General features: G+C 41.9%; 3 protein-coding genes across 7 annotated transcripts; all 3 read left to right on the forward strand.

Moving 5' to 3' along the window:
- The first annotated feature begins 7,406 nt into the window (after window positions 1-7,406).
- On the forward strand, window positions 7,407-16,385 carry LOC115199579 (paralemmin-2-like). Its single transcript, XM_029761914.1, has 5 exons — window positions 7,407-7,453; window positions 8,841-9,500; window positions 15,247-15,307; window positions 15,718-15,917; window positions 16,378-16,385. The coding sequence occupies exons 2-5, from the start codon at window positions 8,864-8,866 to the stop codon at window positions 16,383-16,385; spliced, it is 906 nt and encodes a 301-aa protein (XP_029617774.1). The 5' UTR covers window positions 7,407-7,453; window positions 8,841-8,863.
- Window positions 15,894-40,172, forward strand: shoc1 (shortage in chiasmata 1). Of its 5 annotated transcripts, XM_029762389.1 has the most exons (31): window positions 15,894-15,917; window positions 16,438-16,498; window positions 23,684-23,759; window positions 24,088-24,217; window positions 24,440-24,530; window positions 24,692-24,894; window positions 25,152-25,314; window positions 25,526-25,631; window positions 26,514-26,655; window positions 26,826-26,942; window positions 27,240-27,369; window positions 27,769-27,863; window positions 28,073-28,336; window positions 28,463-28,492; window positions 28,654-29,196; window positions 29,351-29,497; window positions 30,125-30,301; window positions 30,574-30,666; window positions 30,795-30,976; window positions 31,166-31,238; window positions 31,437-31,506; window positions 31,603-31,781; window positions 32,054-32,159; window positions 32,265-32,376; window positions 32,674-32,789; window positions 32,872-32,959; window positions 33,068-33,199; window positions 36,442-36,591; window positions 36,850-37,678; window positions 37,883-37,958; window positions 40,004-40,172. In XM_029762389.1, the coding sequence occupies exons 2-31, from the start codon at window positions 16,485-16,487 to the stop codon at window positions 40,047-40,049; spliced, it is 4,680 nt and encodes a 1,559-aa protein (XP_029618249.1). In that variant the 5' UTR covers window positions 15,894-15,917; window positions 16,438-16,484; the 3' UTR covers window positions 40,050-40,172. The 5 variants fall into 5 exon arrangements, with proteins under 5 accessions (XP_029618249.1, XP_029618248.1, XP_029618250.1 ...); XM_029762388.1 differs by lacking the exons at window positions 15,894-15,917; window positions 16,438-16,498 and adding an exon at window positions 17,196-17,357 and having other exon boundaries at window positions 31,419-31,506; XM_029762390.1 differs by lacking the exons at window positions 15,894-15,917; window positions 16,438-16,498; window positions 23,684-23,759 and adding an exon at window positions 23,921-23,952 and having other exon boundaries at window positions 31,419-31,506.
- A 2,936-nt stretch (window positions 40,173-43,108) lies between these two features.
- tal2 (T-cell acute lymphocytic leukemia 2) lies at window positions 43,109-45,376 on the forward strand. Its single transcript, XM_029762394.1, has 2 exons — window positions 43,109-43,329; window positions 44,064-45,376. Exon 2 carries the CDS (start codon window positions 44,076-44,078, stop codon window positions 44,412-44,414), a length of 339 nt encoding a protein of 112 aa, XP_029618254.1. The 5' UTR covers window positions 43,109-43,329; window positions 44,064-44,075; the 3' UTR covers window positions 44,415-45,376.
- The last annotated feature ends 11,179 nt before the right edge of the window (window positions 45,377-56,555 follow it).

The raw sequence follows: 56,555 nt of genomic DNA on the forward strand, positions 1-56,555 counted from the left end.
ACAAATAACTTTCTTGTGAAACTCGTCAGTCTATTCTTGTTCAGAGAAATAAAGGCTATTCCATGCGAGAAATTGCCAAGAAACTGAAGATCTCGTACAACACTGTGTACTACTCCCTTCACAGAACAGCGCAAACTGGCTCTAACCAGAATAGAAAGAGGATTGGGAGGCCCCGGTGCACAACTGAGCGAGAGGACAAGTACAGTAGAGTGTCTAGTTTGAAAAACAGACGCCTCACAAGTCCTCAACTAGCAGCTTCATTAAATAGTACCCGCAAATCACCAGTCTCAACGTCAACAGTGAAGAGGCGACTCCGGGATGCTAGCCTTCTCGGCAGAGTTGAAAAGAAAAAGCCATATCTCAGACTGGCTAATAGAAAGAAAAGATTAAGATGGGCAAAATAACTGGACAGAGGAAGATTGGAAAAAAAGTGTTATGGACAGACGAATCTAAGTTTGAGGTGTTCGGATCACAAAGAAGAACATTTGTGAGACGCAGAAACAATGAAAAGATGCTGGAGGAGTGCCTGATGCCATCTGTCAAGCATGGTGGAGGCAATATGATGGTCTGGGGGGGCTTTGGTGGTGGTAAAGTGGGAGATTTATACAAGGTAAAAGGGATATTGAAGAAGGAAGGCTATCACTCTATTTTGCAACACCATGCCATACCCTGTGGAAGGCACTTAATTGGAGCCCATTTCCTCCTACAACAGGACAATGACCCAAAGCACAGCTCCAAACTATGCAATAACTATTTAGGGAAGAAGCAGTCAGCTGGTATTCTGTCTATAATGGAGTGGCCAGCACAGTCACCGGATCTCAACCCTTTTGAGCTGTTGTGGGAGCAGCTTGACCATATGGTACGTACAGTGAGGGGAAAAGGTATTTGATCCCCTGCTGATTTTGTACGTTTGCCCACTGACAAATAAATGATCAGTCTATAATTTTAATGGTAGGTTTATTTGAACAGTGAGCAACAGAATAACAACAAAAAAATCCAAAAAAACGCATATAAAATGATTTGCATTTTAATGAGGGAAATAAGTATTTGACCCCGCTGCAAAACATGACTTAGTACTTGGTGGCAAAACCCTTGTTGGCAATCACAGAGGTCAGACGTTTCTTGTAGTTGGCCACCAGGTTTGCACACATCTCAGGAGGGATTTTGTCCCACTCCTCTTTGCAGATCTTCTCCAAGTCATTAAGGTTTAGAGGCTGATTTTTGGCAACTCGAACCTTCAGCTCCCTCCACAGATTTTCTATGGGATTAAGGTCTGGAGACTGGCTAGGCCACTCCAGAACCTTAATGTGCTTCTTCTTCAGCCACTCCTTTGTTGCCTTGGCCGTGTGTTTTGGGTCATTGTTATGCTGGAATACCTATCCACGACCCATTTTCAATGCCCTGGCTGAGGGAAGGAGGTTCTCACCCAAGATTTGACGGTACATGGCCCCGTCCATCGTCCCTTTGATGCGGTGAAGTTGTCCTGTCCCCTTAGCAGAAAAACACCCCCAAAGCATAATGATTCCACCTCCATGTTTGACAATGGGGATGTTGTTCTTGGGGTCATAGGCAGCATTCCTCCTCCTCCAAACACGGCGAGTTGAGTTGATGCCAAAGAGCTCCATTTTGGTCTCATCAGACCACAACACTTTCATCCAGTTGTCCTCTGAATCATTCAGATGTTCATTGGTAAACTTCAGACGGGCATGTATATGTGCTTTCTTGAGCAGGGGGAACCTTGCGGGCGCTGCAGGATTTCAGTCCTTCACGGCGTAGTGTGTTACCAATTGTTTTCTTTGTGAGTATTGTCCCAGCTGCCTTGAGATCATTGACAAGATCCTCCCGTGTAGTTCTGGGCTGATTCCTCACCGTTCTCATGATCATTGCAACTCCACGAGGTGAGATCTTGCATGGAGCCCCAGGCCCGAGGGAGATTGACAGTTCTTTTGTGTTTCTTCCATTTGCGAATAATCGCACCAACTGTTGTCACCTTCTCACCAAGCTGCTTGGCGATGGTCTTGTAGCCCATTCCAGCCTTGTGTAGGTCTACAATCTTGTCCCTGACATCCTTGGAGAGCTCTTTGGTCTTGGCCATGGTGGAGAGTTTGGAATCTGATTGATTGATTGCTTCTGTGGACAGGTGTCTTTTATACAGGTAACAAGCTGAGATTAGGAGCACTCCCTTTAAGAGTGTGCTCCTAATCTCAGCTCGTTACCTGTATAAAAGACCAGAAATCTTTCTGATTGAGAGGGGGTCAAATACTTATTTCCCTCATTAAAATGCAAATCAATTTATAACATTTTTGACATGCGTTTTCCTGGATTTCTTTGTTGTTATTCTGTCTCTCACTGTTGAAATAAACCTACCATTAAAATTATAGACTGATAATTTCTTTGTCAGTGGGCAAATGTACAAAATCAGCAGGGGATCAAATAGTTTTTTCCCTCACTGTAAGAAGTGCCCATCAAGCCAATTCAACTTGTGGGAGGTGCTTCAGGAAGCATGGGGTTAAATCTCTTCAGATTACCTCAACAAACTGACAACTAGAATGCCAAAGGTCTGCAAGGCTGTAATTGCTGCAAATTGGGGATTCTTTGACGAAAGCAGAGTTTAAAGGACACAATTATTGTTTCAATTAAAAATCATTATTTATAACCTCGTCAACGTCTTGACTATATTTCCTATTCATTTTGCAACTAATTTCATGTATGTTTTCATGGAAAACAAGGACATTTCTAAGTGACCCCAAACTTTTGAACAGTAGTGTAGGCTCAACAAGGATCTACTGAGGAGGTTCTGTAGTGCTGCTGGATTGGCTGGGACAACCCAGACATTGAGTTCAGGGATATTCCTCTGTGTTACCCAGAGACCCACTGTCTGCGGCTGCTTGTCATGGTCATACAATGTATGACCATGACACCCCTTCAAATTAGTTGATTTGATTATTTCAGCCTTACCCATTTCTGAAAGGTGTATAATATTGAGCACACAGTGATGCAATCTTCATAGACAAACATTGGCAGTAGAATTGCCTTACTGAAGAGCTCAGCGACTTTCAACATGGCGCCATCATGGGATGCCACCTTTCCAACAAATCTGTCCCTGTCAACTGCCCTGGTATATCTGTCCCTGACAACTGTAAGTGCTGTTATTGTGGAAATGTCTAGGAGCAACAGCGGCTCAGCCCCAAAGTGGTAGGCCACACAAGCTCACAGAATGGGACCGCCGAGTGCTGAAGCGAGTAGCACGTAAACATCGCCTGTTCTCGGTTGCAACACTCACTACTGAGTTCCAAACTGCCTCTGGAAGCAACATCAGCACAAGAACAGTTCATTGGGAGCTTCATGAAATGGGTTTCCATGGCCGAGCAGCCCCACACAAGCCTAAGATCACCATGCACAATGCCAAGCGTCAGCTGGAGTGGTGTAAAGGTCGCCGTTATTGGACCCTGGAGAAGTAAAAACACATTATCTGGAGTGATGAATCACGCTTCACCATCTGGCAGTCCAACGGACTAATCTGGGTTTGGCGGATACCAGGAGAACGCTACCTGCCCGAATGCATAGTGCCAACTGTAAAGTTTGTTGGAGGATTAATAATGGTCTCTGGGTGTTATTCATGGTTCAGGCTAGGCCCTTAGTTTCAGTGAAGGGAAATCTTAACGCTACAGCATACAATGACATTCTAGACGATGCTGTGCTTCCAACTTTGTGGCAACAGTTTAGGGAAGGCCTTTCCAGTTTCAACATGAACATGCCCCTATGCAGAAAGCGAGGTCCATACAGAAATGATTTGTCGAGATCAGTATGGAAGAATTTGACCGGCCTGCACAGAGCCCTGACCTCAACCCCATCAAACACCTTTGGGATTAATTGGAATGCCGACTGCGAGCCAAGCCTAATCGCCCAACATGGACACATCAGAGCCAGATGAAGTGAAGACAGTAGATATCAATGTTCCCTGGACTACAGGGCTGAAGTTATTGTGGGCTTTCCCTACTACTCTCCACATTTTCTCCTCCTAACTTCCTCCCAAACTCTCTGGCTACAGATATCCCCATCTCTGTCACCGCCCAGTTCAAGAAGCCGTTGTTAGTACCAAGAATAGTGACCATTTCGTTTTGGGAGAGTGCACGAGTGCAATCCTCTCCAGTGTGTCAGCTTCCAAATGGAGCAGTACGGGAGGAAGACACCTCACGTCATGGGACGAATCTGCGGGACTACAGTAGAGAAAGTGAATTAAAATGATCAGTTATGACTTTGTATAAATATCATGTAGATGAAAGTCGTAATAATAAGGATATGAATTTGTATGAATCTCATTTTTGCCAATATGTGGCATCATAGTCAGTGTGGCATAGGCTTTATGGTCCAGCAGGTGTTTTACACAAATGCATCTTCGATCCAGAGTACCCCAATACTGCTACCCTGCAGAATAAATATTTGCATCAAACAATAACTGAGGTGTAAACGCATTTTCTGTGTCCTCCTCTACAACTCCAATGCTGCTATGTTCACAGAAGTGGCGTAGGCTACAGGGAATGGAGACTTTTGAATATTTGATATCCTTGTTCATTGCCTTTATGTATGTGAAAGTATTTCCTCTTGTATTATTCATTGTAAAACATTTGGTTATAGGGGACGAAGAGAAGGAATTTTCATGCTTCCCTGCACTAGTGCGATGTTTCTTAGAGGGGGAGACTGTTCCTAACATGTTCTTCCTGAGGTGTGGACAGGGTAGATATGTAGAGGAACATCAACACTATTGTATCATGGAAATGCTTTGTAGAGATCCAATAATTAAACTATACTAATGTTTAATGTCAGTGTCTCTACTCAGGCATCTTTTCTGAGTGGAGATTAGATTCTGGATTGTATGTAAATGTTCAATACATTTAAATACAATTAATTGCAGTTTCATTTAATGTGGTAAAGAAATCATCTTTATTGTGAGTGGATTAGGTGGCGTAAAACCATTATATTGTCTGCACGCCCATAGAGATGTAATTCTACTGTTGTAGAGTTGGAAATACCATCTTTAAATGATGTGATCAGAAGCTCAGATCTCTTCCGCCTTACTGTATGTGGTAGTCGTGTGAGTGTAATCAGTGGAGCATCCCATGACTGCCTATCCTTGCACAGAGAGTATATGTATTTTCTGAGTGCATGAGATGAGGCAAGGAGGGGGTGGTTGTGAAGAAAGGCATCTCTGTTTGTAGACCTTCATATCACTAGAAAACTGAACCGCGCCTGACAATATTTACAGTCTGACTGCCCACTGATCAAATCCTGACAATATGTCCTATATGTGATGTGACGTGATTTACATTAACCCCCTGACATCTTGAAGAAGAAGCTTGAAGGAGGTTTACTGCTCAATGGAGGACTGCACAACTTTTGGTAAAAGAAAATTATAATCACTTTGCCTGCAGCTCTTGTACATTCTGGAAACATTGCTCAGTGATTGTTGTTGAATGGGATTGAGGAAAATCATACTGTACCTATAGCTTGATTGTAGGTAACATAATGGCATGTTTGGTCTTACTACAGCTTATTAGGCTGTGTAGCAAAGCTTTGAATGAATCATACTTGTGTTTTTTTGTTGCGATGAAAATACACCTAATTCCCCACTCAGTGACCACAAAGCAGCATTTGCACTTCATGTATCATCATGCAGAGACAGATGGCTGGATTCTGGAACTATTCAAGGATATATGAACATGACTATCCACTATTTTAATAAAAGTAAGTCCAAAAATGAAAATGTATTTAAATTCCATGATTGTGAAACCAAGCAAATTAGCTTTGATTTCGTTATACACAATCAGACTTTGTGCAACTGTTTCTGACTTGAAATGCAAGCCAAAAAGCACACTGATGCTTTACCAAATGGGTGTTCACTGGGAAATTATTGGGACCCCATTTTCCTTCCACATTTGTCTTCACAGTCAGATGTACCATGCCGGTGTGAAAGTACACTGAACACAAATATAAACGCAACATGTAAAGTGTTGGTCCCATGTTTCATGAGCTGAAATAAAAGATCCCAGAAATGTTCCATATGCACAAAAATCTTATTTCTCTCAAAATGTTGTGCACAAATGTGTTTACATCCCTTTTAGTGAGCATTTCTCATTTACCAAGATCATCCATCCACCTGACAGGTGTGGCATATCAAGAAGCTGATTAAACAGCATATATCATTACAAAGGTGCAACTTGTGATGGGGACAGTAAAAGGCACTCTAAAATGTGCAGTTTTGACACACAACACAATGCCACACAGATGGCTCAAGTTTTGAGGGAGCTGCAATTGTCATGCTAACTGCAGGAATGTCCACCAGAGCTGTTGCCAGATAATTTAATGTTAATTTCTCTAAATTAAGCAGCCTCCAATGTCTTTTTAGAGAATTTGTCAGTACCTCCAACTAGCCTCACAACTGCAGACCACATGTATGGTGTCATGTGGGGGAGCAGTTTGCTGATGTCAATGTTATGAACAGAGTGCCCTATGGTGACGGTGGGGTTATGGTAAGGGAAGGCATAAACTACGGACAACGATCACGATTGCATTTTATCGATGGCAATTTGAAGCACAAAAATACCTTGACCAGATCCTGAGGCCCATTCTGAGGCGGATTTTTTAAAGGTGTCTGTGACCAACAGTTGCGTATATCTATTCACAGTCATGTGAAAACCATAGATTAGGCACTAATACATTTATTTCAGTTGACTGATTTCCTCATTCGAACTGTAACTCAGTATAATCAATGACATTGTTCCATGTTAAGTTTATATTTTTTGTTCAGTATAGATTTATTTTCTTACAGGTATGGGACACAAGTGGCACACGCAGTTTTTTTTATACTACAAAAATGACATGGTAGCCTGCTTTTCACTGAAAATTGTAATTTAACAATCATCTAGTTGGTATTTGGAGCGCACGCTTCCCAAATTGCGCGACCTTCCGACTTTAGGTTATGCCATTTAAATCATTTTTTTTTTAAAGCTAATAATCATCTGTGGCCAAATCATGGTTGCTGGTGTAGTATCCTATTTTTTATGATTTGTATTTATTTATGTATAGACAGGAGTAAGCAAATTAGACTATATACTTTTGGCAATTCATTTTATTTAGCTTCCCCTAGCCGTATGGACACGGCGCCTATGCCTTTTGATGTGGCATAAACAACCAGTCATGATGTTTTCATCTGATTGTCAAACGATCGTGTAGACAAACCCCATCAGTGCACTGTCCACCCGCAATTTGATGAATAGAATGGGGCATCAGTTACAAAACACCTTCGTTTAGTAAAATAGCGTTCTGCGATTGTCCTTAGGGCTACACTTGTAGCCTTAATTGATGCAGCCACTGTTGTTAACGCGCGCCTCGGTCTCGGCCACTCATCTCCGCCTTGTCCGCGAATGTTTCTGCCTCTGCACCTTGACAAAATGTAAGTGTTCTCCTCAAACCACAAAGCAATTTGGAGCGTATACCATCCGGTTTCCAGTAAATTGTCACATTTATCATGCGGCTGACATGCAGTAATGTTAAATAATGGTGTAATCGCCTATAGTTTTTTGGGCATGTTGTATTAATTGTGATAGGCTCACGTTTTACCAGTATGGCGTACCCCCACTATTTATTTTACCGGGACGCCATAACGGACTATACCGCCTTACTTTCATCCCTTCTTAATACTCTCTTCTGTGGATAGCAGAACCTATTGTTAAACTACTGTACTGTAAGTGGAATGTCACAGCATACCCCCTTACAATATAATGCAATAATTGTGTAATTTCAAATCAGATTTTCATTATTGATCCATTTTCCCTCGACCACTAAGCCTTTTTAAATGTTGTATTATTAATTCATGGAGTACCTATTCTGTAATGCTTAGAACTCAGTCATGTGTAACAGGGCCAATCCTTTAAACTATGGAATGCATTCCAGTTAGTGTGTCTGGAATGGCAGAGCCCTGCTGATGACTAAAAGCCTGGGCTATGTCTGGTTGGATGATAGTGTGGTTTAATGTCCCATCATGCCCTGCCCACTGGGAACACACTGGTTGAATCAACATTGCTTCCAATTTTCAATGAAATTAGTTGAACCAACATGGGATAGAAGTTGAATTGATGTCTGTGCCCAGTGGCTAGTACCATTCTCCCTCAATTTAGATTATGTAAGGGTTTTAGGGGCCAACTGTAGAAGGAGCAATGTTTGCATCACCCCATTACAACAATTTCAATAACACCTATTAATAAATTGTTAGACTAACAAATTCATATCCTGAATAGATACTTTGCCGAAACATGTTCTTAGGTAGTGTCGTATGGAGCTGCTACTTTTAGCAACTGTCCCTCAGTTACTCACTCACTTAAATGGAGAATCTCCACACTGTCCTCTCCTGAAAGGGTTTAGATCCTATGGGAATTTCAGTTATTTTTTTTGCCTCTTTTAAAGTACTCACTTCATTAATTTATCTTTAAAGGCCTATACTAAATGGAAGCATGTTCCCTCTTTGTACCAATCAGTTTGTTATCGTAAGGACTATTTCACATGCTCCTGAATGGACTGTTTTGTTTGATACAGTATTGTGCGCTAAACTAATTTAAAGGTTTTAACCAGTCCACACTGGATAGATCAGAAAAAAAGTAATTGAATAAGAGTGTTATTGTCTTTCACAGGTGTTCCCATAATCGCTAAGCATGGTCTCTGAGGATAACTATCACAATGTTAAAACTGGGAAGCCTGGAGCTCTTTTAGCTCAAGTGAAATAAAGATGTCTAAGTTATGTTATGACAAAAGGGTGGTGATGATAATTCCCTTTTCTATTTCAGTGCAGCACACCTCAGAGAAGTGCATGAAGAAACAAAGGAAAAGCAAGAACAGCGCCATCCACGTCTCCTCTCCAGTGGTGGAGGGCGAAAGGAAGCTTGATGGAAGCAGTTTGACAGTTTATGATGACGGCCAGAAGGTGAAGGTGGTGTATGAGGTATACCCTGGTGATGTCCGCATCATGGAGAATGATGCCCACTCCCAAAGACTGTTCCAGGTCACCAACAGAGATGGTGGAGGAAAGGTGCCCTCTCCATCGGACGTAGTCACCAACGGCAGGGGACAGAACGACCTACAGGACCAGAATGCTCCAAAGGTCTGTAACGTAATGTTGATTTGTGATGCCTCCAGCAGCCAGCCCTGCTCTGGGCCTGAGGACAACTCCACAGACACACACGAGACTCTAACAGAGACTTCAACTATGACCTTTGTGGATGCACACACCGTTTATGAGTTGGGGGAGACACACAGCCTTCTCTGTGTAATGGAGGTACACATTAATAAGGAGTTTGTCCTCATTGATGATGATGATGACGGTGACATGTCCCTAAGAGAGAAGACTGTCACTAACATGTCCATCATGGATGGTAATGCTGCAGACCTGGTCTGTGGCAGACGGCTGTCCATCTCTACTGACACTTACTCTGAGTGTAAAGAGGAGAGTGTGGCCCCGGAACCCACTGCACAAGCAGACACACACACTAAAAAGCAGCCCTGTTGCTTCTGTTCCATTCTATGATCATTCTATCTGTTCCTTTTTATGACCATTTCATCCATTCACACTGTATCAGAGGCAGAGCACATACTGTAGTAAATTTTAGTTTTTGCAATTTTGTATGAATTTTCTATCAATCAATCCCTATTGTCTTCAGAAACTGCCCACTACTCTGCACAAAATGAGTGTGGTGATGTTAAAATTATGGTTATTTGTCATGTCATGTCACTGCACAGTATTTGCATCGATTTTGCATTCTTATTTATAGTGTTGGTAATACGAAATAAAGGTGCATAGTGAAATAATCAGCATTTCTCTTAGCTACTTAGGACCACTTTGAATGCTTCTTGAATCAAACCCTGTGATCTGAATAATAGGTTCTCTACAGAAAGCCTTTGAGTGATCATGTGTTGATTTCCATTTATGTTCTGCGTGCTCTTCTTCACTTTAGATAGACTTTTAATACTTGTACTTTATGTACTAATATGTGTCCTTTGTTTACCGTACATTCAATAAAGTTCACATTTTTTGCATTCCTAAATATTGTAGTCAAATGTCTTGAGAAAAGTTATCTGAAGTAGAGGCCCATGCCTGCTCTATACATTCTATGCCTATTGTCACGGTTGTCGTAGGAAGGAGCGGACCAAAGTGCAGCGTGATTATCATTCCACATTTATATTGAACTGTGAAACTATGCAATACATACACAATAAACTAAACGAAAACAACAAACCGTGACGCAGAGTTGAAATATACACTACTCAAAACAATCTCCCACAAACCCAGGTGGAAAAACACCTACTTAAGTATGATCTCCAATTAGAGACAACGATGACCAGCTGCCTCTAATTGGAGATCATCCCAAACAAAACCCAACATAGAAATACAAAACTAGAACATGACAACATAGAAAAACTAAACTAGAAAACCCTCCTGCCACGCCCTGACCTACTCTACAATAGAAAATAACAGCTTTCTATGGTCAGGACGTGACACCTATTTAGTTACAATGTTGTGTTACCATACATTGCATCCTCCTCTGTACAGTAGATGTGGAGAGACCCTATTGGAGTGTTTGTTTGGTGCTTTTGAGGGACAGGCTGGTGCTGTTGGGGCTAGGGGGCAGTATTTTCACGGCCGGATAAAAAACGTACCTGATTTAATCTGGTTACTACTCCTGCCCAAAAACTAGAATATGCATATAATAGTATATTTTGATAGAAAACACTCTAAAGTTTCTAAAACTGTTTGAATGGTGTCTGTGAGTATAACAGAACTCATATGGCAGGCCAAAACCTGAGAAGATTCCATACAGGAAGTGCCCTGTCTGACAATTTGTTGTCCTTCTGTAGCATCTCTATCAAAAATACAGCATCTGTGCTGTAACGTGACATTTTCTAAGGCTTCCATTGGCTCTCAGAAGGCGCCAGAAAGTGTAATGGGGTGTCTGCTGTCTCTGGGCGAAGAACAGCAGGAGAATTTGTTAGTGGTCAGCCTGGGAACAGTGAGACTGAGAGGCGCATTCACGAGAATTCTCCATTTTTTTCTTTCAGCCTTTGAATGAATACAACGTCGCCCGGTTGGAATATTATTGCTATTTTACGAGAAAAATTGCATAAAAATTGATTTTAAACAGCGTTTGACATGCTTCGAAGTACGGTAATGGAATATTTTGAATTTTTTGTCACGAAATGCGCTCGTGCGTCACCCTTCAGATAGTGACCTGAACGCACGAACAAAACGGCGGTATTTGGATATAACTATGGATTATTTGGAACCAGAACAGCATTTATTGTTGAAGTAGAAGTCCTGGGAGTGCATTCTGACGAAGAACAGCAAAGGTAATCAAATTTTTCTAATAGTAATTCTGAGTTTGGTGAGCCCCAAACTTGGTGGGTGTCAAAATAGCTAGCCGTGATGGCCGGGCTATGTACTCAGAATATTGCAAAATGTGCTTTCGCCGAAAAGCTATTTTAAAATCTGACACCGCGATTGCATAAAGGAGTTCTGTATCTATAATTCTTTAAATAATTGTTATATATTTTGTGAACGTTAATCATGAGTAATTTAGTAAATTCACCGGAAGTTTGCGGTGGGTATGCTAGTTCTGAACATCACATGCTAATTTAAAAAGCTGGTTTTTGATATAAATATGAACTTGATTGAACAAAACATGCATGTATTGTATAACATAATGTCCTAGGAGTGTCATCTGATGAAGATCATCAAAGGTTAGTGCTGCATTTAGCTGTGGTTTTGGTTTTTGTGACATATATGCTTGCTTTGAAAATGGCTGTGTGATTATTTTTGGCAGGGTACTCTCCTGACATAATCTAATGTTTTGCTTTCGCTGTAAAGCCTTTTTGAAATCGGACAATGTGGTTAGATTAACGAGAGTCTTGTCTTTAAAATGGTGTAAAATAGTCATATGTTTGAGAAATTGAAGTTATAGCATTTTTGAGGTATTTGTATTTTGCGGCACGCGTCCCACCTCGCCCAGGCAGGTTTTAATCAGGCCTCTCCAGCAGGTGCAGTGTGACATGGGCTCACTGGGGGAGTGATAGAGGGAGACCCCCTCTAAGTCCTGGTGGGCTGGGTGATGATAGCAGCATGGAGGACTTATCTCCCCCTTCCACACTACTGTATACTAGACTAACTCGCTCCCCAAAAACCAACTGGAAACAGCTCAATGGTGAATGGGTGTTCTTACTGTGTTGACCCTATTGGTGCAATGGTGAGCCAGATTTACTCCATTTCAGACCATGTTTTTTTAGCATCAGGGGACAGGGTTTTCCGTAAATACATGTGACAGAGCACCTAGTGTGTGTTGAAGTTATGATGAGTCTCACAAACACTGTGGATAAAGTGGATTCAGGAAAAGGTAGGCTGTATAAACAAGTAGGCCTGCCTACACTTTGAAGATTAATTTACTGTAATTAATTGTATATCACCAATTGTTCATGTCACTCCCATATCTATGTTTATTATTTATACATTGGACTGTTTATTTACCTAGTTTTAAACTTCTTTAATTCATAATGTTGTGTTGAAGATGAAGCCCAAGCGGGTTTGCTATGCCATATATAGTAGCTCTTATTGGGGTACACAGCATAACTGTGGAATTTGCTAATGTGTTTTATATGTCTCCCAAAGTGTGGAGTATTTAATCATACATATGAAGTAAAACTGAATATGTAAAAAATGCTGATGATGACAGACATTTCCCCAAACCACCAGTGCCAACATCACCATTGAGCTGAGACAGAGCGGTAGTTGGATTTCATTGTGACCTCAGCTAACTTTGATACCCGTCTCTCAAGTCTGGTTATCAAATCCGCTCAGCACCGCAGGGTCTGCAAAACGGACATAAAGATGCAGATGAAAGGATGTGTAGAGGAGTTTCGTAAACGGCTCAGAGTCAGGCAGGTACAGAACAGCAGGCAGGCTCGGGGTCAGGGCAGACTGAATGGTCAGAACCGGAGAAACAGAACTTGAGAAAGCAGAGAGACGGGAAAACACGCTGGTAAGACCAGACGAACCGGCAACAGACAAACAGAGAACACATGTATAAATACACTGGGGATAATGAGGAAGTAGGACGACACCTGAAAGGGGGTGGAAACAAGCACAAAGACAGGTGAAACAGATCAGGGTGTGACAAGACAGACAAGATTAATATGAGATGAAATGTTGAGTTCCTAACAAGTTCAGGAAGCAAAAAGCTAGAGCTCTGTGAGACATTCACAGCGATGGGGGCAGACGTTTTGATCAAGAGAGACCTTTAGAAAATAAACATACAAATATGTATTTTAGAGTTATAAGGAATCTTAAAGTTAGTCATTTTCTAATTTGAATATACTATATTTAGAAAGCATACAAGTCATTTCAAGCCGTATTCATACAGTTTTGTTGAATAGGAAATACATCTTATAACATATTTCATATTTTCACATTTGTATCATCTTTGTACTGTGTACTTGAGCTTGTGTCCTCAAAAGTGACTACACCTCAGCAATTTATAACTATTTTTACCAGAAATGTGAGAGTTTAACCTTTATTGGAGTATGCAACATTACTAGTTATTGTTTATGGCCCTTTCATGATAAAGTATTACTTTTGGGGATTACGTAGATTACCATTTTCAATTACTGTTAGCTTAATTTAACTGGTTAAATTCTAGAGATTGACTGTGGGGAGCCAGTGTTTATATCCCATGCTAAGATGCTATGGAACTGGACATTGTTGATTGGTAGTGGGGTTTATTACCAATGCGTTGAAGGATATTACACCACGAGTTGGAGACAATATACTGAGTGTGGAAAGAATGCACTTTGGGAGGATATAGAACTTCATGAATGAATGTATGTACATAAAGACATGTATTTAAATGTACACTATATTCAAATGCAAAATTGCTTTATTATTGTACTGTATGAGTCAGGAAATGCAAACTTGTAGTGCATTTGAATTTAAAAAAGGCTTCTAAAATTGGTCATTTCCACTTTGAAATTTTAGAAGGTCTATTAATTACAATCCACATAATAATTCACGTTTCCTTTTGCTGCCACCCATAAGGTCACTAGAGGGCGAATTGGTCATTTGACTGTAGGAAAGGGCTACCAAAAACAAATTGATTTCAATGAGCAGAGGTAAACTGTGGGGCTCCACTAACCCTTCCCCATACTAACGTGTTGTGGGTTAACACAACTGGCCTGGGGAGAGTTATTGAGTATGTATGTAATGATGGATTATACCAGGAGGGTGGAAATAGTCTCTCAACTTGTACACCATCAGGGTAGTGGGAATTGTTTCAATAATGTGCAAAGTTATATCAACAATATAACCGTGAACCAGTATATTGTGTTAAAGTGCTCACATTCAAATTGATGCTGTGTTGTTTGTCGTGTTTGCACCTACCAATGGAAGAGAGACGTTCAGCACCTAGTACTCTGTACCAGAAGGGGGTAATGTTGTATTGGGTAATTGGTTGTATTGAGAGTGTGCGTCGGTGTTGTAAATTCATGTTTAATCATGATCCTGATTATATTACAACAAAATAATCGAAACTAGTATTTGTATATACTGTATATTGTGATCTAATATTTTATGGTAATCGTCACAGGATGTCCTTTGTATAATTCAATTGATCTGACTTCTACCATGTTTTTTACAGCTAAATGCAGGCCAGCCCCTGCTCTGGCCAACTCATAGGAGATGTGGCTGTCTGGAGGGATTCCACAGTCTGGAGGGATTCCACAGCTGGAGAGGAAGGAACACCTCTGTGTGTGACATCACCGGGAAGTGGCAGGCTTCTGCACTGCAATGCCAAGGTATGCCATTCATGAATCTGTAAACCATAGTTCACTTGAAAAACCTTTCAGTATATGGAAGGAATTTGCAAATCAGTAAAGTTTTTTATTTACTTTTTAATGTTTTTTAACATGTTGTTTCTCATCTCTTGTGAATACCAGAAATCAAGCCTGCCATCAGCGACTTGGTTGTTTTCATGAAAAATGTTTGCGTTGGAATGCAGACAAGTATGAAGAAGACACAGAACATTACAGAGTAAGTTTATCTAAACAAGGACCATAAACTATACAAAATTGTTGATTAGAAAAAGTGCTCTCTGAACTGCATACACCTATGCATACACCTTGACATAGTTATTTGATCTGTCTACCTGTCTATTACAGGTATCTGCCTGAACCTGCTGCCTGTTACCAGCTATACCATCAGCATCACTGCACTGTGCAGGTTCACTTCTACGGTCACAGCTAACACCAGCCTACAAGGTACACTAGAAAACAACCTCAACTAACAATAACATTTTTATTATTAAATGTTTTAAGGTATTATGAGAAATATGAAGCACAATATTGCTTTTAATTTTGACTTTGATATGATATTTAAATGTGTCAATAACTTCTTCTCTTATTGTGCCTCAAACCAAATACATTTTTATAGAGAAGTTGAGGCTCCATTGCCACTGTGGCTACACAGATCAGCTAACACTGTGGACCCAATTAGATAATTAATAATTTTACCTCTATCCCTCTACCTCACTAAATGCTGATTTAGTATCTTGAAATGGACCCATGACGTCTGCCACTCTTGACTGGCTATTATGACTCAAACACTTTTCTCTTTTGTTCCTGGGTTTACAGTTTCTTCCAGGTGCCACTGGAGGGGACCCGTGTGTTTGACTACAGCTCTCCTAAGAATCCAGTCTCCTCCAGTCAGAGGAGGTCCCATGGACAGTGCGTCACTGCCCAGGTCCATCTGAGGGATGAGGGGAAAGAGATTACCCTAGCTGTGGCCGACGGACCCTACTATGATTTCTTCTACAACGCTCCACTACAGAATGGTAGAGACTATTACATCACATTACAAGCTATCAGTCAATGGGGAGGGGTAAGACCAACTGCTATGCATTGGAAATGCATAGCATTTATTCATTAAAAAGGAATGACAGTTTTGAAGGTCTTTAACAAAGTTATATTGATTGTTGATCTTATTGAACTCCTGTGCTATTAGTCATACTGTGCCACGGTGACATTTTAACTATTGTCTAGGATTTCAAGCACACTTGTGTTATTTGGGCAAAAGTGAGAGGTAAGGCTCCCTTTCCTCATCTTTATCCCTTTGGCTTTGTTGTGTTTTAATCAGATTGTTGTAAGATGTTTTCTCTCGTTTGGTAGGTACATCCTACATAATGAAGGTTTCATCACTTTTTGCTGGAGGATCAATTGGAGTCTTTGCTTTGGTCATTTTTCTGTGTATGCCTATATATGATGACATGCTCTATATGTGCAATTCTTTTTCAGTATATTGAACAAATCTGACTTAATACATCGACTACTAAACCTTTTGTATCCCTTTGTCAGGTTTTGTAAGAAGACATGACAGTCATCGCGATAACTGACTTTTTCAGATGGGTCACACTTGGTAATATCAGCATAATGTTCAACGACATCTATCTGTAAAATTGTAACTGTGTAAAAAAAAAATTGTATTATTATTTGTGATAAAATACAAGTGAACATGTTTTTCGTTTTTAATTGTTCATATAGTTTTATTATCAGCAATATCATAAATAATATGTTCTTAAAATAGCCTACATGCAATACAATACACACTTTTTACTCTGTAGGTAGCAAAACCTTTTATAATTACATACATTAATAACAAGTTCAGAATGAAATAGATGCAATACCAGTACTATGTTATAATAGATTATAAAAACTGAAGGTGAACATTTATATTATACACAAAATTACAATATTTCATGAAGGAAAGATCAATACAATTTTCCTCATGAATGTCAACACTGTGTTCAATGTCGAATAATCAGATCATTGAGCTCAAGGAAGCATTCAAATATAATTCTGCGTGAAGGATGGGAGCAGAGATCCTTGGTCGTCACTAGTTAACACAGCCACAAAGTCAGCATTATGGCTAAACCCCCGGCCATTTCAACAATGTATCTTCTTACAAACAATCTAACCCTAACCGTAACCCTAATCGTAACCACACTGCTAACCAACCCTACGCCTAACTATAACCTTAAATTAAGACCAAAAAGCTAATTTATGTAGACAATTTTGACTTTGTGGCTGTGAATCTGACTTTGTGGCTGTATTGTCTAGTGGAAACCGGGATCCTGCGAGAAAGGCCGAATCGTGACGTCATGATTATCTGTCAAGTGAAGGTCACGAGGGCATCGAAAGGTGAGGTGAGACTGAAGTAAAGAAGAGGTTGTTATTTCATTTGTTTTTTGATGAAGGTATATCATTGGCGCCGCCATGTAAGTGTCATATAGTAACGTAGCTAGCTAGCTATAAGTATTGAACAAAAATGTATGGTTGGTCATATACAACTAACTGTCTTCCTGTTTTTTTTTTTAGAGAGCTTGAGTCCATGTCCAGAGCTTGATAGCTAGCTCCGCTAACCCACATTTGATTTGTTATGGCAGTGAAAATAGCTAACGTTAGCTAGCTAGGTTAGTTAGCCTCTGTGGCCTGGTTGGCTTTAGCTATCCAACATCATACTAGAGAACGAATGTCAATTTAAAAAGAGTTAGCTAACAGAATCCTTGTAATATCCTGCTTAATGTACTTCATGAGAATAGTAGATAACTAAATTAGGCATAATTTCTATTACAACGAAGACATTGGTTTTGTATAACACTATACTCATTATAATATAGTTAATAACGTTATCTCTTTAGCAACAAAAAACACATGTCTAAAGATCATACAGTAAGTTTATTTAGGCCCTGGGTAATGTATTGTACAAAATACAGTACAGTATCGGCCAAGTGCTCCCTACTAAGGCCTATATCAGAGGAGTTTTATCTTCAATAGGGTGTACTAACTAAAATGAATCACAAGGTGTAACTAATTTACAGCTACAATAAACTATTAGTTAACAGAACAACATATAGCCTAGTCCAGGGGTTCTCAATTTTTGGGGGGCCAGGGGGCCATTTCGTGATAGCAAATTCATCAGGGACCCCCTCATAATCATAACACAACTGGAGTGCGATAAAAATAGTCTACAAGGAGTTTTACTATGACATCTGCAGTGCATGGCTGGACGAACCAAGTCTCGGCCTGGAGAGGAAATTTTGCAGTTTTCAAGCAAATTTTCTACAATTCTACATAAAGGTTTTGGGTTGTTGCCGCTTTACCGCTAATATGCTGCAATTCTACACATTTAGCCATGAGGCAGAGAGAAAAGTTTAAAGTTTTAAACCTTAAATTACAGTGCATTGATGTGAAAATAAATACATGTTTTGAGTTAAGAAATGTATAAGTGGTGGAGTACTGTGCCTACCAATATCCCTGTGAGCCTCCCAGGCCCATGTTGCCCAGGGTTAAGAACATAATATTACATCGTATTACACACTTTAAACTTATTTCACAGATCCTTTGGCCAAAAGTTGTTTCATCTGTTAGTAATATTCATTATTCATGTATTTTCATTTTGAGGTCTGGCTGTGGACCCCCTGCAGGCCCCACTTTGAAGACCCTTGGCTTAGCCTAATATCAGGATTTTAAAGCTACAGTCTGGGAATATGTTTAGTTGTTTAATTCTCGAAGAATATAGGCTAACATAGCTACATTTGAGCTATAGTGTCCACCTCAATGTACATCTTTTGGACCCCTAAAACCGCATTGTTGGTTAAGGGCTTGTAAGTAAGCATGTCACTGTAAGTTCTACACCTGTTGTATTCGGCGCATGTGACAAATAACATTTTATTTGATTTAATACAGGGCAGTTTCCCAGCCCTGTGGAGGTAGAGAAGGGGTTGCACTAACCCACAGAACACAGCCACGGTGATGCAAACACCGGGAACAATTCCGCTATATTTGATTGATCAAACAGGATGGAAACAACTAGTAACGGGTGTCACGGCTGTCGAAAGGAGCGGACCAAAGTGCAACGTGGTTGTAGTTCCACATTTTATTAAATCCGTGAAACTTTGCAATACACAAATAACTGAAAATGACAAAACAACAAACCGTGACGCAGAGAGAAACAAACACTACTCAAAATATAATCAACCACAAAACCCAGGAAGAAAACCCCTACTTAAATATGATCTCCAATTAGAGACAACGAGGACCAGCTGCCTCCAATTGGAGATCATCCCAAACAAGCCAACATAGAAATACAAAAACTAGAACCTAAGAACATAGAAATTGAAAACATAGAAAAACACAAAACACCCCCTGTCACGCCCTGACCTACTCTACCATAGAAAATAACATCTTACTATGGTCAGGACGTGACATTCTGCTTTATTACCACCGGACCGTAGATCGTCGTCAAAAGAACCAGGCTGCAGGCCGCCGCTGGAGGTTCTAGGTTGCAGGCCGCCGCTGGAGGCTCTGGGCTGCAGGCCGCCGCTGGAGGTTCTGGGCTGCAGGCCGCCGCTGGAGGCTTTGGGCTGCAGGCCGCCGCTGGAGGCTCTGGGCTGCAGGCCGTCTCAGGAGGTTCCGGGCTGGGGAGCGTCTCAGGAGGTTCCGGGCTGGGGAGCGTCGCTGGAGGCTCCGGACTGGGGAGCGTCGCTGGAGGCTCCGGATTGGGGAGCGTCGCTGGAGGCTCTGGACTGGGGAGCGTCGCCAGAGGCTCCGGACTAGGGGCCGTTGCTGCAAGCTCCATGCCATGGATCATCAATACAGGTTCCGCGCCATGGATCATCACTGGAGGCTTCGTGCCATGGATCATCTCTACAGGCTCTGGGCCATTGATCATTTCTACAGGCTTCTTGCCATGGATTATCCCTACAGGCTCCGGACCATGGATAATCCCTACAGGTTTCTTGCCATGGATTATCCCTACAGGCTCCGGGCCATGGATCATCACTGGAGGCTTTGTGCCATGGATCATCTCTACAGGCTTCAGACCATAGATTATCACTGGAGGCTTTTCTCGTGGAGCTGGAACAGGTCTCACCGGACTGGAGAGACGCACTGAGGACCAGGTGCTCAGAGCATGCACCGGCCGTACTGGGCTATGGAGGCGCACTGGAGGGAGAGTGCGAGGAGCAGGCACAGGACGTACTGGGCTATGGAGGCGCACTGGAGGGAGAGTGCGAGAAGCAGGCACAGGACGTACTGGGCTATGGAGGCGCACTGGTGGTCTGGAGCTTATGGCTGGCACAACCCGTCCTGGCTGGATAACCTCCGTAGCCCGACTAGCGCGAGGCATTGTGACAGGTCGCACAGGTTTGTGTTGGCGAACTGGGGTTACCGTGCGTAGAGCTGGCGCAGGATAACCTGGACCGAGAAGATGCACCGGAGACCAGGAACGCTGAGCAGGCATACTCCTTCCTGGCTCAATACCAACTCTAGCACGGCAGCTGTGAGGAGCTTGCACCGAGCGCACCGGGCTGTAGCTGCGCACTGGCGACACAGTGCGTATCTCAGCATAACATGGTGCTTGCTGCCTCCAATTGGAGATCATCCCAAACAAGCCAACATAGAAATACAAAAACTAGAACCTAAGAGCATAGAAATAGAAAAACACAAAACACCCCCTGTCACGCCCTGACCTAGTCTACCATAGAAGATAACATCTTACTATGGTCAGGACGTGACAATGGGACATAGTTTACCGCCACATATGGTAGTCATGAGAGTCAAAATGATCCTAAAGACCTTCATGTTATTTCCCGCCTTCCTCTCTCCTTCCCCGGGCTGTTTAAGAGCCCTGATAACTGAGAGGCAGAAAAACAACATCACCAAAGGGAATCAGGAACGAGACCAAGATCCCATAGTATGGTACATGAGGATTGAAGATTCCAAAGACCACATAATTAACCACAACTACAAACTAAACCACTACACCCTGTATCTAAGGGGTCTGAACTTTAAGAAAACCACAAAAACACAGCACTGGAACAGGGGACAACCAATCCAGAGAAAATCCCACATGAAGGCTGACACTTTTCCAAGAGCCGCCTCAGGGATGTTAACCCCCATTACGGTTGTATACATTATCTATGCAGTGGAGGATCTCAGTCATGCTCAACTTGAGGATGAAGATTTCTGCAGCCAACCCAGAGTCAGTAAAAATCAGCCACATCACCCAACCGTTAACAGGAAGGCCAACTACAAAGTAGGAGACTTGGCAAACAGTATACAGTGCATTCGGAAAGTATTCAGACCCTTTGACTTTTTCCTCATTTTGTTACGTTACAGCCTTATTCTAAAATGGATTACATTTGTGTTTTTCCCTCATCAATCTAAACACAATTCCCCATAATGACAAAGTAAAAATAGGTTTGTAGAAATGTTTGCAAATTCTTTAAAAAAAATTTTTACATATTAAAAATATCACATTTACATAAGTATTCAGACCCTTTACTCAGTACTTTGTTGAAACACCTTTGGCAGCGAGTACAGCCACAAGTCCTATTGGGTATGAAGCTTCAAGCTTGGCACACCTGTATTTGGGGAGTTTCTCCTATTATTTTCTGCAGATCCTCTCAAGCTGTGTCAGGTTGAATGGGGAGCATCGCTGAAAAGCTATTTGCAGGTCTCTCCAGAGATGTTTGATTGGGTTCATGTCCGGGCTCTGGCTGGGCCACTCAAGGACATTCAGAGACTTGTCCCGAAGCCACACCAGCGTTGTCTTGGCTGTGTGCTTAGGGTCATTGTCCTGTTGGAAGGTGAACCTAAGCCCCAGTCTGAGGTCCTGAGTGCTCTGGAGCAGGTTTTCATCAAGGATCTCTCTATACTTTGCTCCGTTCATCTTTCCCTCAATCCTGACTAGTCTCCCAGTCCCTGCCGCTGAAGAACATCCCCCCCCAGCATGATGCTGCCAGCACCATGCTTCACCGTAGGGATGGTGCCAGGTTTCTTCCAGACGTGACTTGGCATTCAGGCCAAAAAGTTCAATCTTGGTTTCATCAGACCAGAGAATCTTGTTTCGAATGGTCTGAGAGTCTTTAGGTACCTTTTGGCAAACTCCAAGTGTGCTGTCATGTATGTGCCTTTTACTGAGGAGTGGCTTCCGTCTGGCCACTCTACCATAAAAGCCTGATTGGTGGAGTGCTGCAGAGATGGTTGTCCTTCTGGAAGATTTTCTCATCTCCGCAGAGGATCTCTGGAGCTCTGTCAGAGTGACCATCAGGTTCTTGGTCACCTCCCTGACCAAGGCCCTTCTACCCCGATTGCTCAGTTTGGCCGGGCGGCCAGCTCTAGGAAGAGTCTTGGTGGTGCCACTGTGTTCTTGGAGACCTTCATTGCTGCAGACATTTGTTGGTACCCTGCCCCAGATTTGTGCCTTGACACAATCCTGTCTCGGAGCTCTACGGACAATTCCTTCGACCTCACGGCTTGGTTTTTGCTCTGATATGCACTGTCAACTGTGGGACCTTATATAGACAGGTGTGTGCCTTTGCAAATCATGTCCAATCAATTGAATTGACCACAGGTGGACTCCAATCAAGTTGTAGTAACATCTCAAGGATGATTATTGGAAACAGGATGCACCTGAGCTCAATTTCGAGTCTCATAGCAAAGGATCTGAATACTTATATAAATAAGATATTTCTGTTTTTGATTTTTTATAAATTTGCCTACATAAAAAAAATGTTTTTGCTTTGTCATTATGTTGTATTGTGTGTAGATTGATGAGGGAAACAGTTTAATCAATTTTAGAATAAGGCTGTAACGTAACACATTTTTGAAAAGTCAAGGTGTCTGAATACCCTCCGAATGCACTGTAATATTAATTGAAGAGTAGTCCGGTTATGTTGCTGTAGGAGAGGTTAGAGACTGCAGGGTGTTAATTATCAGTGGTGTTCATCTCCTCTTTGGTTGTAGTCTGGCTCGTCTGAAAAATACACCTGGGAGTATCTGTGGGCATGAAATCAAAATAGTGGTCAGGAATTTCCAGTCTCTGAAATGTGATTTAAATCACATTATACTGTAGGTGTAAAACTCATTACAGCTGGCACACCACCCACGTTGCTTCCTACTGTGTCCCTAACTGAGTTCTCAAGGATTGCCATCAGACATTTTCATTGGATATTGACGACATGAAGCCAAGTACATTCTTAAAATATACGGATGTACTCATTGTGTACCTTCTTTTTAAATAAAATATCTGTCAAAAGTACATTAATCTTAATCTCTGAGTTGGAGTGCATTTCACAAGTCAAACAAATGCAAATGTTTTAAGACAAAATACGGTGAGGAGCCATGATACAAAATACTCTATTTTGCTCGAATTAATCATTTATTATTTGAAAATATTTGAAACTCAATCAAACCTGGGCTGATGGAATGCTCTTCTCTTTAGTAGTGATACATTGTTGTTTTTTTTCTTTCTTTTTTTGGTTTACAATCTGTTGCATCTGACACAGTCCAAATACCTGTGTTAGTTTGTGTGTTTATGTTCATGCAGCCACTGGCTCACATGTCACCACGTTACACAATACTATAGGCTAATAAGTCATGCAAATACAGTATGTTAGCGTTACAGGACCAATATCCATAATTTAAGTCTGTTTCTCTAATATGATCAATCTATTAGAGTTATAAAAATTCTTCACAACAAGTGCTACTCAGATCTTGACTCTCCATTCTTGCTCTACTTTTGTTTGTCCCCATCCAGGTCTGAAGATGGGTGCTCTTTCTCAAGTCATATTTTCTCAGCAGTCAAATATAGAGCTCTTGACTATTCTTCTGAGGTGAGTTGACTACTTAGGCCTTTCCCCTCTATCTGAAGCCTGTGTGTTAGCCAATGATTTATCCCCTGTTTATTATTTCTAGTAAACATAAATTAGTGTTGTATATTGTTACCAATGTTTTTTTTTATTGCTTCCATTGCAACAGGCAAACTCAATCGAGTACAGCTAAAGTATTTGAAATGATTTATTCAAGGTATTATTTTCGGCTTTGCCTCATACATATAACTGCAGCCATGCTGAAAAAGTACTTTACTATGCTGTCTCGTATAAAATTGCTTTATTTGAACCTTGGTCTGATGTTAGATTGCATCGTTGTCTCAATCTATAGGCTTCTACTAGTCTCAAATTGACCATGAACTGGCTGGCCCTTCCGATGCCCTACCATCTGGGTAGCAGTGACCTCTACCCCCACACTGGTAACCCCCCTGAGGTCACCTACAGGAAACCATGGAGCAGAGGTATGTTGAGTTACTCTTTTTAATTACTTATCTACCCGACTACCCAGCAGTTGGCCCTATTCCAAGGTTTTTCAATGTAAATGCTTCAATTATGTATGGGCCAACACAGATTTGTATGATTATGATTATCTATAGGAAGGAGTCTAAACATTTACATTATTGCATCAGCAGTGGTTAGATAAGGACTCATAGACACGTTTTTCCTATTCCTTGTTTTGACAGGGAATGTGATTTCCAACTGCAAACTGTTTGTCAGTGGATCTGTACTAGATGACTTGAGCATTAAAGGACAACCAACATCCTCTCTTGAGAAGTAAATACTTCATTTGAAAACATGTATATAGACTACTGTACACCATTTTTATGTTTAAAGACAATCCAAATGCTTAAAGTTCAGTTTACACCTGAGAAGTTACTGAAGGATTGTATGCGCTACATTTGACAGGGTTTTCTCATCATGATGTAATTTTTCAGGCTGAGTGTTAGTCTGACCCAGGTGAGAGTGGATCTTCTGGAGGTGATACCGAGCTCCAACCCTAACTCGCAGCTTGATTTAGATAGAGATGAAGCAGCGTGGCTCCTGAGAGAGGCTAGGAAGGACAAGGGACACTTTGTCTGTAATGAATCCTTTAGCAAGAGCACAGGAGAGAAAATGAGGCCAAGACATCAGCATGATGGTCAGTTCATAACGTAATGCTTCAATGCAAATATTCCTACACTGTGTATCAGACAATGTTATTTTCCTGTTATTGGATGAATAACGATGAAGAGGAAAATCCCTTGAATTATTTTGAATTACATATCCAGAGATATCCTTTCCTAGTTATGTGCTATAAGCAGTGTCTATGTCAGTGGAGGTAAGTTAAAAGAAACAAGTCGCAAAATAACTATGTGGACATGTACTGATATAACCAAACCTGTATTGTCCTCTCAGATCTTGTCATGCCAGAGGAGGTTCTGTTTGCTGATCACTTGCCACAGTTCAGGAAACATCTGCCCTCCATGAAAGCCAAGTTATCCAGACTGAGGAACCTGCCTGTGTCAGATCCTCTTCTCAGCTCCACTGGAGGCACCCTGTCAGAGGAAGCTATATTCAGGTAGGCAACAGTATTGGGGTAATTTCAGTGAACTCAGTAAGGGAATTGTAATTAAATTAATGAATCATCCTCATAGAAAACCATGGACAATTTTCAATTCATTAAGGATATTTTCATTCATGGTGGTAATATACAGTTGTCTTTGTTGTGTAGTATTACTTAATGATCTGTTTTTGTTTTGTAAACTATTTAATGTCAATTGGGCTTTCAGGCACTGTGTGGCCTATGAGGTACCCCTTGATGCAGAGACGGAAAGCTCCGAAACCTGTTCAAACACTGACGAGGACTTTAGCAAAGAGTCGTTGTTGAATGAAGAGGTAATTTATTTGTATTATTATTATTTCAATGTTTTATTAACAACAAATGTAACAAAATATAGTCATACTTTGTAACACAGTATACAAAACAAAGACAATCTTTATACACAGGGTATACACATTTAAAGCTACAATATGTAACTTTTCTGGCGACCCGACTAAATTCACACAGAAATATGAGTTATAGGTCTAAAGAAGCGGTAGATCTGTTGTATGTGCGCTATTTTTATGCTTCCCGTTCTTAAGTTTCATTTTTGCGTCTTTTCCATAACCAAAAATATTGTAGTTTCAGCTGTTTGAAGCTGGTGTACAAAGCTGAAAGTAAAATATGTTTCACAGTGGTTTAGATGGTATAATGATACTCTACACTATGACTGCTCGTTTTGTCACATAAACTGAAATTAAGCGAACTATTCGAATTTTAGCAACCAGGAAATGGTGGAGCGATTTCTGCGTAGTGCATCTTTAAACAAAAATACATAAGACTTCACAGGCATTTAGGGTTCGCTTTGCGTTACCATTTTTTAAATTTACTCCTGCAGCATTTTAAAGTAATTTTCTTGGCTTTTCTTTAGCACTTGCATTTATGTATAAAATATTTACCATACATAAAAGAGATTCATTATGTATACTTTGTTCTGATCCAAATCCTGATGATGAAATCAAAGTAATGCATCCTTACCGTCAAGCTGAACCCCAGCACCAGTTGATCTAATAAAGAAAGGCTCAAGGTTTGTCCCCAAAAAATCTTAGTACAAATACAATCATAGAGAATGAAAAGATGATTATACAGGACACTGAGGAGGAAGATTATATAACAAATCTGTTTAGCAAATAGTTACCAGATTGTATAAATGATTCAATGTTATTCCTTTCTTATAGTCTCTGATGTTACCTGTTGAAATGGACACCTGCACACCCAAAAGGGAAGATTGCCTCCCTTTTTCAAATATTCCTAAACTATTGAATGTTGTGCCCGAATTGATGGAGGAGCGAACTTCTTGCCTGGATATGCTGACTAAAGGTGGGGGGTAACTATATCTAGGAACAGCATTTACTGTGTGGAATGACAGTGATTGAGGCTAATCGCAATGTCCTGTGTCATCTGTTTATTTAACCTTTAGCCAGTTAAGTCATTGAGAAGAAATATTCCTTACCAATAACAACCTCTTATATGTTTTTTCTTTCTTTCAGCAACTCCCTCAGATGCACTGGAGTCAGTGGACATATCCCAGTTTGAAGTGCCAAGGCTGCCAGTGAATGACTCTCACTGTGAGATTAATGAAATCCTGCTGGATCTTAAGTCATCAGGTACAAAACTATCGCTTTACTGTAGATCTTACTTTACTGTAGATCTCACTTTACTAGATCTCACTTCACTGTAGATCTTACTCTGCTGTAGATCTTACTTTACTGTAGATCTCACTTTAATGTAGATCTTACTTTACTGTAGATCTCACTTTACTGTAGATCTCACTTTACTGTATATTCTCATTATGTGTCAAGAGTCAATTAATCAACAGAATGGCTACATACAATGTATTATCGACATATGGTATAACCAAATCAATGTGTGAATTATTAGAATTTCCACCCCCCTCCTATCAGATCACTTGGTGTTGCCTACTCAGATGGAGATGGACCTACCCCTCACCCCCTCTCCCAAGCCCAACCTGACCCAGCTCTGTCTGGCCTCCTCCCAACTCCCAGCTGAGCAGATCTCTCCACTCTACAGATAGTAAGTCACCTCTTGACCTATCACCAGTGTGAGGGTAAGACTAGAGAGATAATACCATGTATTTTTCATAGCTGGGGTACATTCCTTGGCGTGTTCTACCACTGCAGATGTGGCTGCTTATATCAGGATACAGGGTCTAGCAACCTGCAATGTTGTTCTGAGATTCCATCACTAAGTGTACATCATGTCTCTATATATGACTCTGTAAGCGTGCCACTAAGTGATGCAGCGTGCCACTAAGTGATGCAGCGTGCCACTAAGTGATGCAGCGTGCCACTAAGTGATGCAGCGTGCCACTAAGTGATGCAGCGTGCCACTAAGTGATGCAGCGTGCCACTAAGTGATGCAGCGTGCCACTAAGTGATACAGGGTCTCATGGGGCCGGTGATTGTCTTGTAGTTATTTTGTGTCTGAGAAAGATCAGGAGGAGATGGAACAGGCACTTTGGAGGGCAGAGAAGCACCTTGACTTGGTAATGGGCTTTCTTTTGGCAGGTAAGAGCATAGTACTGTAGTTAGATGAGGTGTGTGACATAACAAGACGTATCACAAATTACAATATCCACTGTTACCAGTTCACCGTTACCTAAGTTCCCTCTGTCACACTTCCTTTGCCTGCATTCATGCTGCATTTTGCACATTGCGTTGTTAGCAGCATTGCATTACTAAAAATACATATTCTTCTCTTTGCTAAATGCTAACAGAGCCTCAGAAGTCAGAATCCGTTGTGCAGCTCCAGCCTTTGACCGAAGTCTTATTAGGGATTGGTCGGGACAACTCTGTGAGACTCGATGAAGGAATGGAACTATCACTCCTGGGAACAAACTCACCAGGACTGACAGGGATGTATGGGAATGGTTCCTCTGACTTCACTGAGTGTATGATGATCTCAGACCAACCCCACCTTATGGAGACATTGAGCAGTATGATAGAGGACTTCACACTACTATCACCCTGCCAGATGGACAGTAAGTTTGACTGATCTATAAAACTATTGTCCCACTGCAGTATTGCTAGCTACCTGTCTAGGTAACTTTGTAAATTCTTTCAAAGCGTGAAACTTATTGAGGATGTTGTGTTATCTTGTTTTACAGATATATTGAGTGAATCTGTAGATGACTCTGGTAAGTTTAATATCAGGCCGATATATGAATCAGTTTATTACCATATAATATAATAAGCACTTTGCTGCCGCTATCTTCCGCAGTGCCTAAAAAAATCATTGAAAGTGTGTATAATATGGCTGCAGCAAAGTTCTGGATCTCGCTCCTCTATCTGTCCCTAGAGTTGTCAGGCCCACCAAGTGAGATCAAAGGCAGGTCTATCCTGAAGAATGCAACGCCCATGGTTGTGCTATATCATCAGGAGAGAGAGAGAGCTGGGAACACAGTCGTTTCAGCACCAGCTGTTTCCACTTCCCAGGAGAGAGAGAGAACCGGGAATGTGGCCCTCACAGCCCAAGCATCTACTTCTTCCCAAGAGAAAGAGAGATCTGGGACTGTGGTCTTTTCAACGCAGGCTGTTTCAACTTCTCGTGAGAAAGAGAGAGCTGGGAGTATGGCCATCTCAGCAGCACAGGCTACCACCACTACTTACCTGGAGAAGTTAAACCATGCCGTTAGACCTCAGAAGAAGGAGGGTTTACCTGACCAGACAGCTAATGTATCCAAACTCCCAAACCCCAGACCCAGTGTGAGAGACCGTCACATGAGTCTCCCAGTGGCTAAACCTCAGAAGGACTTAGACCCTCTGTCCACTTTCATGATGTTAAGGGCCCAACAGAGAACCTACGTCTCGGTGTCGCCTCAGAACTATACAAGCACCCCAGGTAGAGTATGAAGTAGATACGATATGATATTTTACTGTCCATGTTCATGGCAATTCACCATGACAAGCAGTATTTACAGCAACATGGGTTTGTGAGATTATTTTAGGCCCTCTAAGCATTTAACTTATTTAATAAGTAAGTGAGTGATTTTCAGTGGCACAGGTGGAGCAGCAGACACCTACGACAGAAATGAGGCCTGCCTATGCAGTCACAGGAAATGACATCAGAGCCCCTGAGGCAATCATTCAGCCTGTCCCTGAGGACAGACATAACAGCAAAGTCATACACATCCAAGCCACAGGTACAGTGCAGTACTGTGGTACACATTGAACTAAATAATCCTACTAAATATGTTCACCTATATTAATAGCTAAATACCGTAGAATGACGGTTTATTCTTGCTTGTGCCGACTTTCTTTGTTCTTATTAAAAATGGAACTATTGTACTTGTCGAATTCTGTACTTTTTGTCTAATTCAGTTTTATAGGCTAGAGAAGGCAATGTATATTTACAGTATATATAGCTACAGTATATTGATAATCAAATGCAGACGATGCTGTGAAAACTGATTCCATCGTCCCCTAACCATGAGCAGGTTGGCATTCATTGTGATGACTCATGTACTGGAGGCAGCTCTGCAGGGTAGTCACTAGCTGGCACAGCCACAATGTCCTAAAATATATTTTTAAACCTAACCTTAACCACACTGCTAACCTTATCCCTAACCCTAACCTTAAATTAAGACCATTTCATGAATTATTACGATATATAGTCGATTTGGACTTTGCAGCTGGCCAATTTAGAGGATATTACTCAGCTCTGCCTCCAGGACAAGATTCATCCCAATAAACATCAAGCTGCTAACCATGACACACGTCAAATTCTGAGCACAGTTACAGCCGCCTCCCCTCCCTCTGTGCTCCTGCAGAGAGTCAGTTCTGGGCATACAGAGAGCTGCAGGCATTTGCTCTGCCCTGCCTGTCCAGAGCCAGGGAGCTGGGGCTGACTAACACAGCCTGTGGAGACTTCAGCACCCTGTACCCGGACCACACACGCTTCCTACTGAAACAGCAGGAGAAGGAGCTCAGCATTCGACAGGGCCAGGGTGAGACACACACACATTTACCAAACACAACCAGTCAGGCACCCATGCTTGGACACTGGTGTATATATGTGTTGGCTTATTCTGGCGTGTTCTTCCTTGACTTTCCATTTGTTTAGTAGATTTCTGATCTGATAAACCGTGTTTAAACCACGATTGAAAGGATTAAAGTAATACAAATTAAGGTAATAATATACTGCACCCTAGTAATTGAATCTGAACGTCTCATTTTATGGCCTGACATATAGAAGAAGTTGTTTGATGTTGTGTTGCAGACCCAGAGGCTTTGTTTAACTATGTGGCACTGATACATGTCCTTGTGACAGTGAAGGACCTGCTCTTCAAGTGTGACCTCAGCACTGCAGTGGGTCAGTATACAGGAGTTGAAAATGTCAACTCCAGCACACTGCTATTCAACAATGCTTTTAATTGATCGCAAACCACGGTTTTGTCCTCTATATATCTGCAATTCCCTCTTTTTGGTCCTTTTAACAAGAGTACCTATCCAAGGCCACAGAGGCCTGCGCGGGGCAGAGTCTGGACAAGCTAGTGAGAAAGCTGGAGATTGTTCTGTATCTCAGTCAGAAAAAACAAGAGCCCAACCCTAAGATACTGGAACTGCAGGAACAGCTGACCACATGGGTGCAGAGCAAGAGCAATGGGGTCCAAAACTCCAAAGTGAGTTTTCTTTCCTATCAAAATGCATATGGATATGAAAAGTAAACGTTGCAATTCATTCAACATGACAGCTAAAAGGCACAATAGGATCTACAGTATGTGAACTTCACCACAAACCAGACTACGTTGTGAAAGTCATCACAATTGATGACTGTAGTATTTCAGAGGTAAATACATTTTATGTTGTAGGTTCTGGTGATAATAACAATGGACTTGGACTGTGCCAGAGCTATGCTCATTAAAGCCCTAAGCCAAGTCACAGGTAAGGAAACTTTCTCGCTTCTCTCAGACTTGATCTAATATTGTCAGGTTTGTATTACTCAGTAATGCCAATTCAAGCAGACATGGCCTGTTGCGGTGCATTTATCTTACACTTGCTCACGGTTTTTATTTAATACTCTTATGCAAGATTACTTTAGTAATCAGCCCTACCCTATCTGAGTGTGTGTGTGTGTCCCAGGTGAGGCTGTAGCTGCAGTGTGTCCTGAGGAGAGTCGAAGTAAGCTGGAGGGTTCGAAAGTGCTAGATAGGTGAGTATCTGCCAAAACTTTATTTATACATACTTCTTTTGTTTATTGGAACTCCTATTGAGAAATTATACTGTCATGCCTTCTCCCTTCTCCCAGCCTGCAGCGTAGTTGCTGTGTGGTGGTGTGTAGTCAGCACATGGGAGCAGACTTCCCCTGGGACTGTTTCTCCCTGGTGGTGGAGTACAGCAACACAGAACACTCGCCCTGGGCTGCTGTCTGCACAGAGAGGAACATCACACACATCACCTTCCAGACCAGGATACCTAATTCCTCTGGTTTGTATTGAACTCGGCAGGAAGATGATACTTTTAAATGGTGTTAATTGCTTCTTGGCCATTTCTCATGAAATTCTGAAATGATCGATCAATTATGATAATCAAATGTATTTATAGAGCCCTTTTTACAACAGAAGTGCTTATACAGAAACCGAGCCTTAAACCCAAGAGAGTAAGCAATGCAGATGTACAGGTACTATAATAATCAATTCTCCTTTCACCAATATCCATTTGTGTGTGCTTGTGTGTCTGTGTTTGTATTAATCCACCAGTGAGTGACCCTGAGTCTTGGTCCCTGGAGCAGAGTGTCCCCTTCGTGTTGTTTGTGACCGAGGGTCTGCTCAGCTGTCCTCTGTTGCTTCAGATACTGGAGTCAACGTGGGTCTTCTTTCGACTGAATTATTTCAAGTCACTTCTGAAATCTGTTGACTTTATTGGCCTTATTTTTTGGAGTAGGTTTGAGGATGTGTCTCTTTGTTGCAGGTGTAATATGACTGTATTGGAGAGGAGCCACTCTCAGTCCTTACAGATGCTTGGAGGGACTCATCACTATGCTGTGATTACAGTCGACGAAAGCACTGCAGTCATCATTCAAGTAGGTCCTCCTCACCAGTCCCAGTGAGGAGAGGGCCTTTCTCTGTCTGTCTTTAGAAGGATCTTATCCATTGTTTAGTTCCCAATAAATGTTCTTCAGAAGAATGTGTCTCCACCAAAATGTACTGTATGCCCACTCCCCTCCCTATCCTATTATTACATTGTTGAATACCACATTTCCCCAGTTGATAACACTTTTCTATTCTGTTTCTGTCTCATATCTAGAAGAACTGTAGGTTAAGACATTATTCTCAAACTGTGCATATGTGTTCTTTGCTCTGGTCTCCCCCATCACCAGGAGCAGGAGGAGCTGTGTCAGGAGCGGGCCTGTGAGAGTCTAGTGATTCGACTGACTGCTCTGTCTCTGCAGTACAGCTGCTGCTGGCTCATCCTTCACTGCCAGCAGGACTCTGGGTTAGTACTCACCACCAACGCGCACACATTTCCCACAGATGACATTTTTGAATTGTCTTTGTGGTCGTCTCTGTGGGTGTAGGTTGACCAGCGAGGGCTTCAACAACCTGGTGTTGGTCTACTCCTCTCTGGTGCTGTTTGGCCTTAAGACTGAGGACCTGGATGTCAAGGTAAAATACATTTCAGCTCTCATCAAAATCAACCATGCATGCCTGATACAACATTTCTATGAATGCTTTTTAAAAAACTTTTTGCTGACTTATTTCTCTCAATACCAGGTGCTGATTGTATCAGAAGTGGTGGACATTGCCAAATGGATCTGCCAGATAGCCTTCCATACACTGCTGTCCAGTGACAGAGATCCTCTCAGCTACCTGGACAGAGAATGGCTTTCTGTGATTTCCTCAGAGGTGACTAGTAACTACTGTAGTCTTACCAAACTGCCTTTTTATCTCTCTGTAGCATGTGGTATTTTCATCCTTTCCACTGCTATTATCATCATTTGGTTCAGGTTATTAATCAACCTACCGGGGTGTTTACAAACACTACAGGAACAAGATCATCCACATGTGTTGAATCTGTTTTTACTGATACTGTAGAACTTTGTTCTAAAGCTGTATCCGTACCCATTGGATGCAGTGATCACAAAATAGTGTCTATATCAGGGAAGTCGAAGTTCCGAAAGCTGGGCCTAAAATAGTGTATAAGAGATCATACAAAAGATTTAGCTGTGTCTCTTATGTGGATGATGTTAACAAATAGTTAACTATCTAGAGCATCCAGACACTGCACTTGATGAATTTATGAAATTGCTTCTTTCAATTATTGATAAACATGCACCTGTTAAGAAACTGACTGTTATAACTGTGAGTGCTCCATGGATTGATGAGGATATGGAAAAACGGTATGGTTGAAAGAGATGGGGCAAAAGGAGTGGCTAATACGTCTGGCTGCACATCTGACTGGCTGACTTACTGCAAATTGAGAAATTGTGTGACTAAACTCAACAAAAGAAGAAGAAACTGTATTATGAAGCCAAGATTAATTGTATAAAAAACTTGAAATTAAATGATGGGCAGAAAGACAAATTCAACTCCATCTTTCATCGAATCAGATGGCTTATTCATCACAAAACCATTTGATGTTGCCAATTATTTTAATGATTACTTCATTGGCAAAGTGGGCAAACTTAGGCAGGAAATGCCAACAACGAACAGTGAGCCATCATACTCATGCATAAAAATACAAATAATGAAAGAAACGCATTGCAAGTTAGAATTTTGGTGGATTCTTTTTTATCAATCAATCAATAATGACAAACCTCCTGGCATTGACAACTTAGATGGAAAGCTACTGAGGGTGGTAGCTGACTCTATAGCCACTCCTATCCGTCATATCTTTAATCTGAGCCTAGAGGAAGGTTTTTGTCCTCAGGCCTGGAGGGAAGCCAAAGTCATTCCGCTACCCAAGAGTGGTAAAGCGGCCTTTACTGGTTCTAACAGCAGACCTATCAGCTTGCTGCCAGCTCTTAGCAAACTGTTGGAAAAAATTGTGTTTGACCAAATACAATGCTATTTCTCTGTAAACAAATTAACAGACTGTCAGCATGCTTATAGAGAAGGGCACTCAACATGTACTGCACTGACACAAATGTCTGATGATTGGTTGAAAGAAATTGATAATAAGAAGATTGCGGGAGCTGTATTGTTAGATTTCATTACAGCCTTTGATATTATTGACCATTAACTGTTGTTGAGAAAAGATATGTGCTATGGCTTTTCAACCTCTGCCATATCGTGGATACAGAGCTATCTATCTAATAGAACTCAGAGGGTTTTCTTCAATGGAAGCTTCTATAATGTCAAACATGTAAAGTGTGGTGTGTCGCAGGGCAGCTCTCTAGGCCCTCTACTTGTTTCTATTTTTACCAATGACCTGCCACTGGCATTAAACAAAGCATGTGTGTCCATCTCTGCTGATGATTCAACCATTTACACATCAGCAACCACAGCTAATGAAGACACTGAAACCCTTAACAGAGTTGCTGTCTGTTTTGGAATGGGTGGCCAGTAATTAACTGGTCCTGAACATCTCTAAAACTAAGAGCATTGTATTTGGTACAAATCATTCCCTAAGTTCTAGTCCTCAGCTGAATCTGGTAATGAAGGGTGCGACCCAGAAAAAGTTGAGGAGACTAAATTACTTTATGTTACCTTAGATTGTAAACTGTCATGGTCAAAACATATAGATTCAATGGTTGTGAAGATGGGGAGAGGTCTGTCCGTAATAAAGAGAAACTCTGCTTTTATAACACCGCACTTCAAAAAGCAAGTCCTGCAGGCTCTAGTTTTGTCTTATCTTGAATATTGGCCTGTCGTGTGATTGAGTGCTGCAAGGAAGACCTAGTTAAGCTGCAGCTGGCCCAGAACAGAGCGGCACGTCTTGCTCTTCATTTTAGAGGGCTAGTATAAATACAATTCATGCCAGTCTCTCTTGGCTAAGAGTTGAGTAGAGACTGACTGCATCACTTCTTCTTTTTTATGAGAGACATTAAATTCCAAATTGTTTGCATAGTCAACTTAAACTCATCTCTGACACACACTTACTCCACCAGACATGCCACCAGGGGTCTTTTCAAAGTCCCCAAATCCAGAACAAATGCAAGAAAGCGTATAGTATTATATAGAGCCATTATTGCATGGAACTCCCTTCCATCTCATATTGCTCAAATGAACAGCAAACCTGTTTTAAAAAAACAGATAAAGCAACACCACACAACACCTCTCCACTATTTGACCTAGACAGTTTGTGTGTATGTATTGATATGTAGGCTACGTGTGCCATTTTTAAATTGATGTAGTTCTGTCCTTGAGCTGTTCTTGTCTATTAATGTTCTGTATTATGTCATGTTTCATGTTTTGTGTGAACCCCAGGAATAGTAGATGCTGATTTCGCAACAGCTAATGGGGATCTTAATGAAATACCAAATGAATGTAGTTAATTTCAGAGTGCTGAATAATAGTGCCGATGTCATCATTTAGTTAATTAATGACGGAAGCATACAGTTTACACAGAGAGAATTAGTTGTCCCAGTGGACGGTCTGTGTGTGCATGTGTGCGAATGTGTTTGTATGTGTATTTGCTCTTGTGTATTTGGATGTACAGTACCAGTCAAAAGTTTGGACACACCTACTAATTCAAGGGTTTTTCTTTATTTGTACTATTTTCTACATTGTAGAATAATAGTGAAGACATCAACACTATGAAATAACACATATGGAATCATGTAGTAACCAAAACAGTGTTAAACAAATCAAAATATATTTTATATTTGAAATTCTTCAAATAGCCACCCTTTGCCTTGATGACAGCTTTGCATACTCCTGGCATTCTCTCAACCAGCTCCATGAGGTAGTCACCTGGAATGCATTTAAATTAACAGGTGTGCCTTTGTGGAATTTCTTTCCTTCTTAATGCGTTTGAGCCAATCAGTTGTTTTGTGACAAGGTAGAAAATAGTAAAAATAAAGAAAAACCCTTGATGGAGTAGGTGTGTGTGTGTGTGTGTGTGTGTGTGTGTGTGTGTGTGTGTGTGTGTACGTGTTTGTTTATTTGGTCTCACCGGTGGCTCTTCCCTTATGTCTTCCCCCCAGGAGGAGAGGTGCCTCTTAGGTTTCCCCTGTGTGAACCCTTTGGTGGCCCAGCTGATGTTGAGTAGGGGCCCCTCTCTCCACTGGCTCCTGGGGGCCTCCCTCTCCCAGCTGCAGGAGCTGCTCCCTGAGGTCCCTCACAAAGTCGTCAAGGTGACCTGGCCAGCCATCTCCTCTCACGAGTTTCCTAGTCTTGTCATACACCTTGCCTTCATTGGGAAGAAAATATGGGGTTGTATCTTACTTTTTTGTATATTACAATGTAGATGTATGCGTTTTCCATATGCTATGGAACATCTGCATCCTCATCATTACGAACTTTGTCTTCAGTTATGTTTTATCAGCCAAACTCTGTGATGGTGCTATATTGATAATACAAAGTTTAAATAATTACCTTCCTTCTTATTTCAGCTCTTCAGTGACACCACGTCTCTGTACAAGCTGACTGCGGCTGCCTCCTCCACAGAGTCTCACACTGACTTCACTCATCAGAAGGACCACAATAGCCCCACTGAGCCTTGGGCCACAAGCAGAGACAACCAATACACACACACCGACCCTCATACAAGCCGTGACCCACACGCTGACTGCAACCGTCACACACACCGCGACCCAGAACCATTCAACTCCAACTGCTTCCTCGCTAGCTCCCCCAGTGCTGAGAGTGTAGTGGGGAGCTTCTATGAAGAAAGCTCTGTCATGACCAAGGAAGACGGTGCAGACTTCCAGGTGAACTTGAGTCCCTCCTTCGGCTCCCAGCAGGCCCCTTTTCAGCACACCTGGAGCCACAACCCATGGGAGGTTGAGGAGAGCGATGAGCTGAAGTTTGTAGGCTGGAATAGAGGAAGAGGAGGAGAGGAGTGGACGGGCAGCGCACCCCTACACCAGGAGTCCTGTGGCTCCCCCAGAAACTACGCCCCAGAAAATAAATTTCCGACGGGCCTCTCATCCTCATTCAGCTACAGCACCAACACACAGAGACCAGCGTACTCCGACAACCAGATGTACTCGTTCTCTACAGTAGGGTACAGTGACCGGCTGCACTACCCTGATGTCAGCCACTACCCCAGCCTGGCCTCGCCTAGAGGAGCTCTGTCATGGGGGGGCAGAAGCAGTGGCAGCCCCTACAGCACTGCCCAGGGGAGGGGAGTCATGAGTGTGTCACCTGACTACGGGACCAGTTACAGAACGGGGATGGAGAGGAAGAGGAGAGCAGAAGGCCCAGAGATGGCTGGCACAGGTGAAGACTGAGAGAAACATGTTTAGAGTGCTGAGAAATCAAGTTTGCATTTAAATAGGTTTTTAGAAAACTCCTTTAGTGGTTTGGAAAAGTTCCAATATAGCCTGAAGTGTGAAAAGAACATAATTATTTATGTAAATGTGAGCAATTATGAGATTATTTTGTCCTGTTTTCATGTATTCTACTCTTCTTATTTCCCCCCAGTTTTAACGCCATTGAAGAGGGGAAAGCTCAGTTATGAGAAGGTGCCAGGCCGAAGTGATGGACAGACAAGACTAAGGTTTTTCTAAAATGTCTCATATTTATAAAGTGGCAAAATAGTAAGATTGACCTGAAAAATGAACAGAAAACTCTTAAAACTTACAAGGATAGAATCCTGTCAGTCCCTTGCCCTGTCTAGTCTAGTGTCTAGTGATATTCAGTATGTAAGAAATACAGGTACAGTGCCTTCCAGAAAGTATTCATACCCCTTGACTTATTCCACATTTTGTTGTGTTACAGCCTGAATTCAAAATGGATTACTTTTATTTTATTTGTCACCCATCTACACACAATACCCCATAATAACAAAATCTTAGTAGAAATCTTGGGAAATGTATTGAAAATGAAATACAGAAATATCTTATTTACATAAGTATTCACACCCCTGAGTCAGTACTTTGTAGAAGCATCTTTGGCAGCGATTACAGCTGAGTCTTTCTGGGTAAGTCTCTAAGAGCTTAACACATCCGGATTGTGCAACATTTGCCTTTTTTTCCCTTTTTTCCCCCCAAAATTCTTCCAGATCTGTCAAATTGGTTGTTGATCATTGCTAGACAACCATTTTCAGGTCTTGCCATAGATTTAAATCAGAAGTGTAACTTGGCCACTCAAGAACATTCACTTTCTTCTTGGTAAGCAACTCCAGTTTATATTTGACCTTATGTTTTAGGTTATTGTGCTGCTGAAAGGTGAATTCATCTCTCAGTGTCTGGTGGAAAGCAGACTGAACCAGGTTTTCCTCTAGGATTTTGCCTGTACTTTGCTCCATTCAGTTTCTTTTTTATTCTGAAAAACTCCCCAGTCCTTAAAGATTACAAGCATACCCATAACATGATGCAGCCACCACTATGCTTGAAAATATTGAGAGTGCTACTCAGTAATGTGTTGTATTGGATTTGCCCCAAACATAATACTTTGTATTTAGGACAAAAAGTGAAATGCTTTGCCACATTTTTTTGCAGTATTACTTTAATCACTTGTTGCCAACAGGTTGCATATTTTTGAATATTTGTATTCTGTACAGGCTTCTTCTTTTCACTCTGTCAATTAGGTTAGTATTGTATAGTAACTACAATGTTGTTGAGCCATCCTCAGTTTTCTCCTATCATAGCCATTAAACTCTAACTGTTTTTGGCCTCATGGTGAAATCCCTGAGCGGTTTCCTTCCTCTCCGGCAGCTGTGTTAGGAAAGACGCCTGTATATGTGTAGTGACTAGGTGGAGTGACTAGGGATATTCAATGTCTTGCTTTATTTTATTTGTTTTACCCATCTAACAATAGGTGCCCTGGTCTTTGTGGTTGAATCTGTGGTTGAAATTCACTACTCGACTGAAGAACCTTACAGATAAATTGTATATGTTGGGTACAGAGATGAGGTAGTCATTCAAAAATCATGTTAAACGCTATTATTGCACACAGAGTGAGTCCATACAACTTATTTAGTCTTGCCACAACAAAGGGGTTGAACACTTCTTGACTCAAGACATTTCAGCTTTTCATTTTAAATGTTTAATTCCACTTTGACATTATGGTGTATTGTGTGTAGGCCAGTGACACAAAATCTCAATTTAATCCATTTAAAATTCAGGCTGTAACATAACAACATTTCTAAAAAGTCAAGGGGTATGAATACTTTCTGAAGGCTCTGTAATATACCATAGGTTCTTGAGTGTTTTATAGGACACTATTAAATGTTCAACTGTTGTTAGGAAAATAATCATACATTTTTGTGTAAGTTGTTTTTTTTATAAAAATGTTGTCAATCTTTTTATAAGGATGCGTGTAGACAGTTTTGTGTAATTTTGACTTTTACAAATTCATATAAAAATATGACGTTAAAGATGCTTTTTAAATAAAAGCAATCTGAAATGTTGTCCTCTATCTTTCTTTGCTTTTGCCAGAACATGTTAAGCATTGTATCAGGACCATGAACAAGACCGGATTAATATTTATGAATTCAAATGAATGTATGTCAGTAATTTCCATCAATTCAAATGTTCACTTAGTGCATATCTAAACATCTTCTGTCTAGTTTAATGCTTTCGTCCTGTGACCTTTCCGTAGCAGTCCACTGTCTCCATGGTTGGTGTTTTTAGCTGTGCCGCAGTGAGAAACAGCAGGTGGACTGGACATCAGGACTGCAATAAAAGCTCCGTTCACAAGCATAGCCACTGTATTTACCGACAATAAGGGACTAAGACTATACTGGTCCCAAATACCTCAGTTACAACTTGTAAAAATGCTTTATGTAGTCAGATAGACACTGCATTTCCACTGCAATGTGAATAGTTGCTGAGAGAAACATTTTGCAGGGTTCGAGAGAATTCCAAAAGGAATACTATGTATATTCTGTTTGGGAGATGTGTGTGAAATAACCATTGGGGAAATAAAACGTGCTTTGTATTTGTTTTTGCTGGGGATTCAGGTTTATATGGATTGTCCCTGCACTGAAAATAAGGATACTTTTTACTCTATAATTGACCTGCAATTTAGTCCTTGCCATTCCGACTTGATACATGAATAATTTTGCACTCTAAAATTAGTCAGTTTACGTTAGATTAAATACCCAGATACATTATTATTACGAATACTACTTTTACATAGAATAATATTTCATAATCAGAACATTTTATGAAGGTTCTATTTTTCCAGCTAAAACTGATAGTCTCCCCCCCACTTCATTTCAGAGCTCAAAAGGTAGTTTTTCATTTAGCACAGAAATCCTCTTATCACTGTCTCTCAGAGTGTGGAGAGAGTGCTTATCTCCACCAGCCAGCAGACTGAAGCCTGCTCCCGCAGGAATGAGCCTCAGACAAAGAGCCCCCGAGGGCATTGATTCCTGCCAGCAGCAAACCTCTGTCCATAAGCTACACACACACACACACACAGACACATACACACCATAAATAACCACCACGCTAGCCTTTCGTTTCGGTTATATGTCTCTGGCCACATTGCCTTAACAACAAGCCTAACAAAAAGACCAAAAGGGGGTGTTTTTAATGGCAAGCAAAACAAAAGCTGAGGGAGAAAATGATTAAAGAAGTCCAACACGTGGAGGCTAAATCAACATCAGTGTAATGTTCCAGTAATTGGTCCTGCCTGCCACACTTTGGCCATGGATTGAATAGGTGACATATTGTGAGAATTAACAGGCTGTTCAAATCTAACCTTCAAAGCAGAATTCTTTCCTAACCACCTCAAAGGTCAGGCTACTACTGTGATTGTTTTATAACACTATGTTCTTCTAGAGAAAGTACTTTGATTGGACAGGCTCTCGATGTGGACATTAGTTGAAAGGAGACGTTAACATTTACTTTTGTAATTGTAGTCTCTGCATAGTTGTTTCTTTAGCTACACTGATGTTTATTATTTATTCTGATGACACCACTACAGTATGGCTACCTTACTGCATTTGATGTTTATACAGTTCAGTAAGATCTACAATTGAACAAAACTTACTATTGTATTTTTTTCTCACTTCTCCATAGGAGCTTTATGTTGTTTTCTTCAGGGTCGTCAAGCCGATTGGTTCTTTACCCCCACACGCTACCCTCCGTGACAGGAAAACCAAAGCTAAAGCCGAGCTACAGTCCACAGCTCTTCAGATAAAAGTCCTTTGCTGAGCTAAATCTTATGATCATGGTCATGGTGGGGTAAATGCTCTGGGAGAGTGCTGGGCAGCGTTCAGCAGGAAAATGTTGTGGAACATTGCAGATAGAAATGTCATGAATAAATCTGACAATGTGATTCCTTATTCTACATGTCAGAGAGGCATGTTTATTCTACATAATACATTTCTATCTGAACATTCCACAAAGTTGTGCCCTGGCCCTGCTGAATGCGGCCCTGGGGTGTATTCATTAAGTCTTGCAACGTAAACCGTTTATCGTTTAAGAACCAAATGGAAGCAAACAGAGCAAATGGAACGAAACTGGGAGGGATCGACCTGAATTTGTCCAATAGAAACTCAAGTTTTTGTTGCAAAACAGTTTCCGTTTGGAGTTAACGGTTTCGTTGCTAAATGTTTTGCAACAGAATCGGCGTAATGAATACACCCCTGGTGTGAGGATGGGGACGTAGGGACTGGCTGGCTGGCTGAAGGGGCCTACTGCCTGCTGTGAGTGCGTCTGCAGACCTGAGGCCGAGTAGAGTGGAGAGAGCAGGGGAGAGGGGGACCCACCACTGCAGGTGCAGCCCCTTGGAAGTGCAGCAAGGCCCATGAATGGCAGCAATTCAGGGCCGGCCCCATTGGGCCTGTTCTCCAGGCCCCAGCGCTAATCCCAGGGCCTAATCGGATAATGTAAATTCCTACTCCACACAGAGAGACTTTTATGGAAGGCTGCGTCTTTGAAACAACACTTGAAGGGTGTAAAAAAGAACACTAACAATTGGTTAAACTAGACGTCGTTTTTTAAAATCTGAAACGGAGGTTGAAAGTGGGAGGCAGAGAGAGAGGGTGTAGGAGAGGTGGGCTAAGGAGGAGGGGTTGTAGAGAGATGGCTTGACTTGCGCTCATGCTTGTGGCTCAGGGAAGGACCAGCCCGCTCGCTCCCCATGCTCCCCCTGTAATTTATGTGTGGCCCCTGGAATGGCTCAACAAGATTACCATAGTCATAACAAAACGCACATTGTTAAACTGTCAATCTGGATATGGTATTTTTACCTTTTGTGGCCCAATCAGGGTGAATTCAGTAGTAGCAGGACTGGTGATATCAATGTTTTACTGAATGGGTTACCCATGGTTGATGTTTGCGCATAGAAGGGAACAAATGTCCGGAATTGTAAGGGAAGGATCAGGAAGGGAAACGTCTCAGTTTCAGCTCAATAGGAATTTATTTGTAAGCGTAATGTTACCTTTTAAAAGTCACATCGTTCCGTATTAAAATTCATGAATCATTTAGTGAAATGACTCAACAAAAAGGAGTGGATGATATGAAAGTAAAAGTTTTCCAATATTCTCTGAAATTGTTAAACGTATGATATTACATCAGTATTCATATGTTTACCGCTAACCTATTGGTAATTTCTTTGTTTACAGACAGAATAGAACACCCAACGGGAAACACAGTGGTCTGCGGCTGGAAACATCACTCTTGAGTTGAACACCACAATGCAGCAGACTGGAGGAGAGGCTCAACGACCGCACACGTCACACAATAGGGGCTCACCCAGCTATAAAAATGTGAGATGTATGCGCCAGCCTTCCCTCTCTCCATCCCTCCCTCTCACACACAGTCATCAGAGTATGAGAAGGCTGTGACTGACTGGACCTACTATACACAGGACTGGACTACTACATCGGGCTACTGCAGCAGCCAACACTGATGACCTGAGGTACACACTTCTGCTACCTGATACCTCTGTCTGCACGCTACAGCACTTAACAGGTGAGATCAGGGACAATAAGTGGATTTTTGTTTTTTCCTCTGAGGTTTTCCTTTATTGAACTGCAGAATTGTTGGAGTAAAAAATTGTTGGAATGAAAATGTTAAGGAATCTCATGAAAGATGGAACACATTTTCCGTTTGTATTTTTTTGTGTACCATTCAGAAATAAATAGTTCAATACAACAGAAGTGTATTTATTTGTATGTACGCTAATCGTGACGAACACACTAGCATCCTCTGTATGCATTGACTGAAGGTCAGACCTTTTCCATAAACATGTATTTTCATGATGGTATTTCTCATCTTATGAAGATGAAACTGAATACCAATATCAAATACATTAGTCATACTTAAACTATATTTTACATCTATTTCTTACCATTACGGTGTTAATGCACCCTATTTCAGTCATCGTGGAGATTTAGGTGCAATTAAAATGTTATGTGACACCACCATACAGCATTTCTGCCTGGGGTCTGCACCAGAAATGGCACCCTATTCCCTATACAGTGCACTACTTCTGATTAGACAAAAGTAGTGCACTATAGTGCCGTTTCAGACTAAACTCCAGAGAAAAACATGTCACATAACATTCAAAGAACATTTACTTTTGCCATGGGCTAAGTGGTGCACTATATAGGGAATTGGGTGTAATTCCAGTAGAGCAACACCGTGGTAGTTTTAATTCTGTGTAGATTTCGCTCTAAAACGCTCCCCTCTCCTCCTCCCTCCAGGAGAGCAGCACGATGACCAAGAAGGTGTTCACCAACACACGGGAGCGCTGGCGGCAGCACAACGTCAACACTGCCTTCACTGAGCTCCGCAAGCTCATCCCCACCCACCCGCCAGAGAAGAAGCTGAGCAAGAACGAGATCCTGCGGCTGGCCATGCGCTACATCAACTTCCTGGTGCAGCTGCTGGAGAGCCAGAGTGGTCAACCGGCCTCGCACTCCCCCACCGCCCTGCTCACCTTCCTCAGGGGCAATGTGGAACGTCTCCACTCCTCCTCCAGGACCTGGGGCCTGGCCAGCGACACTGACGCCCCCTCCCCTGGATCAAGCTGTGACAGTACCGAGGCCTGGTAGTGTGCCTGCTGCAGTTTCTTCTGATGGGTGATCATCATCTACCACTCCCTGGGGTAAAACTGTCTGTCACCATACCCCCATCCATAGACTCCATTTTAGCTCTGCAACACTTGAGGGGGACAGTGTTGGTGGTGATGGCAAGCAGAGGATGTTTGTGTGGTGTTTATGGGTGATGCCGTCCCTGCTGAATTAAAGAGATGGCGATGGATTTATTTAGCTACACTTTTATGTTGAAATTATGACAGGGGATGATGGGAGCCTTGTGAAATGTAATCTGTTATCTGCATGGATGTACCGGTAGCTTGGATGTATTCCCATCTTCATGTCTGACATGTATGTTCATCCTGTCGGTGGTGAAAGATGTCTGCATAAAAAAAATAGTTTTGAAATGAGAAATGAGGATGCATTAAGGCCATGAAGGACAATTTAAAGGATTAAGAAATAGAAAATGTCAAGGATTTTTTTTTTTGGGGGGGGGAAATAATTTCAGGAAAGATAAAGTCTTGTCCAATTCACCAAGGACTGCAATCCAATTACAAAAGTCTATGGAGATGTGTTTTTTTGTGTGCTGAATCTGATTCTGACCTTGCTTATTTGCAAAGCACTATTTATTATCAAATCCTGCAATATGACCACATTCATTGAGTGACACATTGATCATATATGTATTGATTACGTACAGTATTGATTGATTATTTATTTGGACGACAGGGAATGAGCTGTAGGATAACACAACTGACAATCCTCTTTGAAATATGTTTCAATTGTAGGACTGTATTGTATGAACAGATAACAGCAGTAGTTTTTGTTGTCTGTCCATTCAAGTATTTATTCATCTTGCTCTTTTTGTACAATAGGCATGTCATGTAGCCAAAGATTTTTATTTTACCATCTTTTGTCAAGGCTATTGTGATTAATATGCTTTTTGTAAAATGTTGGTTAATATTGTTAATGTTATTTATTGGAACTATTTATTTAATAAATTATTTGTAAATTTAAAAAAAGAATACTTTGTTTGAATTTATCAAAAGTAATTAAGTACCATCCTCTTATCATTAAAAGAGGATTCCATTGACACCATGCAACCATTTTTACTAATGTAACAGAAAGTGCCGATCCAGTAAGTCAAGAGTACAGCTGCTCCCTGTGTGTTAGTACTGGTCCATCCTGGATCCCCTAGTCTAGTAAAGCCCTTGTTCCCTCTCAATGGGCCAGTAATGGCCATCCCTCTGATTGTCCACTACAAACACCCTGACCGCTGTGTGGACACAGAGACCACCCCCTGACCTCTGAACCCTTATCTAGTGTCCGAGGGCAGAGAGAGGGGAAGAGTAAAAGAACAGCTTAACTTGTGCCCTGCAGTCACACAGGTCACCATGCAGTCAAACCCTGACCACTGACCCAACAAGCAGATGTAGTACCGCTCGTCCTGAGGGTCTCCCATGGGCTCTTGGTGTATGTTTCAAATCACAAATCTTTGTAAACAAAGTGAAACGCTTACTTACGGCCCTTCCCAACAATGCAGAGAGAAAAAAAGATAATTAGAAAAATAACACGAGGAATAAATACACAATGAGTACCGAGTCGATATGCCGGGGTACGAGGTTATTGAGGTAGATGCACTACATGACCAAAAGTATGTGGACACCTGCTTTCGAACATCGCATTCCAAAAGCATGGGAATTAATATGGAGTTGGTCCCCCCTTTGCTCCTATAACAGCCTCCACTCTTCTGGGAAGGCTTTCCGCTAGATGTAGGAATATTGCTGCGGGGACAAGAGCATTATTGAGGTTGGGCACTGATGTTGGGTGATTAGGCTTGGCTCGCAGTCGGCGTTCCAATTCATCCCAAAGGTGTTTAATGGGTTTGGAGGTCAGGGCTCTGCAGGCCAGTCAAGTTCTTCCACACCGATCTTGACAAACCATTTCTGTATGGACCTCGCTTTGTGCACGGGACATAGCCTCTCTGTGGCTCAGTTGGTAGAGCATGGTGTTTGCAATGGTGTTTGCAATGCCAGGGTTGTGGGTTTGATTCCCATGGGGGGCCAGTATGAAAAAAAAATATATATAAAAAATAATAATGTAGGAAATTAATTGAAATGTATGCATTCACTACTGTAAGTCACTCTGGATAAGAGTGTCTGCTAAATGACTAAAATGTAAATGTAAAATGATTGTCATGCTGAAACAGGAAAGGGCCTTCCCCAAACTGTTACCACAAAGTTGGAAGTACAGAATTGTCTAGAATGTCATTGTATGCTGTAGCATTTAGATTTCCCTTCACTGGAGCTAAAGGACCTAGCCCGAACTATGAAAACAGCCCAATACTATTATTCCTCCTCCAAACTTTACAGTTGGCACTATGCATTTGGGCAGGTTGCGGTCTCCTGGCATCTGTCAAACCCAGATTTGCATGGTGATCTTAGGCTTGTGTGCTGCTGCTCGGCCATGGAAACCCATTTCATGAATCTCCCGAAGAACATTTTTTGTGCTGACGTTGCTTCCAGAGCCAGTTTGAAACTCGGGGAGTGAGTGTAGCAACAGGACAGACGATTTTTACACGCTATGCACTTCAGAACTCAGCGATCCCGTTCTGTGAGCTTGTGTAGCCTACCACTTCAGTAAGGCCATTCTACTGCCAATGTTTGTCTATGGCGATAGCATGGCTGTGTGCTCGATTTTATACACCTGTCAGCAACGGGTATCGCTGAAATAGCCAAATCCACTAATTTTAGATGGTGTCCACATACACTATATATACAAAATTATGTACAGTGCCTTCAGAAAGTATTCACACCTCTTGACTTATTCCACATTCTGTTACAGCCGGAATTCAAAATGGATTACATACCTTTTTTTTCCTCACCCATCTACACATATCATGACACTAGGTGAGACCCAAATGCAGATACAAGAGGCAGATGGTTGGAGTTTAAGATGTTTAATAAATCCAAAGGGAGTAGGCAAGAGAATGGTCGTGGACAGGCAAAAGGTCATAACCAGATCAGAGTCCAGGAGGTACAGAGTGGCAGGCAGGCTCAAGGTCAGGGCAGGCAGAATGGTCACGCAGGCGGGTGCAGAGTCCAGAACAGGCAACGGTCAAAACCTAGAAAAAGGAGAAAAGGCACAGTAGGAAACTGGGAAAACCACTGGTAGGCTTGGACATACAAGACAAACTGGCACAGCGAGACAGGAAACACAGGGATAAATACACTGGGGAAAATAAGTGACACCTGGAGGGGGTGGAGACAATAACGAGGACAGGTGAAACAGATCAGGGTGTGACAACACACAATACCCCATAATGACAAAGTGAAAACATGTTTTTAGTAATGTTTGCAAATTTATTGAAATCGCAGTACAGAAATATCTCATTTACATAAGTATTCACACCCCTGCGTTAATACTTTATAGAAGCACGTTTGGCAGCGAATATAGCTGTCTTTCCACACCTGGATTTTGCAACATTTGCCCAATATTCCTTTCAAAATGTTCAAGCTCAGTCAAACTGGTTGTTGATCATTGCTAGACAACCATTTTTAGGTCTTGCCATAGATTTTCAAGTAGATTTAAGTCAAAACTGTAACTCGGCCACTCAGGACCATTCACTGTCTTCTTGGTAAGCAAGATTTAAACTTGTGTTTTAGGTTATTGTGCTGCTGAAAGGGGAATTCATCTCCCAGTGTCTGTTGTAAAGCAGTCTGAACCAGGTTTTCCTGTGCATAGCTACATTTTGTTTCTTTTTTTTTATCCCAAAATACTCCCCAGTCCTTAATGATTACAAGCCTACCCATAACATGGTGCAGCCAGCACTATGGTTGAAAATATGGAGAGAGGTACTAAGTAATGTGTTTTATTGGATTTGCCCCAAACATAAGACTTTGTATTCAGGATAAAATGTGAATTGCTTTGCCACATTTTTTGCAGTATTCCTTTAGTGCTTTGTTGCAAACAGGATGCATGTTTTGGAATATTTTTATTCTGTACAGGCTTCCTTCGTTTCACTCTGTCAAATAGGTTAGTATTGTGTTGTAACTACAATGTTGTTGATTCATCCTCAGTTTTATCCCATCACAGCCATTAAACTCTGTAACTGTTTTAAAGTCATCAGGGATTTCATGGTGAAATCCCTGAGTGGTTTCCTTCCTCTCCGGCAACTGAGTTAGTAAGGACCAGTGGTGTGTATTCATAGATGACAAGGGAAGCCAGGCTTATTCAAATTCTTAACTAATAAAAACAAAATCAAATGATAAAATAATGTGTCTTTTGTCTCTCTCTGTTTTCATTATTTTCCGTCAAATTTGCAAGTGGATGAATCTCACAATAGCCTATGTATCTGATGCTGTCTGGACCTAAAGAGTAGAACATTTTGCTGCCGTAGCATTTAATTCATTGATGCCAGCAAGCATTTGGCCTCCCTTGATAAAATAAAAACGTATAAAATAATGAGTGAATGAGCGTTGAGATGAGCTCAACTGTGGTTTGTCCTGGTGCAGCAAAACACCCCCCAAGGGAAGCCAGCTTGGATTTGGCTTCCCACTAATCAAATCACTTCCTAAGCATAACGTAATTTTCGGGGGGAAAAAAATGTTTCTGTTCTGTTTGTGCTGATGTCCTGCAGTAGCTATATGAACAAAAATATAAACGCAACATGCAACAATTTTAAAGAATTACAGTTACAGTTCATATAAGAAAATAAATCAATTGAAATAAATTCATTTCGCGGTAATCTATGGATTTCACATGACTTGGCAGGGGTGCAGCCATGGGTGGGCCTTGGAGGGCATAGGCCCAACCACTGGGAAGCCAGGCCCAGCAAATCATTATGAGTTTTCCCTACAAAGGGGCTTTATTACAGACAGAAATACTCCTCAGAACCCCCCCACCCCACCCCCACCAGACGATCCCGCAGGTGAAGAAGCCGAATGTGGAGGTCTTGGGCTGGTGGGATTACTCGTGGTCTGACAACATTCAATTATCTGGCAACAGCTCTGGTGGACATTCCTGCAGTCAGCATGCCAATTACACGCTCCCTCAAAACTTGAGACATCAGTGGCATTGTGCTAGGTGACAAAACTGCTCATTTTAAAGTGGCCTTTTATTGTCTCCAGCACAAGGTGCACACGTGTAATTATCATGCTGTTTAATCAGCTTCTTGATATGCCACACATGTCAGGTGGATGGATTATCTTGGCAAAGGAGAAATTCTCAATAACAAGGATGTAAACAAATTTGTGCACAAAATTGGAGAGAAATATGCTTTTTGTGTATATGGAAAATTTCGGGGATTTGTTTTTAGCTCATGAAACATGGGACCAACACTTTAAATGTTGCGTTTAGATTTTTGTTCGGTGTAGCTTGCTAATTCTCTGTACGGACAGACCAATGACTATGACAGCAATTCAGCTCTAACCATAAATTCATATTTTGTGGCACTGGCCTGAGACGACTGAAGTTCAATATGTAGCCTAGATGTAGCCTCGTAGGCTCACGTTAACTAGCTAGCTAACTTAGTTTGTTCATTGTTGCCCATGCGAGGAAGTTAGGCTAGCAAGCATTTTAGCTAGGTAGCCTATGACAACAAAAACTAAAAGTGTACATATTGTATGATTGTATATATATTGTATATATATGTATATATACACGGGACCACATATTGTATGTGGTCCCGTGTGGCTCAGTTGGTAGAGCGTGGTGTTTGCAACACCAGGCTTGTGGGTTCGATTCCCATGGGGGACCAGTACGGAGAAAAATGAATGAAATGTATGCATTCACTACTGTAAGTCGCTCTGGATAAGAGCATCTGCTAAATGACTAAAATGTAAATGTATGACAGAGCCATAGACCGTTTAGCCAACATGAAAGAGAGGAGGATGACATTGGCATTCAACTAGTCTACATGTAGGTCACTTTTTTTTATTTTACTTGCACACACACACACACACACACACACACACACACACACACACACACACACACACACACACACACACACACACACACACACACACACACACACACACACACACACACACACATAAATCAGTACCATGGACAGCAACATGATATTTAGCAACACTGATTGAACGAAATCGTTTTTTGATATCTAAGTTTGTTTTCGGTGTATTAAACTAACATATATAGCCTTGTTGATGTGTAAATGTTTAATTTGAAATGGTGCTGGAAAGCGAGGGCAGTGCTCCTGCTGTCTTTGTGCTGACTTGTGTTAACTACTTGGTTCTAAATCAGTAGTTAAGTAAATTGTCAAAAATATTACATTGGGTCAATGCGGGTAGCTATTTGGTTAACTATTTAACTAACTATTTATCAGTCTTATGACTTGGGGGTAAGAGCTGCTCAGAGTCCTGCTGGTTCCAGACTTGGTGCATTGGTACCACTTGCCGTGCGGCAGCAGAGAGAACAGTCTATGACTTGGGTGGCTGGAGTCTTTGACAATTTTTAGGGCCTTCCTCTGACACTGCCTGGCATAAAGGTCCTGGATAGCAGGGAGCTTGGCTCCAGTGATGTAAGCACAACCCTCTGTAGCGCCTTGCAGTCAGATGCCAAGCAGTTGCAGTACTAAGCAGTGATGCAGCCGTTCAAGATGATCTCAATGGTGCAGCTGTTGAACTTTTTGAGGATCTGAGGGCCCATGCAACATATTCTGAGGGGGAAGAGGCGTTGTTGTGCCCTCTTAACAATTGTGTTGGTGTGTGGACGATGATAATTCCTTAGTGATGTGGACACCGAGGAACTTGAAGCACTCGACCCTCTCCACTACAGCCCCGTCGATGTGGATAGGGCATGATCGGCCCTCTGTTTCCTGTAGTCCACGATCAGCTCCTTTGCCTTGCTGACATTGAGGGAGAGATTGTTGTCCTGGCACCACACTGCCAGGTCAGTTACCTCCTCCCTATAGTCACTTTCATTGTCATCGGTGATCAGGCCAACCACCTTTGTGTCGTCACCAAACGTAATAATGGTGTTGGATTTGTGTGCGGCCACACAGTCGTGGGTGAACAGGGAGTACAGGAGGGGACTAAGCACCCACCCCTGAGGGGCCCGCGTGTTGAGGCTCAGAGTGTTGTTGCCTACCCTCACCACCTGGGGGCAACCCATCAGGAAGTCCAGGATCTAGTTGCAAAGGGAGGTGTTCAGTCCCAGAGTCTTGAGCTTAGTGATGAGCTTGGAGGGCACTATGGTGTTGAACGCTGAGCTATAGTCAATGAATAGCATTCTCACGTAGGTGTTCCTCTTGTCCAGGTGGGAGAGGGCAGTGTGGAGGGAAATAGAGAATGCATCATCTGTGGATCTGTTGGGGTGGTATGCGAATTGGAATGTGTCCAGGGTGTCTGGGATGATGGTGTTGATGTGAGTGATGACCAGCCTTTCAAAGCACTTCATGGCTACAGATGTGAGTGCTATGGGGCACTAGTCTATTAGACAGGTTAACTTGGTGTTCTTGGGTACAGAGACAATAGTGGTCTGCTTGAAACATGTAGGTATTACCAACTTGGTTGTCAATGAAGACACCTGCCAGCTGGTCAGTGCATGCTCTAAGTACGAATCCTGGTAATCTGTCGGTGAATGTTGACCTGTTTAAAAGTCTTACTCACATTGGCTATGGAGAGAGAGATCACACAGTCATCTGGAACAGCTGGTGCTCTCATGCATGGTTCAGTGTTGCTTGCCTTGAAGCGAGCGTAGAAGGAATTTACCTTGTCTGGTAAGCTCGTGTCACTTGGCAGCTCGCGGCTGGGTTTCCTTTGTTGTCCATGATAGTTTGCAAGCCCTGCCACATCCGACGAGCATCAAAGCTAGCGTAGTAGGATTCGATCTTATTCCTGGTTGGCGTTTTGACTATTCGATGACTCGTCGGAGGTCATAGCGGAATTTTCCGCTTACTGAGGCAAAATCCCACTGAAGTCAGATGCCAGTGTAGGTTACAATGGTTTAATTTTGATATTTTCCCTTGATGTAGATACGCACATATTAGATTTAATAGACTTGAATTCCTGAATTTCCCTGTAGGCTCTCCATCATGGATTATTATATAAGAACTGTGAAATTTGATTTAGAAAAATACATAACCTTACAGCACAATAAAAGGAATGTATTGAGAACAAAGGCCTATTTTGTCAAGTAAATACCAAAAAGTACCCATTGTTACCCCCCCTTCAGGGCTCCCGAGTGGCGCAGCGGTTTAAAGCGCTGCATCTCAGTGCAAGAGTTGTCACTACAGTCTCTGGTTCAAATCCAGGCTGAATCACATCTGGCTGTGATTGGGTGTCCCATAGGGTGGTGCACAATTGGCCCAGCTTTGTCTGGGTTTGGCTGTCATTATAAATAAGAATTTGAAATAAAGGCTAGATTTAAAAAAAATAATAATGTTCTATTAAATACAAAGAAAATACCAGTGGAAAAAGTCATGTAAAATAAAGTGCTACTGTGAACAAAAGTAAACAGAAAGAAACGTTTCCTTATTCCACCATTGTGTTGGCCGAGATGTCATCAGCTAAGAAGACGATTACACCCCAAGGTCACAAGTCTACAGCTCTAATCACCTAGCCTGGTTAAACCAGCCTCAATGTGGAGCTCACCATTGTTAAACATTTAACCAGGCTACTAATCACCTATTGACACTGTTTAAATCTGCCCCATGTCCTGACTGTGCCAACATGCTGCAACTACTGAGCTGAAGAGTCAACTGTGAGTTGGTGTGAGGCTTTTGGCCTTTTCTCCACCACCATTAAACCTGCTAATGGTGTGTAAACGGAGCAATGTGCAGCTGCTGGACACAGGCATACAGCCTGTGGGAATGGACAGGCGACTGCTCTTAGTCCACTGGGGATACACTAGACTAGAATCATACTTTATTAGGATGATAGAACTACAGTACCAACAGGTTCTTAATCCATCCTCAGTTACACAGCGGTTGTTTACAATGTATAGGTATATTACAATGTATATACGTCTGTGTCTTTTTGCTGTGCTAGTATTGGTGGAGAAATTGCACACATGATGCAGTACATGGTTTTATTGTTGCTCAGCAAACTATAGAACTCTTTTAAGGCCAAACAAATGTGACATTTTCAACACAACACGTAGGCCTTCAGTGTAGTCATATTAAATCAAAGTATCATTTACTGTGTCATTTATGCACGTTATTTGCCGAAAACATCCAAACACAGTAGATGTTTCTCTGACATTTTTTTTTCTTCAACGCTAACTCACTAGCTACTGAAAATCAAATCTGTATTCTGCTCATCTCATTCAAGTATATTTGCCTGATTGACTATTCTCTCCCAAGTACAGGGGTAATGGTCTATTGACAGCACATTTCCTTATCTGCGTCTAGCACACTGTCTGAATCTGTTATCACAATGGACCAGATCAGTGCAGGCAAGCCCTCTCACTCCCGGCTGAGGCGGCATGAAAAAGAATTTCTGGAGCTGGGTGCCAACCGATAGGCCCTGAGCTCTTTATCCCCTTAAACCAATTCACACTCTGCATGTTTAAATATTTCAGTCCCCCCCCCTTCGCTATCCCCTCCTTTCCTCCCCCTCTTTTCTTCCTACCCATTGCTCTGGTCTTCCCCCAGCAGCGTCGGCAGGGAGAGGAGGGCAGCCCAATGAAGGATGGATGCAGGTGCAGGCTCATCGAGGGAAGGGGGACCCCATTGTTGGCTGGACAGCACCCTCTCCTCTGGAGCACTTTCTTACAGGGCCTGACACAGACAAACCCACATTCTAATCAGATTATGCAAATGTATACTTCAAAAAGCAACACGCTGTAACCCACACCCAGGCGCTAAGAGGGAGAGAGAGAGAGAGAGAGAGAGAGAGAGAGAGAGAGAGAGAGAGAGAGAGAGAGAGAGAGAGCGGGGTTGGTGAGAGGGAGAGAGAGAGGGGGGGGAGAGAGGGAGGGGGACGGAGAGAGAGAGAGAGAGTGAGAGGAGAGAGAGAGAGAGAGAGAGAGAGAGAGAGAGAGAGAGAGAGAGGGGTGGGGTGGGAGGGGAGAGAGAGAGAGAGAGGGGGGGGTGGGAGGGAGAGAGAGAGAGAGAGAGGGGGGGGTGGAAGGGAGAGAGAGAGAAGGGTGGGAGGGAGGGAGAGAGAGAGAGAGAGAGAGAGAGAGAGAGAGAGAGAGGGGTGGGAGGGAGAGAGAGAGAGAGGGGGTGGGAGGGAGAGAGAGAGAGAGAGAGAGAGAGAGGGGTGGAAGGGAGAGAGAGAGAAGGGTGGGAGGGAGAGAGAGAGAAGGGTGGGAGGGAGGGAGGGAGGGAGAGAGAGAGAGAGAAAGAGATTACTAAGGATGGTAAGAAAGAGGAAGGAGAGCAGAGGCAGCCGTTTAGAGAAGAACAACTTATAGTGTATACTGAACTCTCCACGCTAAAAGTTCACTAGACCTTATTAATATAATACCCACGTCCTTCATCATAAAAGTAGCATAGAACCATAAAAGGAAGGCTGACTTTCTTACAGCCAGGCAAATTAACCATTCAAATCCTTATTGTTTTCACAGACACTCCTGGATCCAATGTCAAAAGGAATCTACAATGATAATGAGGGGGGCCAGAGTGTTTGTAGGAGATGACATTATTTCCCAGAGAAAAACAGTCAGTCACAATACCACAGCTTCCTAAAGGAACCTGACCCTGGAAGAACTCTGTGGCCCCACACTCAAACCAGCTGCCTCATTCACCTGATCACTATACCAGTGCTACATTTCACATTAAAAACAGAGATTGGGTCATCTAAAATAAACTATACTGTACTTAGTGAGAAAGTTGACTTAGTTTAGAAATGTCTATTCCCAATTATAATAATTGTTTGTCACACACATAATAGTAACACAAACATTTACAATGATGTCTTCCGTTCACTTTTATATTTGTTCCATTCTGTTGACTTTCTCTGTTTTTTAACCCTGTTCAGATTTACAATGTAGGCTTTTACTTTTCACCCCCAAAGACCAGCTGTTGGCTCTTTAATCTGGTGACGTGCGATACATTGAGTGCAACTATGATTCAGAGTTAAAGTTATTCTGTTAATGTTTGCTTTACTTGAACGACTAGTTTAAAAGGGATTGATTACCGCTGAAAGAGTGCATACCTGTTTGTATAATCATACAGTTATGTATCATAAGGCACATAGACTGTGGAAGCATATTAGTTTGGCCCACTGAAGCCAGTCACTGGATCAACTTCACGGAATGCTACTGTTTCAGCTACGAACCCTTTCACTTCTCGGTCTCTGTGGAAGCCTTGGAGGATTTCCTTGAGGAGTACATACACTTCTCCGTGAACGAGATGGACGACCTGTACTACCAGCAGATCCACTTGAGACTTCATGAACTTATATAAAAAATTAATTCAGTTTAACATGCAGATTTTGAACTTTATGGACTGTTAAGGTAGGAGAGAGTCATGGGGAGACTGAAAGAGACATTTTGCCCGGCGGTGAGCTGATGGCTGAGATTCTGGCCATTCCTCTCGTGTAGAACCTGCGTTTCTCTATCGCCCACATCTGGGAGAGGCTCTGTGAGCAGCTTCCCACCCCAAGGTCCTACGTCCCCGGTGCCATGGTGAAATTAATGGGCAAAATAAGCTTCCTGTTCTGAATTTTCTGTTCTCTGCGTCCCAGGACATGACAATACAGTATGTGGCCATGATATGGATGACTACTACAGTGAGGCTATGGGTGAGCTCATTTACAATATCATTGGATAAGGTCAATTTAATGATTACACCACATAACAACAGAGTATACTGTATTTTTTTAAGTTTAAATGGATGTTCTAATGCCAATACTACTCATGTTCTACTGATTTGTAGTAGTTTGTAATGTCTAATTTTATTGGAGAAATGACTTTATTACTGACCCAGAGCATGGTGTAACAGGCAGGCAGCTGCACTCGATGTGTGTATGGGGTGCATTCCAATACTCTAGCAATGATACTAATAGGTACTCAAGTGCTACGCCTCCTGGTGGCGTGTATGTGTATTACGGTTAATACCACATTCCTCCCCTCTTAAATAAGTCCTTTATTAGGATATACAACATAATACATTCCCTATGCTCTTCTATTGCGCTAATGAACTCATTATGAAATAAAGTTCCTTTAACTGAAACGTTCTTTATAACT

Source organism: Salmo trutta, chromosome 9, assembly GCF_901001165.1.
Source record: "Salmo trutta chromosome 9, fSalTru1.1, whole genome shotgun sequence".
Classification (NCBI taxonomy): Eukaryota; Metazoa; Chordata; class Actinopteri; order Salmoniformes; family Salmonidae; genus Salmo; species Salmo trutta.

What these genes read in the sequence shown, in the direction of transcription:
- LOC115199579 (XM_029761914.1), top strand. Translation starts at nt 8,864, where the DNA reads ATGAAGAAACAAAGGAAAAGCAAGAACAGCGCCATCCACGTCTCCTCT. An exon ending in CTCTGAGTGTAAAGAGGAGA is followed by an intron (nt 9,501 to 15,246) that starts GTGTGGCCCCGG and finishes TGTCTATTACAG; the next exon opens with GTATCTGCCTGAACCTGCTG. An exon ending in AGCATCACTGCACTGTGCAG is followed by an intron (nt 15,308 to 15,717) that starts GTTCACTTCTAC and finishes CTGGGTTTACAG; the next exon opens with TTTCTTCCAGGTGCCACTGG.
- shoc1 (XM_029762388.1), top strand. An exon ending in CATACACATCCAAGCCACAG is followed by an intron (nt 29,498 to 30,124) that starts GTACAGTGCAGT and finishes GTGCTCCTGCAG; the next exon opens with AGAGTCAGTTCTGGGCATAC. An exon ending in CACTGCCAGCAGGACTCTGG is followed by an intron (nt 32,790 to 32,871) that starts GTTAGTACTCAC and finishes CTGTGGGTGTAG; the next exon opens with GTTGACCAGCGAGGGCTTCA.
- tal2 (XM_029762394.1), top strand. Translation starts at nt 44,076, where the DNA reads ATGACCAAGAAGGTGTTCACCAACACACGGGAGCGCTGGCGGCAGCAC.